The sequence below is a fragment of the Sceloporus occidentalis genome, unplaced genomic scaffold (assembly GCF_023333645.1).
Source record: "Sceloporus occidentalis isolate IW3139 unplaced genomic scaffold, rSceOcc1.0.p SCAF_154, whole genome shotgun sequence".
NCBI classification, from domain to species: domain Eukaryota; kingdom Metazoa; phylum Chordata; class Lepidosauria; order Squamata; family Phrynosomatidae; genus Sceloporus; species Sceloporus occidentalis.
Genome location: NW_028317134.1, coordinates 935,768 through 1,007,856, shown reverse-complemented (window position 1 = coordinate 1,007,856; position 72,089 = coordinate 935,768). Strand labels below are relative to the sequence as shown.

The 72,089-nt window shown below is 38.6% G+C and overlaps 1 non-coding gene across 1 annotated transcript; it reads left to right on the top strand.

Moving 5' to 3' along the window:
* Positions 1 to 45,325: 45,325 nt before the first annotated feature.
* Positions 45,326 to 45,455, top strand: LOC149280539 (small nucleolar RNA SNORA35). Its single transcript, XR_016278152.1, has one exon. It is a non-coding gene; the product is annotated as a small nucleolar RNA SNORA35 (small nucleolar RNA).
* The last annotated feature ends 26,634 nt before the right edge of the window (positions 45,456 to 72,089 follow it).

The window sequence follows — 72,089 nt, the reverse complement described above, 5'->3', positions numbered from 1 at the left end:
GTTTCGTATGCGGAACGAGCAGTGCACATTGTAATATGACGGCTGACTCTTGTGTTCAGACTGAAGATCAAAGACCAGCAGGAGGGAGCAGACCAGTAAACAGCATAACATTGTTCTGCTCAACTAAGATGCAAGTGCAATACATTTAGCAGTATTTGCGGTCTCTTTGATACAGTATAATGGGACTCTAGAGATTAATTATTAGCTGTGAGAGTTCTCACACTTAGACTAAAATATTTTAAAAGCGCAAACATTACAGAAAGCTAAAATAAGACCCATTTTGCTTTTTTTTTCTGCATCAATAAATTGCATGCCTTAACACCATTTCATGCGATTTGTAGAATAAGTATTTGTGATTAGGTCACACACTGCGGCATGTGCAAAGCAAACAGTGCCGTGTTCCGTTCTCCGAGAGGCCTTCTCCAATACCAAAGGATCATGGTTTAGTGAGTACTCTCAAGAAACAGTCATTAGGGTACTGCTTATGTGACTTTTTGCAATGAATATCACATATTACTTAAAACCATAGGACAAAAACAAAAGGGTAAGAAAGTATGGTAATGGCCCTTTAACTCTGAAATGTGTGGGACAGTCACAGAGATGTCTCCTGTTTTTTTATCTTTTAAAGATAAAAAGAAGCTTTAAAAGTTTAGAAATGTTCTTTATAAAGCCAGACATCTAGCTTTACAGGTAGAAGTGTTTGTTGAGGCACTAGATGACTAGAATTTACCTTGTTATCTTTGCTTAAATGGCCCAATCATTCATCTATTACTACTTGATCTGACATCACACCGAGACAGGTGCTAATCCTTTTGGCCGCATACATTTCAGCACCATTCTGTTTTACAGAAATGGAAAATCTAGCACAGAATAAATGTCGTGACATAGCTTACCTTTTCTGTACTTTGTTTATATGACTGGGAACACATGGCACTTGGCCAGCCTAGTTGTATGACATGTGAAACCTGAGGATAATTAATTAGTGTCCTGTTGCTGCTTGCCCCGCTGATTTTCCTGTACTGGCATTTTCAGTCCATCATTAATTATACTTAATGCCTTCGCCTGCTGGTATAGGTGTCAGCCATCTCCCACATGTTGACACACACGGTTTATCCTGGATTTCAAGGTTTATAAGATACGTACTGAACAAGGTCTCTCACTGAACCATCCACATTTAATCTGCAAGAGGGGAAACGTTTTGTGGCCCCCCTTTTCTGGAATTCTAATGTGAAATGACTACTATTTTTGCTAAATACAGTTTTTTTAGATTTTTCCCCCAAATTTAGGGTACCACTAAATTACATATTAAAAATTTGAATTGCCCTTCTCCATATGTTTCCTGATTCTGTGATTCCCCCCACCAGTAAACTTATCATACATCTCTTCCTTGCATTGAAATTGTTGATAGCTCGCCATTGGAAGTCTCCTTCTGTGCCTAGCCTGTCGGAGGTGTTCCAAACTGTAGACCGTGTTCACACTCTTGAGAAGCTATCATTTCAAAATGACCAACAGCTGCTTCAATATGAAAAAATCTGGTCGCCTTGGCTCCGTCACCGTTCGGATCCTGGTTGGTCTGCTCCTACATAATTGCTCACTCCTGTCTTGTTTACATATGCGCGGGCTGCGTCCCGCTCTGCGTGTCCCACTTGCTGTACCCCCTCTTCGGCTCAGCCGAATGTCACTTGCTGCTTCCTTTTGCCGAGATTTGCTCTGGATTGTTTAGTTCATGTTTTTCAGTTGTTTTTTTTTTTTTATGTTATATATGTATAGTGCTCTTGGCACCACTTTTCGAGATTGTCTTCTTAATGTCCTGTACTGATCTATGTGTGTGCGCTATTGTTCCTGTTACAACTGATGTTCAAAAAAAAAAAAATTGAATTTAAAAAAAAAAATAAAAAAATTTGAATTACTGTCTGTTTTAAAGGAGGTAACATGCACATTGGGATCCATTCTAGAAACTAGAGTTTCTTTAATGTGTATTTAAGTGCAGGGAGAAACATATTGAAGCATAACAAAAGTTATATTGTAATGTTTAGTTTAACCCCTTAAGGAATATGGGTGGTGCCTAAACCCATTTTGCATTTGCATTTTGAACCCGTACATTTACGGGCTTTGTCATTGAGGGGTTAAAGGTGCACTCCAGATTTCACATGCACTTTAACACATATGGAAGCAGAGTGTTACCTTGGGATTGAATTTAATTTTTTCACCAAACGCACCTCCTGCTCACACTCTGCGGGGTTTCTAATGGCACTGTCATGTGGGTATACATTTAGTGCTCCCAGTGAAAAGTGCTTTCTTGCCTACTAATCGGCTGCTTTGAGCAGCCCCAAACCATCAGCAATTGTGGAGCATGGACGGGTGTTAAGCTGCAGCTTCAGAAGAAGGAACCCCCCCAACAAAGTAACATGCATATTAAAATACTAAGTATATTGTTTGACAAAGCTATTTCGGATAGCAGTCTTTACAACTGAAGACTGTGATACAAAAGGAAAGTGGGTTATGTATGATTTTTGAGTTAAAAACTTACATTTTAACAATGTGATGTAAAATGTATGGTGTTACAAAATGGAACAATCTATCAATATATAGATGTGACTGATCCCCCTTCTTGTGCAGCTGATTGAAACCAATGCATCCTGCTGGCCCTGGAACATTATACCTGCTCTACTGGAGCGTGTTTCCAGGACCATATCACTTACTATGTTTCTGCATATGTAAAGAATTGTAACAAATATTATGGAAAATAGAAAAATACCTCCCAAGTGCCCCCGTTGTAAAGCGATCACTCTTTGGGATCCAATTTTCCAGTTTGTCTTCTGTTATATTTTCTATCTTTTGTCCAACACATTGATGCGATTTGTTTGTTTTACCGTACCATAACAATTAACAGAAGTGTATATATATATATAATCAATAAAATAGCAGAAATGCCATTTTAATGCAATTCATCAATGACAAAGTTGAGCTTTGGTTACCTATTTGGGAAAGATACCTTGTTACATAAAAACACACATTATGTTTAATGTTCCCAACAGTACTCTATATTCAATATATATAATCTTCAAAATTAAAAGAATTTTCTGGCCTGTTCCTGCAGCTGTCGTCCTCCTCCATGGTCTGACATGTCTCGCCATTGATTGGCTGCTTGATAAATCAATGAGAGCGCAGACCCCACACCTTGAAACGCACCTCCTGCACACAAAATAGCTGGGGGCAGAGAAAGGGGTAATAGCTTGTGAGGATACTGCTGAATCCCACCATGTGTTTACAAAAATGTACACCATGAACATGTAAAGGGATTTTACAGCCGTCATATGATATGCATTAAAGTCGATATGATGGCTGGAGTGTCCCTTCATATGATGGCTGTGTATGTAATTGCTATCGCTATAGTGGTTCCTTAGTGCTGCAATCTATGTAACTTGAACTCCTGCAGTGGTCATTTTCTATTATGTAGATACTATGTATAATGGTTTCTTTCCTATATATTCTTAAGCAGGTGATGTGCATGTCAGCATTACAGTTGAATTATGTTGTGAGCGCTGTATGTTGTAGATTCCACGTTTAGAATGAAAATTAGTTTATCATCTGTCATGTAAAGGCAGCTACGATGTAGCCTCTAGCAATGTATATTAAGGCTTCCGTCACCTTATTATGCAATTATGAAACTAAACATTGGATCTATCTGCAATATATTGAGTCTAAATATAGTACACAAGACCTTGAACCTCAATTTAAATTGAACAGTTGGGAAATGTAGCCGTGGGAGACAGCTTATTTGTTACATAGTATGCATTAGTGATGGAATCTTGGCTAGAATCCAGTCTGTTTTTTTTTTTGGCTGGTCACTGGAAATTGTCTATTACAGCAAATCAGCACAAACGCTACACTTGCATGCATAAAATCACTCCATTACAGTAGCTTATAAAATAAAGATTAATTAAGTAATAATTAACAGCCATATTATTTTCTGGGTACATTTGTATTTATTTGATTGACCTTAGATTTAAATAAAAGACTTACAGATTCAATTTGCAACAATTAATTTACGCTAAAATTTGTATTTAAAAAAAAATTAAAAATCTTTATTTTATAATGGAACCCTCCATTTTAACTCCTCCTTTTTGTGTCCATCTCAATCATGTTGCTCTGGTGTTACATTTGATTCTGCCTTTGCCTTCAATTCTCACATTTAACCGTTTATTGCGTCCTGCCTCTTCAAATTCTATTTCTCTGATCAGCCTTTGTCTTACTCAAGGCCCACCAAACCCATTTATACAGGCTTTTATCATATCTTATCTTGACTACTGTACCGCACTAATATCTTCATGCCCCAGAGATAAATTGTGATGGCAACAGCCCCCCTTTAACGGTATTTTTTGAATGTAGTTCTAACAATTTACTAGTAATACCTTAATATCCAACGAAAACGGCGGCACGATTTAATGATGTGTAAAAGGATTAACGGTATATCTAACCAATAATTAGACATCTGATGGGTATGCTAGAAGGCTAGACAAAAAAATGAATGAATGAATAATTGATTTGAATCCCTGGATTTGCCCCCTCTGGATCCGTGTTATGTAGAGTGCATTATATTAGCCTGCTGGGGCTATAAACCATCACTAAGACCGTGGGATATAGTCTGAAGCATGTATTCCAGTAATTGGACTATTTATTTTAAATGCCTATCCATTCTCCTGTCAACATTACCTGAATGTATCATGTAGTTTACCTTGGCCTTGTAATGAAATATGCAATGCATGTGAGACTCGGGTTTTAAGGATCTGAAAAAAGCCGGAACATTGTTTGTTTTTGTTTTTTTGTTTTTTACAATGTGATTCCGTAATTATTTGTTGTTTACTTGGTTCAGTTTTCTAAGGTGTCTGTCCTGAATATTTATCGATTACTCCATCTAGCATCAGCAGGACGGGGATGAGTTAAACTAACCTTCAATCTTACGGTGACAAAGGAATTATCTATATATTGTTACCAACTGTGTTGGCTCCCAAAGCCCTGTATGTCAGGCAATTGTCTGATTTTCTAAAATTACAGGTACCAAGTCACCCGATTTTTTTATTCAAATTGCTTAGGCTCATGGCCTCTTCTTGCTCATGAATGTCCCTTTATGATCTAAGATCTGATTCATGCGCTTCTCTGTCTGGGCTGCAGGGAAAGACACGTTCTATAACCATTGTCAGGTTGTTCTTTCAAGAAACTGTGCTAACAACATGCCATAACAGTCCTCAAAATTCTTGTCAGATATCAGCGGCTATCATTATATAGAAATTGTCATTTGATATGACTCCCCTTCTATTTGTCAGCCATCCAGGAAGTATTATTTATTTCTATTATACCAAAAACAACTTATGATGGGAAATTGCCTTGAAATTATTCACATCGCACTGCTGTATACTACGGGAGAGGGAGCCAAAAGGAAATACAAATCGCTACGGCAGGGAAGAAGATGAAAATAACATGGTTAAGTTATTATAATTTTGCATGAAACAGATTTGATGATACTTCAATGAGTGCTGAAGCCTTGCAGTTACCAGATTAACAATTTCAGAGTGCGGTTTCTGTATGGAAGATAAGGCTTGGAGTGCTTTGTTGGGCTATGACTGTAAGAGGAAATGCAGGTCCAGAATGAATTAATCTACTTTTTAGCGTGTGTGTGTGTATGTGTGTAAACCTTTTGGCAGTTTTAACAACTCTGTAATACAAAGGCTGGCAAAATGTGATAGGTATTGCATACTTCCCATGTCTCCTGTCTTTGCAAGACAGTCCTGGGAGCTGTAAAATCAATGGCATTCTGTGCTATTTCAGCAGTCTTGAAAACTCTCCCGCTGACATCATGGTAAAACTCCCCCATTTAAAGGGGAAATGGGCAGGGAGAAGGGCGTGTCAGGACCCCGCTCCCGCAACCCGGAGGATTCAGGTCTTGACCCGGATAGGCGGCACTTCTCCTCGAAATCTCTGAGCCAAACCCAGAGAGTTCCCAGGAATGCTGGTTACCACTACGGAAGCTAAAAACTATTAACAGGAAGGAAACGTCACTATGCTTCCTGCACATAGCCTGAACAATGCCATTGATGTTGTTACAGAATGGAACATTAGTGTTTACCTAGAATGCATGTGATCGGGGGCACTTCATGCTATTGAAGTTTATTTAAATATGATCCCTGCTGTTTTAGGACATCCAGGGAGAAGAATAAAATGAGACCGAAGTCTTGTATTCTAACTCCAGTGACTAAAGAATGCCTGCATCCATTTACATGCAGTAAACTGTGTTGGAGTTCATGCAGAATAGACTAATATGCTTTTAAATGAAAAGAGGACATTTAATTCTAGAAATAGGTGATATAGTTGGTCTGTTGAAATTGGGTCACTTTTGGAGTGCCATTCAGTAATATATTTCACTTAACTATTCTTCTGCAGTGTCCCGCGCTATGTAAAATTCATAAATGCCACATCATTTCAATTTGTACTGTTTTACAGAAAGAGAAAAAAAAAGATTTTTGTCAGAAATCTTGCAATTTTTGCCATCTTTTTTGTGATGTATGTTTCAATAAATTCAACAGAATGCTGAAAACTTTTAGGGATTTATTAATTCAAGAAACCTGATTTTATTCCCTCGTGCTCTCATTAAACTGTCTCTTCCATTTGGAAGGCGTAATTGCAAAGAGCTGTAGATCGCTGAATAGTTTCTAAGATGTGGAGGTCAATACTGTAACCTTAACCTTGTCCCTAAGTGATTAGCCTGTGCTACACTCCTCTCTATTATCTTTCACAGGTAGCACATATATCATTAAGTGAGAATCAGATATTACATGTTCTTCTAATTTCTTTCACCTTTTGGGATTCTAAGTGCTAAATAATGAATTCAGCAGGTGCAGGGTTTTCAAAAGGAAAAAAAGCACATTCAGTGTATTTTCAGTTAGTTAATAACCTTGTTTATCTGTTTTATTTAAATGGAAAAGCGCCATTGTGAGTAAAAGTTGAGAGTAACAATTTTTGTCTTTCGAAGTTATATAATTATATATGTTTGGTCCTAAGGAAGAGATCTGAAATGTAGAACAGTAAGAGGCATCATACTTCCCAAATGGTCCCTCCTTAGCATACCTTGGTGCTTCCTAGCTTAGGCTAACTGGAAGCTCTCGCTATTGTGGGGGAATGTTTTTGCATAGGGGCCGAGCTTGCCCCCACTAGCCTTTGGTGTGATAGTGGCCAGAAAGTTGGATGCCGCCAAATGTTCCTCCCCTGCCTAGAGAAAGAAAAAAAACTGACCCATAGACCCGGTGCTGCTGGGCTTCTCCCAGAGACTCTGGGTCAAACCCAGAATGTTCCCAGGTAAGCTAATTAGAAGGACACAGTCACATAAATTATTAGCAAAAGCCTTGCCACCGACTATGTCTTTGTCAGCAGTGTGACAAAATAGGGACCCACCTGCTGCAGAGCCCCAGAGTAGTCTCTCCTTTTTTTGGCTAATAGTTAAACCACCCTTGCTAACAAAGTGTTAAATACTTTAAATGTTTCAACAACAGGATAGTACAGGCTTATAAAATAATGTATGTTGCAGAATTTTACAGATTTTGCCCTTAAAGCTCCAGGTATGGCACCTGATTACTGGGCTTTCAAGTCCCTACTTAGCTTTGGCCACAGTGGTGGCAACCTAAAGAGCATAAAAGGCATATACATTCAGATTGCTGTTAAAATAATAATGACCAATATGTACACAAACAGAGCAAGAAATCAGTGCATAACCAGCAAATAAAGAATAAATATTGAGGATTCTGTCACACTATATGGCCATGTATTGCTTATCCAACCACTTCATCAAACTACCACAAGTTTGGCGAGTCCTGTATATTGTTTTGATGGCTATATTGCTTACCAAGGTGTGACTGCTTTGCATTTTAACCCACTGAGACTCTCATGCAATTTAAATCCTTCTCTGGACACCATTAATGAGGATCCTGTGTGTAGGTGGGGTGCTCAACCCTAAGGCATAGAACCTGCACATATGCACAAAAAACATTTTTCTGTGCTGACTACACTTCTGTGTGTTCCACCATGTCCCTACCTCTGCCCTTATTCTTTGCAAGCACCTGACCTGTTTTTCTTCAATCGCGACTCCTTTAAATGTTACTTTATAACTATTATTACAAGTGGGAAAAGAATGGTTGCGTGTCCAAAACGCTCACAAGGTAACCTAGCAACATGCAGACATGAGCATATAGACACCAAGATGTTAGAACTAGATTCATGTCTAATGTTCAATTACTGTCCTCACATCCGCAATTTACATAAGTGTTGTAGGGGTTGGGGCAGATTGTTTAAGTCGCTCAGCAAATGGTCTTCTCTTCTTTGAGATGTGAAGTATTGGTTTCAAGAGAGCTATACTTGGGTTGCACCTCTGATATTTGAAATATTGTTGCTATAATGACTTACAGAAGGTCACACGTCTCTCTAAAAACCTCTCCCCCTTCTCTCAAAAAAAATTACACGAGGGTTAGTGTATTCAGGTTGGAAAGCAAACAATTTTCCTTTCTTTCCTCATTATCCTCATTTCACTGGATTAGAAAATAGTTAATGTTTCCATCAACTTATAGGTGCCTTTGAGTTTCACTGCCTGCCAAGCTGAGTTTGACAAATGGCAAACGGTTGTAATTAATTTTGTCATCTTTTCATGGACCAAAGGTTGACTACAGTAACCATAGATTGTAATTGTCATCAATGTCACAGAAAATGGGCTATTATTAAGTTCAGGCTGAATTTTATTGCTACGGATGGTCATAAATTGAATGGTCAGTCATTTAAATTATCAAGCAGAAATCACTGTGCCTCTATTTAAAACTACATTCTAAAACAATGTATTTGACTTTGGACCTTTCGGAACTAATTGCGTTTCTTCCAACAGATGCTAGAGAGGTTGTAACCTGAATGAAGTTTTTTGACAGTCCTATCAGAATAAAAATGTTTAAACCTTTTAAAACTAATTACATTGCTATTCTCATCATACATCTTAATTCACATATTTTGTGCTCCGTGGTTCCTGTTCCTTAGCTTTGAAAGACATGCTATGGTGATTTTTTTTAAAGAGTTGTGGAATAACGTGTTTGTTTAGAGTCATTGTTTAGGGAAAAAGCAGTGCCTAAATCTCTAATATGGATAAATCATATGTTTTGCTTAGTTTCAGTGTTGTCCATATTTTTAGGTATTATAAAGGCAAAACTGGATCATTTCTGCGTCAACATGATATAACGGTAATAATCCACAGTCTACTGATTCCAAATAGTAACTTTGCTCAAGAGCTGTTTCGGTTTTGCCTTGACCAACATGGGACATAATGGCAAAAGAGTACAGTTGTGCATTGCAAATTTACTGAATTTTGATAAATTCGGCTATCTGTACAAGGCACCGAAAATTAGGCCAGACCCCCTGTGAATCAGACAAAACCAAAGCAAAAAGCTCAGCGTTTTGGTCTAAACTTTGTGGGTCCACATTCACTCACACTCGAATTCTCGTTCACTCTCACTCTCTCTCTCTCTCTCTCATGCTCACCGAATGTTTCCCTTCTGCCGACCACTTTCCCTTCTTGAATGGAGAAAAGAGAAGGGATAAGATCGAAGAAACAAGATGCGGAAGTGGTCAGCAAAGAAAGTAGGGAAACATTTGGAAAGCTTGAGAGAGAGTGAGTGAATGAGTGTGTGAGAGCACCAGGCAACTAATTTCGTTAGTAATTCCGAATTAAAAATGCCCCTGAATTTTTGGCTGAATCGGATGGGGAGGGAACAAAATTTGTTGCCCGAAAACACATTTTTCAGTTTGTTTTTGGCCCATTTTCACATGTCTGCTAAAGTGAAAAGTGATAGTATCACATCCTTACAAAACATTATCACAAAAGCTTGTTAATTTAAAAGCAAAAACCCATTTATATTTAAGGGGACCTTAAAGGGGGAGCTCTGACAATTTGTGCTTTGATTTTAACTTGTTTTCTCGATTAAGGCGTTTCTATTTTTTACGTAATATAATGTTTTTAGGGTGCTGCGTATTAGCCAGTCTTACATCCTGCAAGGCACTCTGACTAATGAAAGTCTATGTTGGAATGTAATTCACACTATCACACGACTGACAATGGCAGCCTCCAGGTCTGGAGAAGGTTTATTGGAACAAAATGAGATGAAAACAGGGTTTTGTCAATGCTGACCAACATTATTCTATACAGGACTTGAGTTTGTGCCCAAGGAGAAAATTTGTTTTTCCATGTGACTTATCCTTTAAGTTAACGGTCTTGAAAGAATAAAGAGTACGGGAATGCTGTACACATATGTTTGCCTGGTATGGTGTAAACAAATGCATAATTACCAATTTACAGAAAAAAAACAGATTGTTAATGTTGGTTGCTAATACATTTGAAGTGCTCTTTTTGTTTTATGCTACTTTTTTTGCAAGGTAGGATAATGTTACATAGATAATGAAATATGGAAGGCTACCTGTATTTCACACATGGCTCCATTCTATTAGTGAAAGATACTCATTTTTCAGCCTCATACGACACTTCAGCCAAATTGGACTCCTGTTTCGTTGCATGTGAATTAAGATAAATGATGTTAATCACTGAAGCTTATCAAATGAAATGTCCTTTTTGAAACAAGTCACTTAGCTCTTAAAACAGCCACAACAGATATTTGAGTATGTTGCCAGTCAAAATCGTGGGTTCATTTAATATTTATATTACATATTTTTGCTTGCTTTTTTCACCTCTATGTGGGGATTTTTTTAAGGTTGGTGCCACAGGAGATAAATACTAAATTAATAAAAAAATTCTTCTTCTCCACTTTCATGGTCCTCAACACTGTTCCGAAAGTTTCCACGGAAGCAGGCCAAAATGTTCCGGTCTGCATTTTTATATATATATATATATATATATATATATATAATTTCCTAACTCTATACAGGACTCAAAGAAAGATTAATTAAAGTAAATGCATTAGTTGATTTTTAGAGTCGTCTAGAGCCTAATGAGAAGCATTTCAATTTTATTCAAACGCCCATTATAGTTATTTGTTTATTGACTTTTCTAGTTGGTCCTGGTTTGTATTTACTTGGTGTATGTCTTGATTGGAATACGTGTCCATCAATCATTCCATAAAAGGTCCACCAATGTTAAAATCAAACAAATCACTTTATATACAGATATACAGAATCAATAATTCTCTTGAGGTTTTCAGTTGGTTATTATAGGAAAGGCATAAAGCAGTGATCCAGGAAAAACCTTTATATCTTGTTTAATAGAAGAACAAAAAATATGAATCCTTTGACAGGTATTTAATCAGTATTAGGACACAAACATTAGCAAATTTGTAATTTCATTTCCTTGTAGGCTTATTTATATAAAAACACAGAAATGTTTTCCAGTTATCAGAGAGAGAACGTATCAGTGTTTGGTTTTGTTACACATGACATTTAAGTTTAAATTTGACATGATTAGAGGTTTGGCGATTCAACAGTACTAGGAATCAAGGCCAGGCTGGCTATGATGAGGCGGTCCTGGCACTTTAAGGCCAGCTGCTGAATACAAATGGCTGCAGATTATGCTTTCTTACTCACAAAGTGTGTGGCCGGGCATATCCAGCCACACACCGCAGCACCTGTTCATTGAGTTACATGTAAGACTTTATACAGACATTTTGGGAGAACTACTAAAAAACCCATACTTCAATCATTTCTTATATCTGCCCCCAGGAAATGGAACAATTAATACTGTACACACAATGTCTATTTTTAAAAATAGTTTGTTTTTATATATAGAAAGTAACATTTTTCTTAAACATATCTATGTAAATGGCCATGTGATCTGTGTTGATGCCTCCTCCCCATTTAAGGATCCTGGTTTTTTTTAATCTGAAGAGTTGTGTCTTAGATTGTGTTATTGTGTTTGTATGAAAGCTTTGCTTACTTGTATGATTAAATTGATGCAATATGTCAGTTTTGCACAAAAATAAACCAGTGATCTGATAATGCTCATTGTTATATCATGATAATCCATTGTTATATCATGATTATTAAATTCACTCTCTCATGCTCTCACACCCCCATTCACACTCTTATCCGCACATTATCTCTCAATGTCTTCCTACCTTCTCCGCTGACTGCTTCCTTGTCCTTGTCTCCTTTCCCACAGATCCGCTTTTCTTGCACCACTTCTGAGCACACCCTCAGAAGTGCACTGATGGGACCGGTAATGCAGGTAGATTAATGGAGAAAGCGAGGTGCAGAAACGCTTTTTCCACAAATCTACCTGTAAAGACCATGTCTTGCCGTCCCTGTCTAAGTCCCAGTGGGACCCATGTAAGGGCCAGCTCTTGTGTCAGGGCCGCTCTGTCATCACCAGTTGGCCCTGCTGCCATATAAGAAGAAAGGTTACGTGTAAGGTTTAGAAACATTCAAATGTTTATTAACTGCTATGGAATTTACCATCACTTTTTGGTATCTCCAGGGATCTCCTGGAAGTGGCTTTACAAAAGTCTATGAAAGTCTAATGTTCTGGGTACTTTTTGATGTGCTTATTTTATCATGTGTATTGCAGTAAAAAAAGTGAAAGAATACAGATTTTGAACTTAAAATAGTGATTGAAAGCTGTTTGGGAAATTAATTATATTGTGAGCATGTCCTAAAGCTGTAGATAAAACGTGTTGTTTAAACAGATAACTATAAACATCGTATAAAATGTAATGTAGGCATCCTATCAGGTTTACGTCAACGTTAAACACAGTATGGTCTCCAAGGTTATCTTGCTCGTAATATGTTTACCTGCCTTAAATTACAAACCCCTCAGAGATAAACGTGTTGCTGTTAATTAAATCCCTTGCTGGGATAAAGCCTGATCAGGATTCCTGGATTGTCCTAATAACACACTTAATCCAGGTGGTTGTTAACATCAATGTATATGTCACTGAGATTGTGCCCATTCTTAAAATAAGCACCATAAGACTTTTTCTTTCTGCACTAAAGATAGCGTGATGTAGTCTAGTGCATTATTTTAAACATTATTGTAATGTATCACTTGTCAGTGAGCTTAGTCCATAGACTAATAATTTGCATGATAAACGGTCTCTGTGATCTCGGGGGGGGGGGGGGGCAAGGCACCATCGGGTTCTTTGCTGCAATGGGAGAAAATTCTAAATTTGTGTAAAACTAAAGTTAATGGTGTCCCTTCTTTCACATAGATAAACTGACAGATGGACACATAAGTAAAAGCTTGTTGGATAAAAATCAGGAAGTTCAGTTTGCTTAAACGGTCCAGCAACTGTTCTTGACTTGATACCTTACTACATTGTACAGCTTGGTAAACCTAAATATTGGAGACCTTGCTCCTGAAGATGAAGTCTGCAGGAGAGTTGTGGTTTTTCTTAACTCAATTCACTATTAGTTATAAAGAGCCCCCACAGTAATGGGCAGGGAGGCCAAAGCTGGCCCTACATATAATGCATTACGCTGGGGCCAAGACAGCTCTTCTTGCATAAAAAGCTTACTGAGGTTGGCCTCTCCGAACGCATAGTCACGTCTGTGAATTGTAACCTCAAGTCTTCTTTAGTGAGTAAAGTCCAGTAGTAGATTGACTCTGCTGCGTCTGTTACAGTGGAGGCATAGAGGGTTTGTACATGTTTGCTCCAACTACATCAGCCCACCCTGTATCAGAGAAGGGACAAGAAGACGGCTCGCTATTCTTCTTGTGTGATTCTATTTCTTTCGCCTACTACTCTTCCGAAAATATATTTTGTTTGCTTCCCTCCAAACAGTTAAGATGAAATGGAAATAAACATTTCTTTAACTCCGATGATAAAAAAAACAAAATACTTCAAGAAAAAAAATACTTTTTTTTCATCCTACTTAAAAACGTGTTAGAAGTGTATTGAAAAGAATGAGAATTGTCTGAAAAGATAATTAGAACCATTTAATGTGCAACAATACAATGCTCCGGAATGAAAAGATGAGTTAAACCTATTTAATACAATTAATGGCTATTTCATACTAATGAAATTCTTCCTAATATTAACTGATGGCGTTCTGCAGCTTTCAGCTAACAAAATTAAAGATACAAATCATATAGTTTTAATCTCCTACTTTGATACAAACAATCCTCCACAGCCATGACTGGAGTAATAATGAGCTAAAGCTTCACATGTATCTAAAATTCCCCTATTGCTGCCTTAATTTGGTAGGTTTTGGGCCTTTTTCTATATGAATTAAGTTTTTTTTTTTTTTACATTTAATTACACTTTCTGACATTTGAAGACCTCTGAAGTCCTGAAAGTGTATGTAACTTTACATATTTTTCTATGTTGGCCCAATAAAAGGTATTGACTTAAACTGAAGACTCCATTTTCTCTTGTGTTATTATAATCGCAGCACTGGAGTTGTGTTACCCTCCCTTTTGCAAGGCCTAATGCGTCTCCATAATGATCCCAGCGTTAAACCCTAAAACCAAATCAACACAATTAACCTTAACCGTGAACTTTAATGTGTCTTAGTAAAGTGCATGCATGTGGCATAGTGTGCTGGGCTGCATTTTAGCCATCGGCTAATGTTCTCTAAGTGGTTTCTGAAGTCCATTAGCAGGTAAAGATTTGCTTTAAGAATCACTGTCAGCGTTGATTGCAGCTCTGAACGAAGTATAATTTGATGCTTTCTTAATCTAAACACGGGCAGTGCTATTTCAACATACCCCCTCGCCTAAGATGGCCACTCTTACATAGTGTTTAAATGCGAGAAGCAAAAACGCACTTCTGATTTCTGAATAACACCGTAGAATAAAGCCGTAAACCTGTGAAACAAAGCGATCAGGCAGATTTAAAATATATATGTACAGTGGGACAATGTATATGAAAGATTGAACTGTAATTATGGAATCGGAATTAAGGCCTTGAAAACGGAGGTATGTGTAATTTTTTTGCTGAAAAAAAAATCAGTTAAGCATTTAGTTTAACGTCATAACCTTATCTCATCTAAAGAGCTTAATACTCGTCGTCCACTCCTTAATACATCGCTGCAAAGCACAGCAAGCACTTTAATTTACCCCCCCATCCCTCCTTCACCTAATTATTTAATTAAAATAAATTAATAATTCTTCACCTGTAACAAAATATACCCCGTAATTATTACGGTACAGCAATTTGTAACCATTCGGCTGCCAATCACATGTAAAGTCTATGGTTGACTCCCCCCCCAAAATGTATTAAACAGATGCCTTTAAGAAGATACACATATTGTAATACATAAGCAAAAATCTGGAGTCCTTTTTTCTTTTTAATATATGGGCTGATCATAAACATCAATAAAATAGGTACATTTGAAGACGGCTTTCAGGTGTATTATATAGTGCCCGATTTCACTGTATATAAACTTTATGTTATAAACAAAGTGTATGCCGCACTATATTTGGGATAGACGTCAGTGCAATTTAAAGTTTAAATATATGGGGAAGAAAATTCCCAGCAGAGTTATTAATCTAAAATGACATATTGCCTTTGAAATGCACATTACTAATAGCTCATCTTTGAAATCTTTATACAGTAAAGATTAGCTGTTCATAGTTCACATAAATTAATGATGACTTGGGAAATTGTGTTCAAAAGAAGCAATTAATGTTTGCATACAGTCATTGTTAATTTATATATTGGTATTAAAGGGATTATGGATCAAATTTATCACAGTTTTATACTTCTTTACTTACTGGCAGGTTTTATACTTTACCATTATACAGTCATAAAGTTGATGTAATCCGAGTTCGTAAACACGAATAAAAACAGAAGAAAAATGTCAGTGGATTGGATGTCTTTGATATTGGATGTTTTAATAATAAATGAAAACTAAGGTTTGGTGCTGCAACCTAAAAAATATCTGCCAGTGCAGGATTACAAAAAAATAAAAACATCTAAAAAAAACAAACAAACAAAAAAAACCAAGAAGCTTGTTAAAATACGCACTTTTCTTCTGTTTATCTGTGACCTCTGGACACTCATTGATTCTTAAGTGATATTCTTTTTGTTGTAGGTTATAATAGTTATTGAGGTCATCAATGAAAAAAAATCCCACTTTATCTCACAACGATATTGTGGCTTTCCGCTTGGCCTTTAAAGCAGTATTAACTCAAGTAAATAGCGTCTCAGAGAGATGGTAATAAATATCTCACAAACTGCCGATCATCTCAAACATTTATAGAAGATTCTTTGATGTGAAATGACCATGCAAGTGGTCGAAATAAACTTTTTTTTTTATAAATGCCACAAATTACTAACTGCACAAAAAAGTGTTATACTGTAACATGTATGCTATAAGAATCTTTATATTTGTTCTGAAACAATAAATGTAATTTGGAGAATAATCAATATCGCTTCTATTTTCAGCTTGCTACTGAGATTCTGGAAGGCCTTCTAGATGAAGATGATGAAGTTATCCAGGTACTTTTAATATATTTCATGTTGGTGTATAGAGTACTGGGGAATCTGATCTATAAGCTAGCAAAGGTCCTGCACTGAAGAAGTGCCTCAGGTTAAAAATGTGTGTATATTTATATATATATATTTATATATATATATATATATATATATATATATATATATATATATATATATATATATATATATATATATATATATATGACTCATTGAGAAAAGCATATCTCACCATTAAGAAAGCAGTTTTTTGTATAATGTTATGTCCCCTATGCACATTTTTGTTATTAGAAATGAAATCCCTTCTTAGTACTGGATAACTAATTTCCATTGTAATTAAAAAATTTGAAATCTCAAGTGGAGGATGATAAAGAGAGGTCTGCGATATGTAACTTATTGTTTTGTTATTTATTTATTTTTTTACATCTTCCAATAGTCCCTGAATTTAGTTTAATTCATTTATTTCTTTTGCTATGGGTGCCACAGACATTAACTGATAAAGAAGGTTAACAAAGCAAATGTTGACCTCTTAACAGTTCAGTGGGGCTTAATTCACTAAATATGAGTTTGCTAAACCGCATAAAATTTAATCTCACCAACTCCTGGACAGATTATGAAAGGACAACCTGTGTGAGTTTCTCCTTCTGAAGTCCGAGGTAGCCTTACATATGGCCTATACAAGCCACGTTGGGCCTTCTGCAGGAGACGGAAACTGGGGTTAGCCCTTCATAATGCATAGTAAAGCTGATAACTTGAAATGCAAATGCCTAGTTATTAATAGACTCTCGTGTTTTATTTACAGCAGATACATAAGAAAAACAGTTAACTGGTGTAACCCAATGCAGTTATTTTGTCTAATAACATTACAGCTGGGTTGTCATGGATACTGACCTTTCCTTCCAGCACCAGGTTACTTGTCTCCTCTGAGCCAATCAGTATCTCAATGGGACATATGTCAGTTTGCCTAAGCTAGGGAATGTTTCTCAGCCTATCAGAGGAGATGGTCTAGAAAGAAACTTCTGGAAGAGCAGAGCGAAGCAGGGGAGTGAAGAAGGAAGAGAGACAGACTGCCCTCCCTGTAAGCAAGCCTGAAGTAAACCTGTTGCCTTTAGTGTGTGTACTGCTGACATCCAAGCAGTACACTGAAGTTGAAGTAGAAGTGTGCAGAGAATACAGCATGGTGCTGTATGTTCCTGAGTGAGAGTGAGAGACTGCAAGTACCCAGAGCGTCCAAGTCCTGCATCCTGTACCAGTGAGGTGAAAGCAGAGCTGCAGACAGACATCTGTGTGGGAAGACAGTTATTATTCTCAGCCAGGAGGTTAAAGGGGCAGCATCCCAGAGCTGCCTGAAGACATTAAGGAGAGGTACTTCACTAATATATATCTATCAACATAAATATATCCTTGTCTCCCCGGGTAGCGCTACCTGCATCAAGGGCCCCAACAGTGCACCAACACTGGGACATCTGGGTGGGAAGAACACCTACATTTGGGGTGGGGAGCGGCTGTTGGCAGTTATCTGTGTTATATATATATTCTCAGGACTGTGCACCCACTGCTAGAACTGAACTGCATAGGCACAGCAGCTGGGTCCTTATATTATAATACCTGTTTATTTTAATATATTCTATAAATAATTAGCATTTCAGTTGTGTGTGTTATTTTCTTGTGTGAAAGGGGCCATTTCTCAGTGGGTGGGTTCCCTTACTCAACGTAGTACAAATCACTGAGTGGAGGCACTGCATAAAGAAAGAAGATGTCCCGATCTCCCAGCAATTGCGGAGGCTCAGGTTTCCTGTCACCAGCGTCACTGAAATATGTAACTACCAGCCTGGCAGCAGAGCAAGGTAAAAAAAAGGGTTACAGATGGAGGCACTGCTGAGATGAGTTGGGACGTTAATAGAGTTATTAGTAGCATTTCGTACCCCAACTCCCTAGAAGTTCGGGAATGGGCACTGCGAAAATCTATTCCACCTAACCAGGCTGTGGCTATATGCAATATACCTCTTGCATTAAAAAGAAAAAGTTTTGATGATGCCATTCGACAGATACAAGGATTAGAGCATTTTCGTCTAGTACAGACCCGGAAGGATGAAACAGCAGGATTGGCTGTGGCTCTAGTAAGAGGCTATGGACCTCTGAACAAGGAAGATGGTCCTATGTGTATACAGTTGCCAGGGACACATATACCTGGCAGTCCTTTGATTTATGCTTATGAAAATAGCGACGATGACGGTGAAGTCAACGATGGGGACAATGACAATATTTTCAGCCCCGACTCTGATACCGAAATCCATAGTGACAGTGAGAGCGGTTGTGAAACTGTAAGGAAGCATCTTAAGCTGCCCACGCGAGACAGATCTCGAAAGAAGTATCATACCACCCCTGTTATTCAGAGAAATGAGACAAGTCCATCCTTAACTGAAGTACTGGCTCAGCTGTCTAAAAGTGTTGTACAAGCATCTCATGAACAGCACTACAGGAAGTTGAAAACCTTTTCCGGTGTTATGCCTGTGCCCACAGGTGAGGAGGATTTCTCTACCTGGAAAAGTAATGCAGTCCAGATGTTAGAAGAGTGGACCTGTGTTGAAAATGTTAAACGTCAACGAATCATTGAAGGTTTGAAAACTCCAGCATTGGAATTAGTGAGACATCATCTCTTGCTATACCCTGACTCAACAGCCAATGATATAATCAAGGTGTTGAATGAAGTCTATGGAGATGATGATACAGAGGATGAACTACGTACTCAATACTATAATACCATCCAGAAAGAAAAGGAGAAACTCCCTGCTTATTTGGTTCGCTTAGAGTTGATATTAGGTAAACTGTTTGAAAAGAAGATAATTTCTCGAGGTGAAATTGATGCATACAGAAGAAAACAAGTACTTAGAGGGACTCGATCACAGGATAATAGAGTTATGTCCTTAACTGCTCTATTGCGATCTAGAGGTCCCATTAGCTTTTCAGATCTAATAAAGGAGGCTAAAGCCATTGAGAAGGAATTCTCCTATGCAGCTAGCCAAAAGGGAATTGACACCAAAGCCTCTGGAAAGGAAGAACGGAAAACTGAGTTCAAGGAAAAGAAAGTGGATGCTCAACCCAAAGACTCAGAGAAGACTCCTAGAGCGTGGCCACAGCCCGAGACGAGGAGAGAATTTAAGTGTTTCAACTGTGGACAAAAGGGACATCTGCTAAGTAAATGCCCTCTTAAGGCTGGTTCTGCTAATGTAGAAGTCCTAACTATTGAACAGAGTTCTGCAGAGCTTACATTTCAGAGGAAGAAGAAGCAAAGGAAGCAAAGGAAAAAGCTACCTAGTAAAAGTAATGATGAACTGTCTACAGATATTAGGATAGGCCCAAAGTCTCTCATATCTCTTATGGTTGAAGGGATTCATGCCTCAGCATTGCTGGACACAGGCTCCCAAGTAACTATAATTTTCCGTCCATTCTACGATGAGCATCTAAGCCATTTACCTATCTTGCCAGCAGATGATGTGAAGTTGTGGGGGTTAAGTTCCCAGGCTTATCCTGTCGAAGGAGTCGTCAAGGTGCAGATTGTGATTCCTCAGCTGGACACTGGAATGATGTATCCTATGGATGTTGAAGCCTTAGTGTGTCCAAACCTAGCTCGGCCTGGTATTCCCATTATACTTGGGACGAACACTCACATGGTTCGAGGTCTGTTGCAAACCTACCTTAAGGAAGTGGGAGATGTCTATATGAAAAGGATGGAAGAACTAGAACCAGCCCTGAGACAGGAATGTCATAAATTGGCTCTTGAGACCCAAACTGGACAGTTTCATTATTGGGGTCCCCAACCTGTTTCTCTAAAGCCTGGAGAAATGAAGTCTGTTACAGCTGTTGCAGTCTTGGGAGAAGGTATGTTTTCTGGGGATTGTCAGTTCTGCCTGGAATCCCTTCCTGAGGAAGACTCCATTAAAGGTTGGACTATTATGCCAGAAGTGAAAGACTGGAGAAGTCAGAAGATCGACATATTTGCAGTAACTGTCTTCAATCGATCTGCTACTGATATTCGTATAGATCATTGTCAGCAGTTGGGAGTTATCCACCTTCTGGAAGAGATAACCCCTCTTACTATGCTTACAGTAAATTGTGAAGAAAATTCTTCCAGAGACCTAAAGTTCAATCTGGATGGGTCTCACCTATCCCCAGAATGGACAGAGAGACTGTTGAAGGCTCTTAGATCCCGAGAAGGGGCCTTCTCTACAGGAGATATGGATGTGGGCTGTGCCAAAAGTGCCCAGCATAGCATTAGACTGAATGATCCTGCTCCCTTTCGTGAGAGATCCCGACGAATTGCTCCTCGAGATATTGAAGATGTGAGAAACATACTTCAAGAAATGGAAGAGGCTGGAATTATTTGTGAGTCCAGAAGTCAGTATGCCTCTCCCATAGTCGTGGTGAGAAAGAAGAATGGTTCAGTGCGCCTGTGCATTGATTATCGCACATTGAACAAGAGAACTATCCCTGATCAGTATACACTGCCAAGGATAGAAGACCTCCTGAATGCCTTAACTGGGAGCAGGTGGTTTAGTGTCTTGGATCTACGGTCTGGATACTATCAAGTGCCTATGAGAGAAGAAGATCAGCAGAAGACTGCATTCATTTGTCCCTTGGGGTTTTTCCAATTTACCCGTATGCCACAAGGTGTAACCGGAGCTCCAGCCACTTTCCAACGACTAATGGAGAAGACATTAGGGGATCTGAATCCAAGGGAGTGTCTGGTCTACTTGGATGACATAATTGTATTTGGAAAGAATCCCGAAGAGCATGAAAAGCGGCTGCTGAAAGTGTTAGATCGTTTACAGGCTGAAGGTCTCAAACTTTCATTAGATAAGTGCAAATTTGCTCAAAATTCAGTTACATATGTTGGACACATCGTATCCGCTGAAGGAGTGGCCACAGACCCTGCCAAAATTGAAGCAGTTGTTAACTGGCCCAAACCAAGTAACATTGAGGAGTTGCGTTCTTTCTTGGGATTTTGTGGCTATTACCGGCGTTTTGTGGAAGGCTACTCCAAAATAGCCCGAAGTCTCCACAATCTTCTGCAAGTGGAACCTGTTAAAAAGGGGCGGAAAATTCTTCACCCCAAAGACCCTATTGGGGAAAAGTGGACTTCAGAGTGTGAAGAGGCTTTTCAGCTTCTTAAACAGAAGATGACTGAGGCGCCCGTTCTAGCTTATGCTGATCCTGACAAGCCATATGTTTTACACGTGGATGCAAGTTTGGAAGGACTTGGGGGTGTCCTACACCAACCATATCCTGAAGGGCTTAGGCCAGTGGCCTATATCAGTCGGAGTTTAACCGGAAGTGAGAAGAATTATCCAGTACATAAATTAGAGTTCCTTGCCCTTAAGTGGGCTATTGTGGAGAAGTTGCATGATTACTTGTATGGTGTTAAGTTTGAGGTGCGAACTGACAACAATCCTCTCACTTACATTTTGACTACAGCCAAGTTGGATGCTACAGGTCATCGGTGGTTAGCTGCGTTATCCAATTATGAGTTTTCATTGAAATACAAGGCAGGACCAACGAATGTGGGGGCTGATGCTCTATCTAGACGACCTGGATTGCCTGCAGTGAGAGATGAAGAGGAGTGGGTTGAGATCCCTGGCCCAGGAGTCAGAGCCCTTTGCCAAACCTCAACAGTGGAAAATGAGTGGGTAAATTTCTCAGAGTTGCGGTGTATAGACTCTCTCAGCTGTATGCCTGAAGCCATTCCAGAGGCTATGTGCCTTCCAGCCACAATTCCCCTGTGGTCCATGATTCGAATAGAGGAAAAGCAAAAAGCCCAGAACCAAGATCCTGTAGTTGGTCGTTTGTTAAGAGCTGTGAAGACTAATAATCTTAAGCTTTTGAATGATTTACCCGCTGAGCTACAACAACAGTTTAAGAAGGAGTGGCGTCGATTCCATATTGAAAATAAACTCCTGTATCGTATTATACAATACCATGATCATCCTGGCAGGAAACAATTAGTCCTACCTCAAAGGTATAGAGGGATAGTCCTGAGGTCTCTTCATGACCACCATGGCCACTTAGGAGTAGACAAAACCTTTGGGTTGATACGAGATCGCTTCTACTGGCCTGGAATGAGAGAATCTGTAGAGCTGTATTGCCGGAGGTGCAGAAGATGCATCCAGAGGAAGACCCTACCTACCAGAGCTGCACCCATGGGCCACCTTAGGAGTTTGGGCCCCATGGATTTAGTCTGCATGGATTTTCTCTGCATAGAAGCCGATTCTACTGGCACCAGCAATGTTTTGGTGATTACTGATCATTTCACCAGGTATGCCCAAGCATACCCAACAAAAGATCAGAAAGCTGCCACTGTTGCTAAAGTATTATGGCAAAAATTCTTTGTACATTATGGGTTCCCAAACCGGTTGCACTCCGATCAAGGTAGAGATTTTGAAAGTAAGCTTATTCATGAGATGTTAAAGCTACTTCAGATTGAAAAGTCTAGAACGACCCCATACCACCCTGAGGGAGATGCTCTTCCTGAGAGGTTCAACCGAACGCTGCTTAATATGTTAGGGACACTTAAAGATTGTGAGAAAAGGTCCTGGAGTCGGCATGTAGAAGCGATGGTTCATGCATACAATTGTACACGGCATGAATCCACTGGCTTCTCCCCGTATTTTTTGATGTTTGGAAGAGAAGCAAGATTGCCCATTGACATCCGTCTGGGAGTGTCCTCAGATGGAATGAACCATGGATCTCACTACCGATATGTCAGGCAATTAAAGGAGAACTTACAAAAGGCTTATGGGTTGGCTGAGCAGGCCACAGCCAAGCTGAATGAAGATAACAAGCAAAGGTATGATACTAAAGTACGTTATAAGGACATTCAGCCTGGAGACAAAGTCCTACTGAGAAATTTAGGCATTCCAGGAAAACACAAGTTGGCTGACCGTTGGAAAGACATCTTGTTTGAAGTTGTTTCCAAGATCCCAGGGATTCCCGTGTACAGAATCAAGGGGCCTGAAGGCCGGATAAAGGCATGGCACAGGAATCACTTATTACCTGTGGCTTTTCCTGAAAATAGTCAGAGTAATGGAAATGAGGGCCCTAGTATGCAACCTCCATCAACAATTGACCCTGGAGAAGGTTCTAGTGGAGTTGTTCCTGTTAGCAGAGGAGCTGCTGAATCTGGCTGTGAACAAGACTGGTGGACTTTACCCCAACCTTCTGTCCACGATTCTCCTCCAAATTGTCTGAATCCTGAAAGCCCTAGCTTTGTCCCAGGTTCCTCTGAAAGAGACTTAAGTACTATGGGAGAACCAGAGCCTCAAGCGACTGGACCCCTCCCCAACAGTGCAAGGGGAAGACCTTGTGCTGAAGATACCAGAGGACTTCCTCAGAGGAATCTGGGTCGCAGCAGGAGAAATAGAAGGCCACCGAGGTTTCTAACATATGACAACATTGGGGAACCCACCTACTTTCAGTCCCAACCCATGTACAATAAATTGATAAATGTGTTGCACGCCCTAACCGAAATTCTTGGTGAGAGTGCTTTACTGTTCTAAGTCGCTGTTCGTGTATCACGTACCATGTTGTGTTTTACTGTTTTATACTTTGCTAGGATGTTCTGTTCCTGCCAGTGGGAGGCAGGATATTTTTTTTCAAGGCGGAGGGTGTAACCCAATGCAGTTATTTTGTCTAATAACATTACAGCTGGGTTGTCATGGATACTGACCTTTCCTTCCAGCACCAGGTTACTTGTCTCCTCTGAGCCAATCAGTATCTCAATGGGACATATGTCAGTTTGCCTAAGCTAGGGAATGTTTCTCAGCCTATCAGAGGAGATGGTCTAGAAAGAAACTTCTGGAAGAGCAGAGCGAAGCAGGGGAGTGAAGAAGGAAGAGAGACAGACTGCCCTCCCTGTAAGCAAGCCTGAAGTAAACCTGTTGCCTTTAGTGTGTGTACTGCTGACATCCAAGCAGTACACTGAAGTTGAAGTAGAAGTGTGCAGAGAATACAGCATGGTGCTGTATGTTCCTGAGTGAGAGTGAGAGACTGCAAGTACCCAGAGCGTCCAAGTCCTGCATCCTGTACCAGTGAGGTGAAAGCAGAGCTGCAGACAGACATCTGTGTGGGAAGACAGTTATTATTCTCAGCCAGGAGGTTAAAGGGGCAGCATCCCAGAGCTGCCTGAAGACATTAAGGAGAGGTACTTCACTAATATATATCTATCAACATAAATATATCCTTGTCTCCCCGGGTAGCGCTACCTGCATCAAGGGCCCCAACAGTGCACCAACACTGGGACATCTGGGTGGGAAGAACACCTACATTTGGGGTGGGGAGCGGCTGTTGGCAGTTATCTGTGTTATATATATATTCTCAGGACTGTGCACCCACTGCTAGAACTGAACTGCATAGGCACAGCAGCTGGGTCCTTATATTATAATACCTGTTTATTTTAATATATTCTATAAATAATTAGCATTTCAGTTGTGTGTGTTATTTTCTTGTGTGAAAGGGGCCATTTCTCAGTGGGTGGGTTCCCTTACTCAACGTAGTACAAATCACTGAGTGGAGGCACTGCATAAAGAAAGAAGATGTCCCGATCTCCCAGCAATTGCGGAGGCTCAGGTTTCCTGTCACCAGCGTCACTGAAATATGTAACTACCAGCCTGGCAGCAGAGCAAGGTAAAAAAAAGGGTTACACTTGGATTATAAATTTATATGAATAAGTAGTATGCTTACAGTGACAATGTCCAATACACACAACTGATGAATTAATTAAATGGGGAGAAAAAAACCTTCATGAAACATTTCATACTACACTAAATAAATCACATTTTTATTATACTTTATATGATATTTTGTGCTGCCTGTGAGAACGCTTTTTCTATCACTGTGTGGTTTGCCATTTATCTAATGGTGTGAAAGAATTTTCAGATTTTGCTTAGTCAGTAAATTTATCCGACGCAATGACTGCTGAAAAGTACACTGAATCATAAACATTTATTTTGTTGATGTACTACCTCAAATATACAGCCAATAATGTTTTTTCCTAAACATGGCTGACTTATATGTAAATGGCCTGGAAACTGCTGAAACTGCGGCATCGGAATACATAATAAATACAATGTCCCAGAGTAACCTTTGGGTTATGTGTATTAACGTCTCAAGTTTTCACAGTCGCATTATAGTATAGTAATCTGTGCGCTTAGTGATATATTCTCAAAAAATATTTTATATATATATATATATATTAACCTTAAATTTATATATGAACATAAAACAGAAAATGGAAAAATGCATAGTGTAGTAATGCAAATTTTATAAGTAATGGGTGCTTTTTTTTGTAATGCAAGTATAAATGCTGCAAATGCTTATAAAGTGGTCTTCTTCTTCCCCAGTATAATACTTCAGAAAATGAAGGAAATTATACAAATAATATAACACAATATAAATGTAGTAAATAAATGCATTCCAAAGAAAAGTAATACCTTACATTTAAAACATCCAGCATCCATAGCGCAAGATCAAGGTAAAAAATAAAAATCAGCAAAAAAAAGGTCCAAAGAAAATCCTTTAAAATGAAAAAAACTATCAGCTCAGCAAATTCACACAACGCATTTTGCCGTTTTTGTTTGTTTTCATGTACTTTTATGAAAAAGGAGGAACAAAGATTAATAGTGCAGCCGGCGGTGGGTCAAGCACCTGATATTTGATTTGCATAACAGTGTAGGTTCGATATCTCTAAAATGGAAATCACATTTAAAGTAAGCTATTAGTTTTACGCTGGGTAATATCAAGTTAGACTCCTGAACCGTCTTAAGTTATAGAGTTGTAGCGTGTTAGCCACAGAAAGAGAGAAATGCAAATTTCGTGAAGATGATGCCATTATTGGCTAAGTATCGTATTATGCTGGAAGATGTGCCATTTGCACCCACCCTTTGTAATCGGTCTTACAACCAGCTATCGAAGTACAATTTGTTTTCCCCCAACCGATGTGCCTTAGTTTACTCAGTAACCTATTGGGGTGGCACGGTATCAAACTTTTTAAGTAGCAGAATGTATAGATCAAATTTTGTGCATAGTGGTTAAGTAACAACAATGTTCATTTTGTGTCCTCCTTTCTGTGATGCATTGTATAGTATCCATGATCCTCCATGTTTTGTGATCTAATTTGTCTTGTAGGTGTGGTATCTTTTTGGATGGGTATGTTATCTCCAAACCAAAGCTTCTGATGAGGATAACGATTTCAAGGACTCTGCCAGGACGTATCTAAGGAGAGCCAAAAAGGTAGACAGCTGCTCATTGCGTATCTTGATCTGTTCTATCCCCTGTGGTTACCTGTCACCGACAGTGAGGGCTTTGTGCTTCTGCCTCATAAATGAGAAATGTGCAGCTAGGGGAGAATGAATAAACCACTTAAAAAACTAGCAGATACAGCAAGATGTTTGTTTGTGCTCTATTTATGTGTGAAAATATTTTCATTGCTATGCTTTATGAAAGTCAGATTGTTCTGTAATTCCATCATAATCAAAAATGGTTTGCGGGAGAGCATGCATGCATATAAAATCATTTTAAAGCCCATTAAAGCAGGATTATTTAGCGATGGAAAAAAATTTGCTTACCATAATTTTTTTTCTTTTTACTGAAAACAATTTAGTTCCTTTTTGTCTTTATATTTCATGTTACTGTTAAGCATTCAGTATTCCAGATTGATAGCAGGAGATAACCCCAGTGGTGTTCAGCAGCTGTTTCTTGCTTAAATGGCCAATCCTGCTATCAGTGTACTCTAAAAACCCACAGGAAGGGAAGGTCAGAAAAGTATCATCTGTTTTTTTTTGTTGCACAACAATCCTGATTTTATGTACTCACACCTTTACCAATATAAGCATCCCGCTGGTACACAAAGAGTTATGGCTCGTGTATAATATATACACAATTATTAACTATATATAGTTAAATGTATAGTATGCATTTAAGTTAATATACACTGCTCAAAATAATAAAGGGAACACTAAGATTACACATCCTAGATCTGAATGAATGAACTAATCGTATGACATACTTGCGTATTTACATAGTTGAATGTGCTGACAACAAAAGCACACAAAAATCCTCAATGGAAATCAAATTTATCAACCCATGGAGGTCTGGATATGGAGTCACACTCAAAATCAAAATGGAAAACCACACCTGATGAGGTTGCGGATGGTCTCCTGAGGGATGTCCTCCCAGACCTGGACTAAAGCAACTCTTGGACAGTCTGTGGTGCAACGTGGCGTTGGTGGATGGAGCGAAACATGATGTCCCAGATGTGCTCAATCGGATTCAGGTCTGGGGAACGGGCGGGCCAGTCCATAGCATCAATGCCTTCCTCTTGCAGGAACTGCTGACACACTCCAGCCACATGAGGTCTAGCATTGTCTTGCATTAGGAGGAACCCAGGGCCAACCGCACCAGCATATGGTCTCACAAGGGGTCTGAGGATCTAATCTCGGTACCTAATGGCAGTCAGGCTACCTCTGGCAAGCACATGGAGGGCTGTGCGGCCCCCCCAAAGAAATGCCACCCCACACCATTACTGACCCACCGCCAAACCGGTCATGCTGGAGGATGTTGCAGGCTGCAGAACGTTCTCCACGGCGTTTCCAGACTCTGTCATGTCTGTCACATGTGCTCAGTGTGAACCTGCTTTCATCTGTGAAGAGCACAGGGCGCCAGTGGCGAATATGCTAATCCTGGTGTTCTCTGGCAAATGCCAAACGTCCTGCACGGTGTTGGGCTGTGGAAGTCGGGTTCTCATACCACCCTCATGGAGTCTGTTTCTGACCGATTGAGTGGACACATGCACATTTGTGGCCTGCTGGAGGTCATTTTGCAGGGCTCTGGCAGTGCTCCTCCGGCTCCTCCTTTCACAATGGCGGAGGTAGCGGTCCTGCTGCTGGGTTGTTGCCCTCCTACGGCCTCCTCCACGTCTCCTGATGTACTGGCCTGTCTCCTGGTAGCGCCTCCATGCTCTGGACACTACGCTGACAGTCACAGCAAACCTTCTTGCCACAGCTCGCATTGATGTGCCATCCTGGATGAGCTGCACTACCTGAGCCATTTGTGTGGGTTGTAGACTCCGTCTCATGCTACCACTAGAGTGAAAGCACCGCCAGCATTCAAAAGTGACCAAAACATCAGCCAGGGAGCATAGGAACTGAGAAGTGGTCTGTGGTCACCACCTGCAGAACCACTCCTTTATTCGGGGGGGGGGGGGTCTTGCTAATTGCCTATAATTTCCACCTGTTGTCTGTTCCATTTGCACAACAGCATGTGAAATTGATTGTCCATCAGTGTGGCTTCCTGAGTGGACAGTGTGATTTCACAGAAGTGTGATTGACTTTGAGTTACATTGTGTTGTTTGTGTTCCCTTTATTATTTTGAGCAGCGTATTACACCTGGTATATGTTCTATTTAGAAGGACAACATATTGATATACAAACTAATACATAATGCTCTCTTTCTCTCTCTCTCTCCCTGCATGTTAGTCCGCCACTGATGCAAAAAGTAAATATTGAGTTTTCTGGAAATACCGGTTTTGATTCAACTAACATTTGGTTTTTGGGACACGCTTTTGAGAATAGCAACCTTAGTTTAACAAATCCAAGGCAATGCCAGACAAAAGAGAGAGAGAGATTTTAAGAAAGCTTTGAATCTAAAAGTTGGGGTATAATATGGCAGGCCGCACACAAGGCGCAGGGTTACATAGACAACATGTTGTGTTACTCCAACAAACCTTTTCTAAACAAAGCCAAATGTTGGATCCTTCTGTTATTTCTAGAATTCTATGTAATGAAGTCAGGTATGTTGACTGGCAGAACCAGATGTGCTTTGATTGTGTGATTTTCCGACAAACAAATGGGAACAAATGATTCTTTTCTGCTGCCAAATTACATGCAGTACCTTAGTATGTTTAGAAATCCTGTATGTTCAGGTCTGCATATAGGACAATGGGATCTGTTTACTAAATGAGTTGTTTTTTTTGTTATTTTTTTTTACTCTCATTTCACTATTCATTATGAAGGGCAAAAGCCAAAACTTTTCTCCAACTAGATTGGCTGGGCTGGCCCTGTTAATGTGAAAACTAATGATTGAGATGACTTTGGCAAAATCGCACTGATTTAACTATACATTACACAGGGCCAGTTAAGGTCTACCTACAGCAGAAGATGTTAGGGGATGAATAAGAGTTTGAAGTCCTTCCTTCACAGAGTTGGCTTGAGAATTGCAGTTTCATCTCACTCACTTTACATTATAAAGAGCAACCCCACTGAGCTTCTGCAGCAAGAATAGCTAGGATGGCCTTGTATGAAGCATATTTAAATCAGAAAAAATCTTGCAGAAAAGTTGCCAGGGATGGCCTTTTATACTGCAGTGTAAATTCAAAAAGTTAAATAAGCCCAAAAGACCGCCTTAACTAAATAAGTGTTGATGGTCAGTTTACACTCAAAAGTTTCATCCCGCTGTGGAGACGAGAACATTGAAACTATCGTTCAAATAAACAGTAATAACCATGAAAAGCAATCGCAAGAACAGTGCAGAACAGGAGAGTACCTTCTTTTATTGGCAGTTAAATATAAATGCTAAATTCTGTAAATTGTGCGCTATGTGGGCACAATGAATTTCATTAATAGCCTTAACACGGGGCATGTAAGAAATAACAGACATATTGTTGTCCTCAAGAAAAAAAATAATGTTTAGATGGTAAGTCATTATCATATAAATGGTTTTCAGATAATTTGTATCTATAAAAACTTTTTCTTTTTTCATATTGCCTTTCTACTTTACCTGCTTTGCTTGTCAGTCAAGTACCCTGATCTCAAGAGCAGATATTACATTAGATTCTGCTTCACACTTAACATACAAATAGGACCAGCACCTACTTGAGATTCTGCAAACCATTTAATCTGAGTGAGCGTAAAACCTGAAAATCCCATTTCGATTCTATGTAACGTTACCTAATACTATTAATACATTTATCTAAGATATATAGCAATGTGTGACGTGGATGAAACTCTCCAGTATGTTTTTTTAATTTGTAATATTCCTGACCTTTTTCCAGCTAATGCACTGGAGCTTGTAATAGATCTTTTTACATTTACCTTTACATACTGTCCTTTTGGGTTTTAGCTTCTCAAAACTAAAAACTAAAATAATTTTAAGGGGAACTCCCACCATCCTCTTGTTTTTGTCATATGGTTGTAAAGAATATGTATTTATGATATATTTTTTGCAAAAAGTTGCATAAAAAGTATTATTTATTCCTACATTTCTCACAAGTCCTGAGCTTTCCATGGTGATCCACTATTTTCGAAGCTCAAAATCCTCCTACACCGAAGTATTTTGGCCCTTTAAGCTTTCTCTACTCAGCAGGCAAGTCTTGTTTGGCTTGCATCCCGCCATTGGTTGACCAACCTAGCTCTAGGGTATAGTTGTACTGTATATCTTTTTTTATATTCAAGAATAAGTGGCCTTTATATTCACTTGCTTGTCATTGAATTTGGATGTATGGCTCGATCTGTTTGACCTTTGCCTGGCCTACATCATCCACATTACATTACATTACATTTATTTATAAAGCGCCAGCAGATTCCGCAGGGTTGTTAGTCAGTAGAACAATTTCACATACAAAAACACATAACAAACTGGTGCAAAGGAGAGGAGGGCCCTGCTCTTACAAGCTTACAATCTAGTCGGTGGTTTGGGGGGGGGGGAGTGAGCCAATAGGAGAGGACTGCTTGGATGTCGATGAGTTGATCTGGTTCCGATGATGTGTTGAAGCTGTTGATTGTTCAGATGGCTTGATTATGATAATGGTTGGGAGTGTTGGGAAGGAATGTTGTGCGCTTCCCTGAACAGATGGGTTTTCAGAGAGGTTTTGGAAGTTGCGTATGAGGCAGAAAGTCTGAACGGAATGAGGAAGGGAATTCCACAGGAGGAGTGTGGCGCGGGTGAAATCCTGCTTTCTGCAGTGGTACTTAGTATGTAGTTTCCCTCCAGTTACTCCAGGGTAACTCTTAACTGCCCATTTATGAAGTGAGGCATAGGAAATTATAGGGCTGCCTCACAAGTGGTCAGATAAGGTGATTGCATACAGGAGGCATATGTTTCACCTAAAATCAGTGAATGAAATCTTTGGGCGAAGATTTATGATGCGTGTAAAATATCTGCGCACATAATTCCTTCATGAGACATCCAGACTGTGTAATACGTTTGATAGTTGTATTTGTTTGGTTCATAGTAGACTTCTGCACTGCAAGCCAAATCGATTCATACAACATTTTCGTTTTGTTTTTTGCTACGTTGGCAAACAACTTTTGTTTTCCGACCGTTCGGAAATTACATTCAGGGGGTGTTCCCAGAAGGGTTTAGGGTTCAGGAAGAGATCCAGACTCAATTTAGCACTGCAGGACCACCACCAGCATCAACAGCACTGCACCAATGGATACACACATCCAGCAACATACTATGGGCTGTACCATTTATATTAATTGATTTATTTGACCTACTGCACCATATGTTTTTTTCTTTCTTTTCTTTTTTATGAGCCTCTTGGATATTCGGTGTGGATACTCCTGTTGGAAGGATATTCCTGTATATATTATTTCATTTGTTTCACACACATTATTTATTTATTATAACACATGACATTATACACTGTGTCTTGATTGATTCAACAAAACTAAAGCCAAAATTAAGAAGCTATATTTGAAAAATGAAGTATACCTTATCATGCAAATATTTGTAGAACCCCCTTTAGCAGCAATAACTTAAGGTAATCATTTTCTGTATGACTTTATCAGTCTCTCACATTTTTCTGGAGGGATTTTATCCCATCCTCCTTTACATTGTTGCTTCAGTTCATTGAGATTTGCGGGCATTTGTTTATGCACAGGTCTCTTAAGGTTCCACCACAGCATTTCAATCGGATTGAGGTCTGGACTTGACTGGGTCATTGCAACACCTTGATTCTTTTCTTTTTCAGCCATTTTCTTGTAGATTTGCAGGTGTGCTTGGAAGCATTGTCCTTTTGAATGACCTAATTTCAGCCAAGCTTTAACTGTCAGCCTCCCATTTGACTCTAGAATACTTTGGTATACGGAGAAGTTCTTGGTCGACTCAATGGCTGCAAGGTTCTAAGGCCCTGTGGCAGCAAAACAAGCCCAAATCATAACCCCTCCACCACTGTGCTTGACAGTTGGTATGAGGTGTTTGTGATGATATGCTGTGTTTGTACTGTCATGAACTTTAACATTTAACATGCTAACCAAGGTCTGTAGAGTTGCAGATGTTTTTTTGCAATTTCTCTGAGAATTGAGGTAGATTTGCTGGGACGTCCACTCCTGAGAACATTGGCAGCTGTCTTGAATATTCTTTACTTTTGAATAATCTTTCTCACTGTAGAATTATTGACTTTTAAAAATGACCTTACAACCATTCCCATATTGATGGGCAGCAACAATAGCTTCTCTAAAATCATTGCTGATGTCTTTCCTCTTTGGCATTGTGTTAACAACATACCTGAATGTTCCAAACCAGCAAACTGCTAAAACTTTTTTTTATAGTGGTGGTCCTACTTGTTGATGATCAAATAATCAATGGCATTTGATTAGCAACACCTGTCTGCTACTTAGCACCTTAATTCCTCTGAAAGTGGCAAGGGTCTACTTAGTTTTCCACACATGGCTTCTCCATTTTGGCTTTATTTTTGTTGAATAGATGTTGACACGGTTTGATATGCCATGTGTTGTTCTTCATCTGAGGTTGTGTTTACCTAATTTCTAGACCTGCTAAGGAACAGATGATTGTTATGTCCTGAAATGTAAAACCATACAGTGTATATATATATTCTAAATCTAACTATGAAAATCTGTCCCCGGCACTCAAAGGATTAAACACATGTTTTGTGTTAAGCTATTTTTCAGGATTTTAAGCCTGCTTTTCATACATTTCACACAGCACATTTATGTGACAGGACAGATGCAGTCTTCCATGATTTAGATGCAGCAACTTTTACTCTATTATTTCTTTCTTTACGCTTAAAACAAGCCTCTTTATGAAGGAAGCCACCATATTTTTTTTGCATACCAGCATTTATGTATAGGTTTGTCTTAAAATATTATATGTTCTTCATCTAAGTTACAATAATGAACACACAATCTGTTTTAACTAATAACACACATATTATTGTATTGCATTCTTCCCCATATTGAATAACATAATTCAAATGTCCACAGTGTGTGATTGAAAAAGTATGTGAACCCCTAGGTTTATGACTTCAACAAAAAGCTAATTCAGGCGTTAACAAACCTGCTAATCAATGAAATGAGTTTGTTTTAGAGCTACTTTGACATAAAAAAACCATTCAAAGTGATGTCAACCACCCCTCACAAAGAAATCTCAGAAGACCTACAATCAAGAATGGTTGACTTGCATAAAGCTGAAAAGGCTTACAAGGTAATCTCAAAATAGTTTACATATTCATCGGTCCACAGTTAGACAAATTATTTAGAGATGGAGAAGATTAATACTGTGGATACTCTCCCTAGAACTGGGCAACCAGCCAAGATTACTCCAAGGGCACAAAGCAGAATGGTCAATTAGGTAGATAAGAACCAAATACTAACCACTAAAGGCTTAAAGGAATCATTGGAACTAGCTAACATCTCTGTTCATGAATCTAAGAAATTATGACCCTCTTACAGGGTTATTCTTTAGAGACTATTGCAGCTGCTAATTAGTTATCCCAGAATCCCTTGTACCTCCCAGAAAGTGATTAAGAAAGAGGACCTGATTATAGAGGAGATGGTCTATGTGGAAATACACACATCTATGTGAAAATACAGAATCTTGGAGAGTACCCCATCGCTGTTGAAGCCTTTGATTCCAAACTCTTTGGAGTCCATTACTATGCAATGACCTTACATTGTATAACCAGATAGCTTACCTTACAAACACCCAAACCTTCTCAAAAGGCATCCTTCATTTCTTACAAGGCATGTAGTCCATGGCAGGACACCACATAGAAAGCAGCTGCTCTCCAATTTAACATTGCTGTTCGGCTGAGGTTGTGCAAAAAGAACCATGACATTCCACAACACTACTGGGAAAAGTGCCTTGATGAAACTAAGGTTGAATTGTTCAGGAATAACTTGCAGCACTATGTATGGTGTACAAAGGGACAACACATACTCACATGAAAACATAATTCCAACAGTGAAATCATGATTTCCAGCTGCTTTTCTGACTTAGTTCCTGGACAGCTTGCCATCATCAAGGGAAAAATGAATTCCCAAGTTTATCAAGGTACCATACAGGATAAGGTCAGGGTGGCTGTCTGCCAGCTGAAGCTCAGTAGAAGTTGTGTGATGCAGCAAGGCAATGACCCTAAACATCAAAGTAAATCTACTACAGAATGGCTTCAAAAAAATGAAAATTTTGTAGTGACCCAGACCTTATCCTATTAAAGATGCTGTGGAATGACCTCAAGAGAGCTGTTCAGACCAGATCACCCAACAATATGGCTGAGCTTAAGCAGTTTGGTAAGGAAGAATGGTCTAAAATTCCTCTTGAGTTGTGCAGGTCTGATCCACAGCTACTGGAAGCGCTTGTTTGAGGTTATTGCTCCTAAAAATGTATTATAAGTATTGAAAGGCAAGTTTTGCCATAACATCCTGCATAGCTTTTTTCTATAATTGTTTCTTCCAGAAGGTGGTAAAGTATTGTATTCAGTGTAATGCCAGTTTACTTTTTGTGAATGTGTACTGCATAGTAAAATAAACATTTTGTTAAGGAAAACAGAAGTTTTCCTAGGACCATCAATGTATAGCATTATATATATATATATTTTTATATATAAGTGATTTACTAGGAATAGGAGTATCTGTCCCTCAACATACCCCCCGCGAATATAAATGGTGAGCATGAGGCTGTGGCAATACGAGAAAACCTATGCATTCAATGTGGCAAACATTGAATTGTAATGATTGTGTTCTCATAAACTGGGAATTAGCTTTTATTCTACAAGATCACACACTCGCGCTGTGTTCATGCAATTACCTGGTCAATCTCTTCTTTAAACCGCTCTCTGTGTCGCTATGAAACAAGGTTTAATGTGTCTGATTACTTAGTTGTGTATAAGCCTCCTTATAATACATTTCACGGTTTAATACCACAATGCCTCCCCTTATCTGCCTTTCTTAATAGATTTTTACAATTGCAGGTTTTCGAATAAAGTTCTTTCATTATGAGACACACTATTACAATATCTCATGTGTATTGCAGTCCTCCAGCACTGTTACCAGAAATGTCTTAATGTTCAGAGCTTGTTACTGAAGACATTTTCCATCACATTCTGCAGAGGGTCAGATTCATGCAAGGCTTAATCTGCTTCTTAAATTAAAGGTGCATCTACAACATCAGGAGTATTTATTATAATTCAAGTTAACAATTTTTGCTGCCAGAGATGATTTTTTTTTTAATTGTTCACCTATGTAGCCTTTTTCGGTTTGCATGGAGGATTTCCACAAGCATAGGGAGTCACAGGGACATTAACCCTGGGCAGCTGAAGACTGCTCTTCACTTGACCCGGGGCAGCTGCTCCTCCTGCCCCGTGGAAGTGATAGTCCTGGGTTATGGTTTCCACGACACATAGTATCGCATGCCAAGGGCACCAGTTCTTGCACCATTGTATGGGGTATGTATCCTTGTGGATGAACAGTATGTCCTGAGATATGTGGCACAAAACATGCAATTAGCACACAGCATAGTCACAAACCGAAAATTGTTTGGCCCATTCTTTTCTTACCTGGAGTTTTGTGTCCACAGCGCCATACCCTAATACTTACTTTACTGTTCTTTTTGCCTCAGTTGCAAGAAATAATTTTTTTTCACACCCCTGGCATTGAGAATGTTAAAGCTAAATCGAACAGTCTTCTCTGTCACAGCTGTAGTCCAGCAGCAAGATTCTAACATTAACCAAGATCTAACACTTCAGTACACTCACCGCTGTTATGTTCTTGTAGATAAGGCTCACAACTCTTTATCATTATGTGATGAATTGGCGCAAGGATTTTTTTTTTCGGTTTAGTCACTATGATGGTTTGTGTATTTGGTGTGTAGCCAATTCCAGCTTTTCACATTACACAGCTAGAGGCTAGTCACACCACTTGTATTTCCGAATTTCCTTCTGCATCATTACAGGTGAATGTTTGACTCCTGAAAGTATTATAAGAGACATGACTGAATTCTACAGGAAAAATTGTGGTTCACACCATGAGTAATGTAACAAACCAACATTAAAATGTACTTTAAGGTGCTGCAAGCACACTAAACACGTCTCACTAGGTGTTTAATATAACCATGAAATACAAAATACAAAAGATGACAAAACACCCAACTCTCCTCCTTTTCCTTTCCAAATTAACTTGTCTTGGAACAATCAATCTCCAATTTAATTTCCAACAAACATGAAAAATATAAGGATAACATTCATAAATCGATCATTCCAAGTTGCCTTAAGCAGGAAACACTGCTCCTGTGTGATATGTGTCCTTGTTGGCATTATTCCAACGTTTAAAGCTTGTGTCTCTCCTCACAACCATAAATAATACGAGAGAAGAGATAGCAGATTAAAATCATACGTTTAATATTCGAAAATATAAAAAAAGCTATCAGCTTACAACAATTACACTGTTAAAAGTCCATACATTTTGAGGATCCTCTATGACTCCAGGATCTTTCCCCGAGTGTGTGTACTGTACACCATAGACTGTGCCTCCCACTTCCTGATGAAGTCTAGGACACACATGCACACTATGCGTTTCACAGAGGCAGCACAGGCAGGCTGTTTAGACGTGTGTTGCTTGTGAAGTTGGGGAGCTGGAGGGTGAATGAATGAGTGAATAAATGAATAAGTGTTTAGGGGCAGCAATGGGACAGTCAAGCTGTTAAGGGGGTAGGTGTGGCACAGCCAGGTTGTTCTCTTCAGCATACCAAGACATTTTGGATAATGCTATACTTCCAACTATGGGTACAGTTTGGGGAAGGCCCTTTTCTATTCTAGCATAATAAAAAAAAAAAAGTGGTTGGATGAGTTTTGTGTGGAAGAATTTGAGTGGCCGCACAGAGCCCTGACCTCAACCCCATCGAACACCTTTAGGATGAACTGGAACGGAGATTGTGAGCCAGGCCTTCTCATCCAACATCATGCCTGACCTCGCAGATGCAATGAATGGGCACAAATCCCACACAGAAACTCTCCAAAATGTTGTAGAAAGCCTTCCCAGAAGAGTGGAAGCAGTTATAACTGCAAAGGGGGGACCAACTACATATTAATGTCTATGTATTTAAAATGCAATGTCATAAAAGCCACTGTTGGTCAGGTGTCCCAATACATTTGTCCATATAGTGTATGTTCCCTTATATTTTTGTGGAGGGGTCTGGAGGTCCGCCCAATATATTGAATACTGCAAGGGCCACTAACCAACCTCATGCTTATGAGTTCTCATTAAGGACAAAACAGCTGTCCATGAGTGATGACCTAGCTTCTGCACAGCTGTCCGGGGCTTTGTTTAAAGGCTGTCTAGTACAGTGTATGTTTGCATCAAGAAGACCATGTATAAAGTGCATATATAGGCACAAAAGGTAATCATTGTGAACCTTTTTTGCACATGCCTACCCAGAATTCCTTGCAGGGGTGGTAGCAGTACAAGTTTAGGATTTCTGGCTGGTCTATGTAGATTAGTGTTAATGCCTCTGCTACCTCCTTATGTGTATGTAACTCACGCTGTTATTTCGGTGTAATATATTTAGTCTCAAAGTGGAGATATTTCTATGTAATAGATTAGGTTATTTAAGTCCTTGAACGGAGCCAGTAAGGCTCAGCTGTTTCATATAATGATCGTTGGCAGCCACATATAAAGAAGAAGATAGATGGAAGAAGTTAGCTGAATACCAGCAAATACATAATAAACATAACATAATAAACAAATACACACGTCTCAGTACATTATAGAATCTGAATACAAGCGTATTGTAGTGCGCATGTGCATCCTAGACTTCCATCAGGAAGTGGGAGGCACGGTATCTGGTGTATTCGGGAGAAGATCCAGGAGTGATAGAGGATCCCCCTACCAGCCGCTGATGAACATTCATGGGCTTATTGCTGTTGCAGAACAGATCTCTATTGTAGATTCCATGTGGCCACCTAATTTGGACACCTGACATGTTGGAGGGTAGTGTATACAAAGGCATGAGTATTTCAGAGTGAGAGGGTCAGATGATTTTTCATACTGTACAATCCTCAAACATTAATCAGTCTATATGAATGATAACTTCATGCTAATCATATGCCTGTTTACGTTCTCACACTGTATTAACTTCTACTTCGTCTGCTTGAAGACATTGCTATTCTTCATAGGTTTTTTTTTATCCTTTGTAGGTGTTTTATCATTTTTGTGGTTGTAATATCTGTATTTGCACACATTTTTACACACAATGCTAACTTTGTAAAGGGTGCTGCAACTGTGGCTTCAATACATATTTTTGTAAGCAGGTAATTGCTCTTACTGTGGGTCCAAATGTGAAGGATCACTTCTCTAAGGAGCTGGTTATTTTTAGAAGAGTAGAACAAACAGCTGCCACTATTCTGGAAGATTAAAGGGTTGTTGTATTGGAACTGTATCTGTGGCAGCTTTATCAAATCATTCATATTATACCTGCATCACTTTTATTGGAGTGTGCTGGTTTATTTCTTTACTTTATCACTTTATTTAATTATACAACAAATTACCATAAAATCCCTTTTTTGTGTTTGATACACTTATCTTTATTTCTTGTGTAACAGGAATGGCTTTGTGGTTACAAGAATCCAGTATATGAATACAAAGCTTTAGTAGACATTATTAAGAGTTTTTAGTGTCTCGAAGAAACTTCTGACACAGTTGTGGTCTACCGGTTTTGTGGGATTTACAATAGGAACTAAAGCATTTTTTGTAAAACAATAATACGTGTATATAGAGGTTTTGGAAAAGTGTGAATTTCATTACAGAACAGGGTGGGGGTTTATTGCCTCTACCAGAGTAAAGGTTTTTTTTTACCTATTAAATAATAGAAAAGGGATGCACTCACAGACAAAAAATAAGAAAAAACTTGTCTCTGCATCTCTTCAACTCTAATTATCTGCGTAAATTAGCAGTAAATCATTGGCACTCTTCTAACATTTACATATACGAGCCATATATTAGGGATTTACTGTCCTTTCAAATTTGGGACATGCAATAATGTGCAGCACCAATATAACAGCAGCACATCGCATTTATTTTTAATGCAAGTCGAGACTTCTTGGGAGAGCTTTGTCATTGTACAATACACTGCATTCAACATGAGCTTGTCTAGGGCTGTATGCTTTTCCAGCCTTGTTTTGTCACTGTTGTCACTTTTCTAGCAATTGTTTTATTTTTGCCATACCTGCATTTAACATTGGAGTTTGACAAGGCAGGCTTTATTTAGTAAGAGCTCAGGGGAGTAGAGGAGCCCTTTTTTGATGCGTGGAGAGCAAGCTTGGGTGCTTGTGTAATTAACGAAGCATCTGTACTCGACTTCTGTTTTCTGAAAGGAAACAGAGATGTGGTAGGATGCTTGGAGCCATCACACAAGATGTGTCTTAGATAAGAGAGAGGGAGGAGAGAGCAAAAAACATGTTTATATTACTGAGAGGGGATATACTTTGACAGCTGCTTCCTCTCCGGCAGAATTTATTTTTACAAATTTAATATCCTTGAAAGAGCACTGTCAGTGTCATTTAAGGTTAACCCACAGGTAAGGAAAATGCGAAGGCAAACTTTCCTAACAACATTTACAAACAAATGTGAATACAGTACGTCCACAGTTTTCCAAGACCTCCAAGAACAGTTGCATTCTGCCAACATGCTATCCATCACTGAAACCTATACAGCTGTAGGAATAAAATGGTTCTCTGTTCCACTGACCTTTTATAACCTCTCATCAAAATGGTATAAATATATTAGAACGTTGGAAATAATAGAACATTCTCCAAGATCAAAACAGGCAACAAAGAAGCGACGTTGGTTCCAGTTCCTGTTGGATCCTAGAACATGGGTAACATTTGCTACAAAGATAAGGACAGACTTTGCTAATGTGGTAAAATGTTAAAACTGATTGCTTTGTACTGTATTCAGGAAGTCCATTTTTATTTTTTCACTTTTTGGTTGAACAGATATGTGATTTTTCATTTTATTGTCCAAATGCTTGCAGCTTACCAGGTTAAGATGGTACAAATAATAGTTATAATATCACAGTTAAACAAATAATAGGGTTGTTTCTGTATTCTATATTCGTGCAATATACACAGTACAATATTGTTGCTCTTTAGAGGCTGTCTAGACTCTTGTGAAATTTGACATAATGCCAAGTTGTCACAGTAAAAAAGATTTTGAGATTTTCAAGTAATTGCTCTATATACCTTCCTTATAGGTAATGACCACTTTAGTTCCCAAATTGTATATTAATGGACATTCAGTGTTATAAAGCACTGAGTATGTCAATGGCTTATATAAAACAGACACCAAAGTGAGCCGAAGTCCTACCTCCTCTTCACAATTCACATTAAGCTGCTCAAGGGGTACATTATCAAGCGTGTTTCAAATCTATTGCTTTCTTTATCACAGAAAGGGGAGACCTCTGGAAAAGGCTGAAATATGGTGGAAACAGGTGATGTCCAAAAGTTTCATGTGATCTGTGATTCAGTTCCACAAATTCAGCATCTAGCATACCTCCTTCTAATGTGTTTTCTACCATCACCGTTTATTAAGCTGGATCAAAGTTTTACAAGTTTAGAATTGTGGTTATGCACAATTCTTCAATGGGAATTAAGCACATAAAAAAATCTGTATTTCTAGAGCATACATAGCAAGCAACGCAATGAACCAGTCAACAGGAATTGGAATAGTTTAACCAGCAGCACCATTCCACTTTTTGCTATTTTTACAAACTTTACAAACTGTGTAAAAGTATCACTATAACTAACCCACACTGTGATAACCTAGTGTGTTCGTGTACGAGTGAAAGTCTTACAGGTTCGCAGATGGCCTTCTATTGTAATGAGGAAAACAAGTAAAGTACTCCCTTCCTGGGCCTTGAGATTAATAGGTGTTATTTGCTTTGAACTGGTTTAAAGGAATATATGCTGGCTCTTTCTTGGACAGTGATCCAATTGTGCATGGACTGCGGTGCATTTTACTGCATGCATTATTTGACCACTATAATAAGAATTGGGACTTTTATCTAACAACTCACCCCATCCCAGGATGCCTCTACGAAAACCAGGAAGGGTAAGGAGGAAGGATACATAAGAGCACTTTCTGAACATTCTGTGTAGCGCCACCATTGAAGTCAATGACGGCAGATGTCCCATTGAGGTAAATGAAAGCAGCAGCAGCCTATAGTGACACATTGTGTGACACACACACACACATATATATATATATAAATAATGACACATTGCGGTCTCAATCTTTGCAACAGAAAAAATAAGCAGACTGTATGGGCCGAATGCTTCTTACCTGCTGTCAAATACTACATTTCTATTCCAAAATGGTTTCAATTTTCTTCATACTGTACCCTGGATTATTAGAAATAAGTGCACAATAACAAGATTAAAAAAGTGCTCCACAATAATAATGTTTGGGCCGTGCATTTGTCTGTGGTAGTTTTGTTGAGATTTATTGGACCCATGGTGTAATCTATGGACAGGTAAATTGGCATTTGAGGGGTGTCACAAACAATATTGTTCAGCATCTCGCACTACAATATAGATGTGTCTAAAAGCTATTACAAGGTAGTTACCACACTAAAATTGTATGAACGTTATAGTGGATTGTGTATGTGACTCGTAAATAAAAGAGAGGTGATTTTTTTATTTTTTTTTATTTGCTCATATATTGGCTTCCATCACTTCTACCCATGCTCTAATAAAACTACAGCAACATAAATTAAATTCTCTGATACAAATACAATACCGGAGGGTTTTAGCTGTAACTCAGAGGGAGAATAATTCTGTATTGAATTGGCTTATTGTGAATCGTTTCAGCCCTCACAGAAAATGGTGTTTAACCCCTTCGTGACAATTGCCGGTCCGGGCACGTCACTGAAAATCGTGACGATTATGACAATTGACGTGCCAGGACCGGCACGTCTTTAAACGGGTGAAAAAATCGATCCGTGATCGATTTTTTTCACTCAAACGGTGTTGCTCTAATGCCTCAACATCGAGGCATTGAGCAACACCAAAAAAAACATTCCCGCCCCCCCCCGATCGCTCCTAGGAGCAAAAAAAAAACATGTTTGAAAGACTGCACGTCTTTCAAACATGGCGGCGCCCGCCGCCGAAAAACGGGTTTAGGAAGCGATCGCGAGTCGCTTCCTTTGCTTAGCTGGTGTTGCTAAGATGCCTCAGTATCGAGGCATCTTTGCAACACCTGTTTAGCAAAGGAAGCGACTCGCGATCGCTTCCTAAATGCTCAACTTACCTTCCCGGTGCCGGTGTCTTCGAAACACACGCGGTGTTTCAAGATGGCGGCGCCCATCAAGCCGGGGGGCGGAGCCTGCTGACATCATCGGGGGGGTGTTGCTGGATGTCATGGACATCCAGTGAATAACACCCCTAGTGGTCAGATCACTCATAAGAGTGATCATGATTTGATAAATCAAAGGCAATGTTTTCTAAACATTGCCTTTGATCAGTATTGGATCTGCCCCCCTCCTTCACTTGCTTCTAGTGAGGGAGAGAGACAGATCGGTGTGTTCTGGTATTTCAGGTATTCCCTAATAAAAATATATATATATTGATCCAAAGGCTCTTATAAGAGCCACCCATATAATATTAACCCCTTCATTGCCATTGATCACTGCATAAACAGTGATCTTGCATAGTGGCAATTGTTTTTGGGTTTGTTTTTTTTTTACATGTTTTTTTACTTTTTTTTACTTTTTTTTAGGTTTTTTTTTATTTTTTATTATAGCCATTAACCCTTTCCTTCCCCACTATTTTTGCTGCAATTCTTACCATGCAGCGGTATACGGCTGAGGAGGCGTATGCCTTTTTGGCCACAGATTCTGAGGCCACTGATACAGCGTCAGATTTTGACGTTGGTCAGTTCACAGATACATCTAGTGATGTATCTGTGGCTGTTAGGACGCCTACCACACGTAGTCGTGGCAGTGCACCAGAGGCATGGGTAGCGCCTAATAGGTACAAGCCAGCTATCCCTCCTTTTTCTGGAATTCCTGGCATCAATATTGATGTTACAGGATTCACTCCACTGCAGTTTGTGCAGGTTTTTTTGGGAGACGATGTCTTGGGAGACATTGTCACACAAACAAACATTTATGCCCAGCAGCACCGTGCTGCTAGCCCTAATTCTTTTTGGGCAAAACAGCCATGGACTCCCATTGACGTGCCAGAATTTCTTAAATTCTGGGCACTCACAATGTTAATGGGCATTATAAAAAAGCCCTCCATCCGCTCCTACTGGAGCACCAGCCCCATCTTTAGTACCCCCATTTTTGCCCAAACTATAACTAGGCAAAGGTATGAAATGATTCTTCGTTTCATGCATTTTAGCGACAACAGCCTGTGCCCCCCTAAGGAGGACCCCCAGTTTGATAGGCTGTACAAAATCCGCCCCCTGATTACCCATCTCGCTGCCAGGTTTCCAGAGGTTTATACACCTGGAAAGAATATCTGCGTGGATGAATCCCTAATGAAATATAAAGGAAGGTTGGGATTCAAGCAGTATATTCCTTCCAAGCGCTCCAGGTATGGAGTGAAGGTGTATAAGCTCTGCGAGAGCGAGACGGGATATACTCATGCCTTCCGTGTATACGAGGGTAAGGATAGCTACCTTGACCCTCCAGGTTGCCCAGATCATCTGGGCACCAGTGCCAAGATTGTTTGGGACCTAATATTCCCCCTTATGAACAAAGGCTACCACTTGTATGTAGATAACTTCTATACAAGCGTCCCTTTGTTCAAGCTGCTGTATTGTTTCGATACGGTAGCTTGCGGTTCTATAAAAAAGAACCGCTTGGGTTTCCCACAACGCCTGGTACGAACCCGGCTAGGAAAGGGGGAGACCTCAGCTCTACGCCAAGAGGAGCTTTTGGCATTGAAGTTCAAGGACAGAAAAGAGGTGTGCATGCTGAGCACCATCCATGATGAGAGAACCGTGGAGGTTTCTGTCCGTGGCAGAGCTGGGGTCACTACAAAGCCAGTGTGCATCAGTCAGATCAACTCCTACAGCCCTACCTCATTATGAGGAAGACAAAGGCCTGGTACAAGAAGGTTGCAATTTATCTAATGCAAATTGCAACCTATAACGCTTTTTTGCTGCACAAAAAAGCAGACACTGGGCTGAAGCTGTCTTTTTTGCAGTTTCAGCTCGAAGTAATTTCAGGTATCTTGTACCGTGATGCACCTGGTCCCCAAGTAGTGATGGGAACCAACAGAATTGGGGCTACCCATTTTATTTTTAAAATCCCCCCTACAGCAAAGAAGCAGAATCCCCAAAAGAGATGCAGGGTATGCTACAGCAGGGGGCAAAGAAAGGACACCACATTTTACTGTCCAGATTGCCCTGGAAAACCTGCACTCTGTGTCGGTGACTGCTTCAAGCTGTATCACACAGTTTCCCATTTTTAATTTTTTTTTTGTTCCTGCTCCATTTTTTTATTTTTTTTTAATTTTTTGTTACATTTACTGTTTTTTAGCTTTTATTTGCTCCACCATTTTTAAGCGTTTTTATTTGCACTGTCAAGTGACCCCTGTGTCCATTCCGTGGCATGAGGGACCACTTAAGGTGCTAGATCAAATCCCTTCTTGGAGATAGGCCAGGCTTTCTTGTAACCTGTCCCTACTGATAGTTGGGTACAAGCATTTTTCTTTACCCAGATGTAAAATTCCTACTGAATTTGAATTGCTCATGTTCCAAATGTGGCCCTTTTGCCCCCAAACAATCTGACAAACCCATGCATGTGGGGTATCAATGTACTCAGGAGATGTTGCTGGACACATATCTGGGTGTTGTGTGACAGCAACATATACCAGGAGCTGTAATTTCACACCTGAAGTACAAAGTATGTGAAAAAAACACCAAAAACAATTACTATCCCAAACTTTGACAAGGGTTGGTGGTAGGATTAGTGCATGGAAAGGGTTAAACTATCAGCATCTAAAATACCCTGGGGTGTCTAGTTTTCAAAAATATATGGTTTGGTGGGGTAAATTTAATTTGCTGGCTTCAAAGATGCCCCAAATACCACATAGAGACAGAATTACCAGATTCAGAGAAAAATGGTTTTGAATTAGCAAAACGCTACTTGTACTTATTGCCCCATAACGTGTAGAAGAAAGCAAAAAAACATAAAAACATTGGGTATTTCTAAACTCGGGACAAATAGTAGAATCTATTTAGCAGGTTTTTTCAGTAGTTTTTTATGATGAATAAAAGATTTTTCAAATAAAAGTGAGAAAATGTGTTTTTTTTTCAATTTTTCGTCATATTTTATTATTTTTATTATAGGAAATTACATCATATGAAAAAAATTTTGGTGTCTGAAGAAAGCCCTTCTTGTCCTGAAAAAAACAATATATAACTTGTGTGGGTTTAGTAAATGGGTTAAGAGAAAATTACAGCTAAACACAAACACCGCAGAAACGATAAAACAGCCATTGTCACGAAGGGTACAAAAAGTAAAATCAGCCTTTGTCACGAAGGGGTTAAACCCTGGTTAGCCTTTTCTGTGCAGTGGATATTCGGATATGCTTTTATTTTATTTTATTTTATTCTCTTCTGAATCCTGCTGTGTTTAATTCTGAATATATTCAGGAGTTCAAAAAATGTCAAAAATTGTAGCAGCAGCAGCAACTATTTGTTTTCCCAAAATTAAACCTATTTTTCCATAATTTTTAATTTCTGGCTAAAGCAAACTAGATAGCTTTAATAAACCATACAAATAATAAAAAAAAATGTTTGTATGATGAGGTGGCAAAAATGGCAACAAAAAAATATATATAATTTTTTAATACACGCAAAATCATTTTCTAGGCCTGGAGTTTTCCCTTTTAGCACACTTGTGTATATACAGTATAAGGTCATATAGAATTAAAAACCAGATCATTTCAGCTCCCGGGAACCACTATATTTTGTAATAGCTTTATACCTTTCCTGCCTTGTCACAATGTCTTGCTTATTTCTTCTAAAGATGTTTTTTTCTATCTCTCGTTCTCCCTTCACTGTATCTCTCTCTCCTCTCCCCCTTTTACTCTCTTTATATGCCTCTTTTCTAGGAGCTCACAGTCTACCAAATGTTCTACAGCAGTAAAATTCAAAGTCATTTTTGTTTATATATTATATCGCCTTTTATATATTAAATTGCCTTCTTAGAAACTTCTATTAGATAATTGTTAATAGGTAACAGTAGTACATAAAAGATCTTGATAAAGCTCCACTCACTACCCTCGATCTTAAAGCAAAATGATCTCTCTGACCAGTGGCATATCCTGGCCTAGGGTGGCAGATTGCAAAATCGGGGGCAGATTGCCCTCTTGGGCAATCAGGACCCTGGGGTCCCACTGCTCTTTGACAACCCTCCCCACCAGCCCATTTATACTATGTGTCTCCATAGACTGCAGTGGAAGGTGATGTGCGTCCCTTTAAGACATAAAGCACCGGGATATTATGTTGCCTTAGTTTGGGTCTAGGGCAGTGCAAAAGGCAAATACATTGTACCCTCTGACCATTTAAAATTGTCTGGACGTTAATAAATTGTAAACTATAGGATTAGTTACTATAATTAGACAAATGTGCATTGTTAGCCAAATAATAAAAAATATAAGTGTTTTGTAGATTCTGTGTGCTTTGTTGCGTTTTCATAGTTGACCCAAGTATCAGTGTTTTCATTTTACTGTTATTTTCCAGTTCATTCACTTTGATAGATAAGACTTTTACAGTTTTTAATAATTTAATCCTCAATAAAGAACAGTTTGTTCTCAACTCCTCAAGATGATCAGTAAATTAGAAACAAATCTTGGGGTGAATAATGGTCTTGTATCAGAGCTTTGTTACATTTTGTATTGTGCGCAGATATACCGCAGACTTTGATAAATGGTATTCCGAGTGATTTTCGCTTTATTTATTCTTGGCAACATATCTCCCGATCCAATACAATTCAGCTAAAGACAAATAGTTCTCTTTCATTCTTCCCCAAATCTCCCTGGTGGGACCGTTTCTGTACAGCATAATAAAATGTAAATTAGATAAAAAAAGGCAAACTTTCTATCAACCATAATTGAATATGCTATTACTCAATGTTTAGGTTTAATTATAATGTATTATTTTCTAAGAATAATTTGGACATAGTATACATTTGCCTTTTTCGGGACTAAAACACAACTATTAAATACTGTGCAGTAAATCATGTACCTTTCTTTTTATACAATTATAGCCTTACAGATAGAAGGGGAATATTTATACCATTTCAAATCCGAATAGTTGTTGTTTTTTTTACAGTAGTCTACTAGCATAACACTAATGGAGCCTGCCATTTAAATTACGGTCCTAATGTATTAGAAGTATGGGGAGTGAGACAGATGGCGAGGGACTTCATTATTATCCATATTAAACAGCATGATTTTAAAATTGCACCCCTAGGATTTCAAGTCCAAAAATGAAAACCAGCACCATAGCCACATAATACATTTTACTAAGGGGAATGGCTCCAAAACCCATAAAAGTTCCGGTCATCATGTGCATGCTACCTAACGCCCTTGTCACTTTAGAAACCCTGGTGGCTATATGTGGAATTGCAAGTAAAACACACACACAGAAAAGTGTTAGTCTGTGACCCAAAATCTTTAATTTGAAGCAGCCCAGGAAGCAGTTCTTCTCTTACCAACCCTCTCATGATTACAGAAAAAGAGCCAAGAGTGTAAATGTAACTTTTTTGCCATGTTTTTTCCTCCTACAGATGGTTTTCTAACTAATCATAATTTATATTAATTTATATTATTTGTGGTATTTCAGGTTGCTTATGATCAGTCCAAATAAGAATGTATACATAAACATATATCACATTGCATACAACACATTTAGTCAAGTTGTTTTTTTTATTTATTTATTATAAAATATAATATCAAGTCCAGTTCCATGAAATTTCAGCCGTGAACTCTACATTAAACTTATATTGTTCATTATCAAATTAACTTTGTGAATGGAAAAAAAAAACGTGGCATAGGTTTTATCTAAACACATGAATTCTTATTCACACAATTAAAAATGTTGCTTTGCTGACAAAATATAATCTGCAATGAGCTTTAGAAGCAAAATATGATGTAGAGGAACAACACCTGTCAGAAAATATGTTCCAAAGGAATGCAAATAAATTATTTAATCCCTGTTCCATACATATCATAATTATTTACTGGTATAGGGCAAAATTTATTTTTTTTGACATTTATGTTTTTCAACACGATATTCCAATTAGGCACTGACATTTGCTTCTCTGTAGGATTATAATAAAGAAAACCCTTGAAGGTAAATAGGACGGCTTCAGTTTGTAAGCCCATTAAATAGTTAGCTCTTTGGTCTAATATTTCAAGATCTTGTAGGTATTGCTCATTGTGATGCAGGAAAATTGCCTGTTGTGGCGTCCAGAAGTGCACAGCATGATAACGTTTCACGCTGTTTTCTGAAATACCAACATCTCCCAGAAGTTGCCCCGGGATGAAACAGAACCATGCCATTAATTTCCACAGATCTGTCTTATTCCTATAGACCTTAAAAAAAAAAAATTAAAAAAAAAAAATGCCCAATAAAGGTTACATTTAATAAATTTGAAATGTTACTTTTAAACACGGGTAATGTCAGTATATAATAATAATAAAAAAAAAATGGCATAGTCAAGACATTATCACATTAATATGACAACCAGACACGTTGTTGCATAAACCCTAAAATGAATCCATGCTTATTGATTATTTAAACATGCCTAAGTCAGCATTTTCCCAGAAATGTTATGGATTTGTTTCCACTGCTAGAAATTAAGCTATAAATTTAGACCCAGAGCACTACACTTTATCTTAATGTGATAGAATTTGTATTATAATTGCATTGGGTTCACAGCAAGCCATTAATTCTAGCAGCCATTAGGCAATGGGTTTATGTCAATTATGCTGACCTTTCTGGAAGTTGGCAGAAAACAGGGTCATCATAAGTGTTAGTATGTGTGATTAAAAGCAATGCGGCATTACTTGGTCTTTTAAATCAAATAAGTATGTCTTGTTCAGTTAAACACATCCGATGGGGGTGTCTAGCTAGGAACAGGCAACCTGTGACACCCCATGTGCTTGTGAACTGTCACATCTGTCCAAAATTCCACTAACAGTAGTTCCCAAAGCTTGTGTTGGCAAGGTCTTGACCACCAGATAGCTTGAGGTGCTTCTACAGAAATCACAGATCCTACATTATGAGATTTTGCCAGTTTCAACTTTACACAGCTTCTGCTGTTAAAAATAAGGGTAGATTTAACTGACTAATGTTAGAATTCATGGTCGGTGTTTATTATTTTACGCAAGCCTTCAGAATGTTATCAAAATTCTAGGCACAATCCTAGAAGCATAGAATTTGACTGCAGATAACAACTGTTCAGGAGATCTAGTCTGCCTGTTTTTCCTTTAAATTGAAATTGGTTCGGAGATTTGACATCAGACTATTTAAAAGGGAACATTTAAATATTGAGTGTGTTTGTGGGCAGAGATACATCTAGAAAGCAAATAATTACACTGAAAGTACTTGAGACTGATGTTTAGAGGGACACCCCAGCTATCATATGCACCTTAAATTTTCAACCACTGTAGTGCCCATCAGGTCAACTAACAAGTTCTTCCGTTGTATTGAAAGGGAATATAGCTGGCAACAAATTGACAGGGGATGCAGGGATGTATTTGTATGTTGTAAATGCACTGGTATGGACTCCAGTGTACTTTATAGCATCTGTTCTATTGAACACACAAACATTATTTTTATTTCACTTTATTTAGTTTTTTAAATCTTTTAATATATACGCTCACAGACATTGTGCTAATCAGCCTAATATGTGGATAATTATTTAATTTTATTTTTTCTATGATTCTCCAAAAACAATAAGCATGTTTTAAGATTCACTTTTAATGTTTTGTTTTAACACAGAAGTATTATTAAACACCCATCTACACACACCAGACAAGCCAGAAGGCTTGTTTTTCCTCAGAAATCTCATGGTGCTTTCACAACCACAAGGGATTCTGGGTAGGCACATGCAAACAAGGTTAACAATTATCACCTTTGCCTCTATATCCACTTTATACATGGATTCCTTGAAAGTAATTGCCCGCTGTACAAGACAGCCTTTAGACAACACTCAGAAAGAGGTACAATAGCCAGATCACCACTCATGGACAGCTGACGAGTCCCATGAAGGACGAAATAGCTGTCCATGAGTGGTGATCTGGCTATTGTACCTCTTTCTGAGTGTTGTCTAAAGGCTGTCTTGTACAGCGGGCAATTACTTTCAAGGAATCCATGTATAAAGTGGATATAGAGGCAAAGGTGATAATTGTTAACCTTGTTTGCATGTGCCTACCCAGAATCCCTTGTGGTTGTGAAAGCACCATGAGATTTCTGAGGAAAAACAAGCCTTCTGGCTTGTCTGGTGTGTGTAGATGGGTGTTTAATAATACTTCTATTTACCCCTTAAATTTAAGTGGAAGGGTTTCCATCACCTTTTACCCACCATAACTTATGTAATGGTATTTCTTAGTTACCCCAAGCCTCATACTATTAAGCCAGTATCACAACCTCATGCTGACGAGTCCCATGAAGGACGAAACAGCTGTCCATGAGTGGTGATCTGGCTATTGTACCTCTTTCTGAGTGTTGTCTAAAGGCTGTCTTGTACAGCGGGCAATTACTTTCAAGGAATCCATGTATAAAGTGGATATAGAGGCAAAGGTGATAATTGTTAACCTTGTTTGCATGTGCCTACCCAGAATCCCTTGTGGTTGTGAAAGCACCATGAGATTTCTGAGGAAAAACAAGCCTTCTGGCTTGTCTGGTGTGTGTAGATGGGTGTTTAATAATACTTCTATTTACCCCTTAAATTTAAGTGGAAGGGTTTCCATCACCTTTTACCCACCATAACTTATGTAATGGTATTTCTTGTTTTAACACATGGAGCAATCTGCAAAGAAAATACCAGATCAGACTAGCGCAGAATGCAGCCATAAACAAAGGCATATTGCTGGCAAGCAATTTTCAGATAAAGGTATAACATAAAAAGAGGCAAGCGCAATAGATGTCTCTATTTATGAAGCTGTTCTACAGTTAAAATGTGGGCAAAACATACCAGCAGTTACATGGCTGTACAGATTCGTGTAATAGATAATAAGATCTACACCTCCCGACAGGCCAGACCACTGTCCCATTTAGAGGGTATCATTTGACGGTTGGGAAGATCCTCTGATCTGTAAAATCAATTTATGTCTCCAACTAGATTGCCCCCCCCGCCCCCCCCCCGCCTACCCCCACAACAGGTGCCCCGGTCGGACACTTGAAATGTTGGAGGGTATGGATAAGCAATCTCATGTCTCGTTGCCTTAATCAAAGCCATGGTATCCAGCTGTGGCCAGTGTGTGATTTTCTTGACACTGTAAAACAATTTTCCAAACTCCAGCATAGTTTCTTGACTGACATCACAAAAAACACCTAAGCCAGTTTAATAATTGACTTTCTAGAGCAGATCAAAAGATGCTATCTCCAGAACCCCATATACCTTTAATATTCTCTGACATGCTCTGGGTAAATTCCTAAATATCTAACAGAAACAAGATTATGCAAATTAACTGTTTATTAGAAACCTGGTGTGGACATTTATTCAGGCAGAGATGGACCTTAACAGGGATTGTTATAGCGAGCTTTCATTAATTATTAAAAATTTGTCCTTTTCTTGTATTGCATGTTTCCAGGACTTAGCGTAGGCAATTGGAATGCTATTCCCATGTAAGAGTCTTGTGTACTATGCCTATGTAAGCACAGCAGGTAGCGATCAAAACTTGAACCTTATTATACTTGTAACAGGTAGAAGCACTGAGATAGGACATATGACCCTTATATACACGTGTTCCCACTTTGTAGGTCAGCATACGTTAAGTATAGTTCAGCAGTATGTATAATATGGAACAGAAATTGATTTCATTGTTTTAGGTATGCAAACGTGACCAGGGGAAGAATGGGTAGCTAAATCCTCCCTGGCATGTTAAGGCTAGCAGCCGATATTATGCGATCTTACACTTTTGCCACCGTGGGAATATAGTCAGCACCTTCAACGAAGCACACAATTTACTGCATAAGTGGCAGTAAAGATTGTACACCCCTGCCTGCAGATGTTCTACAGGGATGTTGTCCCGTGTGTAAAGTTACCCTCTTTACAACATGTGTTAAATGCTGTCTATTATGTGCCTTTAATGATTTTAATATTTGGGGACTGACACTTTATATTGAGGACTGTTGGCAGGTATGTAATATAAATATTGCTGTTTGTGGTAATAGGGATGTTCCATGGAAAAATATTTAGTCTCCTTGAGTATAAATTACAGGGCTGTATATGGTAATAACCCCAGCTCTGTATACAGTAATGTAGGTTAGTATTGACAAAACCTGGTTTATCTAGTTTTTGTTGTCATCGTGCACTTGGAGGGCGCCATTGTTGTCAGTCATGCGACATTTTGGGTGACCTTCCCTGAGTTGATTCCTTACTTCAATGCTAATGTTACTCTGTAAACATTCATTAGTCACAGGGTCTGGATGGTGATTGAGATTGAGCCATTCTATTGTTTCCCACGGGCAGTGTGATGGACAGTCATGGAGTTTGTATAGTAGAATGGGCTGAGAAAGCAATGCCTGAAAACATATGCAAAACAAATTAACTGAATTAAATATTAGGGGCAGTGAATGGAAAAAAGAATAGGCAAAGGAATTGGGAAGAGGCCAAAAATATAAATATATATTAATAAAGCACCTTTTCCAACACCAATCTTCTTTGTTGAATAAATTAATAAGTGAGAGAAATGACAGCAATTTACATTTTATTTTTGAGTCCCTTGGAGAGGTTTGGGTTTATGAAAGTGTGCTGTTGAGTTGTTACCTTAACTATGGTGTAATGAGGTTTTTTCTTTTTGACTAATTTGAACGTGTCAAGCATTGCCTAATTGGACACTTTTATTTTTGCTCATTGATCTCAGCCTACTTTTCATGAAAGCGTTTCAATATTGTAAGAAACCATCATGTATAATTAGACATGCTGTCCGGGACGGTGTATGTAACTGCAAATTAGTGAAAGTCCGTGACTGACTGCCTTCTTGTCATTGACTAGACACACAGATGCTGATTTGATTGCCATTTAGCGCTCCAAATAATAGCAAAATAAGACAGAATTTAAATTTGCCTGTACTTTTTACTGGGTCGAACAAAAATCAACTATGTCTATCACAAAATAATGCTCAAGAAGTATTTTAAACACATTTTAATAGTCAATGGAAGACAAAAGGTGTGGGTTACTCACGTTATTGACCCGGGGCAAACAAAAAGTTACATAGTACATAAGGTTGAAAAAAGTTCAACCCTTCTATTTAACCTTCCTATTCTTGATTCAAAAGGCAAAAAACCCTAATTAAGCTTCTTCAAATTTTGCCATCAGGAGGAAAAATTCCTTCTTGACTCCAAAAGGGAATCGGATTTGTCCTTGGATCAGGAAGCTCTAAAATATTCTATTTCTTAAGTCGACATGCGTTCCAGTTTTGAGTAGGGTAATATGTTTGTTTGCGGTAATGTTACCTTTCCTTTGTTGCTGATTGATCTGGACGTGGCTGATACATTTTTCAGTTTCTCCTGTTAAATAATCAGTTATAATGAACTAGCATATCTGTTCAGTTTACTGCCCCAAAGTTATCGTGTTCTCCTCGCCCCACCACAACCAGTAACTCTGCGATACGGGAGCAATAACTAAATGAGATAGCTGATCCATACTGCAAATGAACAAGGTGGTTTTCTAATACATATAAAGGATATTGTTATCTATGCACATTATTACTTGGAAAAAGTGGCTTTAATTCCCTTCAGTAAATAGTAGAATCCTGTTTGGGCACTGCCCATGTTTACTTTCTGGGTAAAAAGTAAAAACACTGCAATGGTTTCTAATTAAAACAAAACAAAACATGCCCCCCCCCGCCTCTCTCTCTCTTTTTCTCTCTCGCTCTCTCTTTCTCTCTCCCCCCCCGCCCCTCTCTCTCTCTCTCCTCCCGCCCCCCTCTCGCTCTCCTCCCGCCCCCCTCTCGCTCTCCTCCCGCCTCTCTCTCTCCTCCCGCCCCTCTCTCCCCCTGTCCCTCCCGCCCATCTCTCTCTCTCTCTCCCGCCCATCTCTCTCTCTCTCTCTCTCTCTCTCCCGCCCATCTCTCTCTCTCTCTCCCGCCCATCTCTCTCTCTCTCCCTGCCCATCTCTCTCTCTGCCCATCTCTCTCTCCCTGCCTCCCCCCCACTCTTTCTCCCTGCCCCCCCCCACTCTCTCTCCCTGCCTCCCCCCCACACTCCCCCCCCCACTCTCTCTCCCTGCCTCTCCCCCCCCACTCTCTCTCCCTGCCTTGTCAGGCAGAAATCCCTTAACAAACTATGGTATTAAATCATGTTTTATTTTTTTTGTTGTTGTGGCATCAAGAGTACCTATAAATATCTTAACACAACAGCTTATAATGTGTCTAAACTATATAATCACAGCATCAGTGTGTTTCTTTAAACACCATAAGCCTAGCTCTGTACAGTATAATGGATACTAGTAGTGACTAAAGTTTTCTTGTGCCTTGCAAAACACATTTTGAGTGATGATTAGCAAAAGGAAGCGACATCACAGCATTTTCTCGCATTGTAACATTTCGGTAACATCACAGCAGTTTTACCATTTAAAAAAAAAACCCAAGCACTTCTGGAGAAGGAAAGTACCGTATTTGCTCGATTATAAGACGACCCTGATTATAAGACGAGCCCCCAAAATCTGAATATTAATTTAGGAAAAAAACAAAAAGCCTGAATATAAGACTACCCTATAGGAAAAAAAGTTTTACTAGTAAATATTAATTCATGTAAACAATATTTTCATATTTAATAAAAGCTATGATTGAGAAAATATATATATTTTTTTATTTCCTTTTATTTGCCAACCTGCCCCCCAGTTATGCACATCTGCCCCAAGGGTTGCCACTCTGCCCCCAGAAATGCCTTATACCCCCTATTTGCCACTCTGCCCCATGATGTTCCTTTTAACCCTCTATATGCCACTCTGCCTCCAGAAATGTCTTATACCCTCCTATATGCCACTCTGCCCCATGAGATGCCTTTTAATCCCCTAGGCATATAGGGGGTTAAAAGGCATATCATGGGGCAGAGTGGCATATAGGGGGTTCAAATATATATATATATATATATATATATATATATATATATAACTGCTAACAGCAATCACACTCCTATCAAGCCAAGGCAGCCAGTACATGCTGGAACCTTGGGATGATAGGAGTCTGAGTACAGCCTCCCTATGCCATGCTACCACCACCACCCCCCTTAAACATCCATACTAACACACACTCATTCACAAACATTTAAATACTCATTCATTCCATTAATCACACATACTCAGAAACCCTCCCCCACCCCCTTACCTGAACTGCAGATCTCTCACTCGAAGACTTCTGCAGAGGCCCGGCTGTGCGAGAAACTTCTCTGGCCCCGCCCCCAGAGGAAGGAGGGGGGAGGCAGAGTTATGTGAGGACTGTGCTAGCTTCCTGTTCTCCTGCTGCTCGCGACCAAAGCACCGGTAAGCAGCCTGGCCCCAGCGGACATTTTGAGGTCTGATTAGAAGACGACCTCGATTATAAGACGAGGGGTATTTTTCAGAGCATTTGCTCTGAAAAAAACCTCGTCTTATAATCGAGCAAATACGGTAATTGCTTAACTTACCACTAGCTTCTATGCACAAACAAAATATTTAATAAAGATAAATGTCGCGGCTATGTTTCTTTTTGTTCTTACATCATATATACAAAAAAATATGCATTAAAAGTATTCTGCATAAATATTTCCCATACTTGTTTATGCACTAAGGTTGAAAATATGCAAAATATTTCAATTCCGATTTTTTATTTATTTATTTTGCGACGCTCTTAGAAGCATATGGGTTGTTTAGTGGCTGTAGTAAAAAAGTTGTCATGCAGCAACATGAATTATTCCAGAAAGTCATTGATTTCATGCAAATGAAAAGATTATTTATCCGAGTAAAATTTGATCTTTGTCAGCTGTAGGCTGGTTTGCATATTCCCGTGTCAAATATACTGCCTGACCTAAAATCTATAGGTATTTAATATTCAAGCGACTGCGTATCTAGCACGTTTAGAATATGCAAAACAACATAATTGCATTTAGCTGGCGGATGGTTTGCAGATTCTATCAATGCTTTCAGAGTGTATTTGTTGTAGATACACAATAAGGTGACAGTTAATATTCTGAGTCCCCTGCATGCTAAACTGGGACCCAAATTAAAGTCCAATTTAATAAAATTCATTATTCCGTGTTATAACAAGGTGCATAGCTGGCAAACTTTAAAAACCAGAATACGCTGAAAAGTACTGCTTATGTTATTTTCTTTAATGTTTACCTTTCTTTTGAGGTTAATGCCTAGGGCAGGATGACCAGCTGGTCTCTTTAACTTTAAACATAATGTGAGCAGCAACAACTTTAATACAGAGCTGCAGACTTGGAAGCATTTCCAGTTAAAAGGATCATTCTGTAATTGCGAGGCTATCCGCTAACTAAATGTAGCCCTATAAATTTGGGGGATATTTAATTGCCTTATTAAAAATCCATGATGCAGGAAACCAATGAATTTAATACAGCCATCATATGCACTGGAATGCAAATAATAACTACGTGGTCCCTATAAATTTCCTTGGTGCTAATGGATGGGGGGGATTCTGCAGAGGCATATGATTTTGCCCCTTCCTCTACCTCCCAGCTTTTTGGCATGTGTTCGGCTGAATGCTGCGGGCAGGGCTCTATACTCATGCGCGGCAAGCACTGCCGTTCGTTTCAGTGAGAGCACGTTCCTTGACGCTGGTGGGCTGCTTACCTGGTAAAAACTCTGCAGCACCAGAGCTCTTCCCTGTTGTGTTTGACGCTGACTTTGGCAAAGTGACATCTCTGAGCATGAGAGCAGGGATATTGTTAGATGCACTGGAACTCTCATACAAGCCATTAATGGAACGGGTTGGTGGTGTGTAAGTTTACATATCGCTAGCTAAGTATGTAGCTCTATTACTGAAGGGGGAAGCAAAAAAATATGTAACAATGACATTAAAATTGACTATATACACAATTAACAATAACACATATTAATAAATACTGGTAAAAAAGGAGACGAGAGCCCTGATCCTGCAAACTTACAATCTATTACAATGCCACCTCTTTGACAACCCATTTTTAAGGCATAAAATGGAGATTCTGTCATTCTGGCAAACGTAAAAAATCAGTAGGGGATCAAATATTTTTTTCCTTCCATGTATATAAAGAGAAATAATAGTGCAAAGTGGTGCAATCCCCATAGCAACCTATGCATTGTTCCTGCTTTCTGCTTCAATTTTATATATATATATATATTGATGCCACAACTGCTCTTTAGTTTTATCTAATTTTCATAGTATATTTTTTATTTCGTCTTATGCATTTTGTATTTCTGAACTCTCTGGGTGGATACGTTACTACTACTAATAGAAACGTAATAATTGAAAATTTCTCAAGGAAGTATGTGTTTTTTTTGGAAATATGATCTATATTGATAGTCCATTCATAGAGTAAGATCTTTTAAACATCTGTTTCTAGTCCTTTGTTAAAGAGATTTTTGGACAATGTCAACTGTTGCTTATTGACTTGAATAGAAATGTCCTACGTTAAATCAATGACAAACTATATTTACTCTTGAGAAATGATGTAATTATCAGCAGATAAGTAAATGAAAATAGAAACAAAGTAAACAATTATCTGGTAATGCTGATAAGACAGGACATTGTATTCTTTCTGTAATAGCGCTTATCAGGAACTGCTCTTTCAAAGCCAGGGGACAACAAAAACCTCCTTGGTGGCCATTATTGGGTTAATAGAGAATGTTTTGAAAATCACTGATTCTAAGGGAAATCTGTATTCTTGGTAGATGTCTGTGTAGTTTATGTGACCCGAATGAATGATAAATATGTATTTTTTTTTATGCATTCACTATTGGGAACGCCATTGTCTTTCAGTTCTTTAATAATTGCAGAGTGAATGATGGTAGGTTTGCTGGAGATGTTATTAATTGGAAGCAATTAACACTGACATCCCTCTACTATTCAGTGCAGGCCAGAATGACGGTAAGAAGTCTGACACTTAAGGCATTTGTAAAGCACATATGAAGCCTTCCTGTGAGTTGTGATAGGAGCAGAGGCTTTGGAGATCTCTTTTGTACACAACCATCTTTTCCATTGACTCATGTTAGTATGGCACCTGTGCTAATCGAACTGCAAAAGCCATTCATAGAAAACAATTAGTGCTGAATGCGTTTTAATAGAATTGTCTGAAATAAAGACTTGGTTGACATTAATTTTCATTTTGAAAAATTCTGTCACATTAAACCAATTCTTATTTTATCTTATGTTATTAAGTGCTACCTGGATTGTTTCCCAGTGGCGATGAATACATATATTATACATATGCAAAATCTCCTTTTATGGAGCCGTATCCCCACATCATGAAATATAGCATTTTTCCTGTAACTAAAAGACTTTCAGTTGCTGTATTCAGATGGAACATTAATTCATGAAGCACTTGCTATGTTGGATCCCATAGCTGAGCAATGGTTCAGGTCAGGAATTCAAAACGTATGCATATCTACCAATTGTCCTTCTTTAGGATGGAGACTCCTTCTTTGGGATCTAAATTTCTGTGTGCCTCTTTGGGTATGAGAGCATTGTAGTGCCCTACAGCCATAAAAGTTAGAACATTATGTAGAAACATTATGTAAATCATATAAAAATCCTTATTCAGAACACTTCAGTTGCTTAAGTGTATATAAACAGGTTACTAATCCACATCTTAGGAAATTCCTGTAACCACACTGCAAAACGTGTCCCTGTTTGGCCAATTCAGATGTTAGGTGGTATGTATGTTCTCGTTTCTAACATCACCATGTGGGAAACTCTCTCTCTCCATGTGATGAGAGGAAAAAGCTTTCCCTGAGGGACCTACCATGTCTTAGAACATGCATGACAACTTTCCAAGGTAGGCTTTTGGAGTGGCTTTGTGAAGGGATGGGGCAGCCATGTATTGGCCCAAGGTGTGCCTTGAGAAGGACATGGGTGGGGAGAAGACAAAGGTTAGTTGGGTTAGTGGACATGTCCAAATGCTGCACCACTGCCTGGGGAAATAAGAAACTGACCCAGAGACCCATAGAATTAGGGCTTCACACAGAGACTCTGAATCCCTTTACTTATGTATTGGTGTAACTGTTTTGACAGCTCTCGCTTGCGGACCTCACTCCTCCTCCGAAGGCTTTCATGACCAATGAGCATCCACCAAAAAAGTAGCATAACCTAATACAGAGAAAGAAAGTAAATAGTGGGACAAATACATTTTGCTCTCCTTTCACTGGCATACAGATAAGGGAATTTTCCAAATAAGTAAATAAATAAATGGTTATTATGGATCTGTTGACATTAGTAGCCTTTATTAAAAAAATTATAAATTGTGAATTTTCTGATATAGAAAAATGGCAGGTCCACTGAAACAATAAAAGTTATATATCCGTGGATCCCATTTTAATCTATTGTTGATAATAACTGTACATGTACAATTACAGGTATCATTCACACCCATCTATGTTAAGCGTTTTTATTTTAGAACTATAGTTCCAGGGTGATTTTACGTAGAGATCATTTATCTTGTACTTGTGTGTAATATGTTCTTTTCCCCCTGTGTTCTAAAAAAGAAAAAAGCCAATGTATTATATGTGATTTTTATAATATGTGGTTTTAAAACTAAAACTTTTAGGGTTTTTTTATGGATTGCTCTAGGCACCATATTTTACATTAAGTGCATATGGAACCTCTCAGCACAGCTGGTATTATTTTTTTACTCATCTGTTAAAAGTAAATCACTACTCAACAAATATTTTCTTGCTTACTTTTTCCCATCTAAATTGGACAAAATAGTTGCATAGTGCTTTTTTTTCGCATTTCAGTGTCCAAATGCTTTTAAGCCTATCATAGTCTTCCATCCATTAAAAGCTTTTGGAAATTATCATCGCGGCACGCCACCGTATACTAACCAGGTCTACAATGTGTTTTATTTGTAGCTTTACAACAAGTTGAAATGTGACGATTCTGAACTATTGGGACACATCGAGCAAATACTGAGTGAGCTGGGTGGAGAAGGAGAGATTGAAGATTCCGATACGGAGCAGCCGCAACTCGACAGCATTGAAGATGATTTTGTACCATGTAGTGATGACGATGAAGAAGCCATGGAATCCTGAATTGTGTATATATATATATATATATATATATATATATATATATATATATATATATATATATATATGATTTATATAATCATTTTTTATAATAATGTACACATAAACATGGAAGGGATTTAGATATTATCAATATAATATTTGATAATAAAGGTCATTTAAATCAATTGGATCTTCATAATAAACCAAGCTTTGAAAGAACATGTTTTTGATTTTTGTTTTCTTCTGAAAAGTTAAAATAATGCCTTTTGTATCTTTCTTTTTGATCTCCTTCAAGAAATTGCTCATATATTCTTAAGATAAAAATATTATGGATAAACATCTTTGATTAAAGAGATATAAGCACAATGAAAATGTGTTCCTATGTGCAAGGACTACTGGTGAATAAAAATGTACACAATTTATTGTTATGATTACCGATATAATATAAGACTGACACTGCCAATATTTTATTTATATAATCCGAATATAATATATATAATCAGAGCTGTACAATAGGTATATTTATTTGCGGAAACGTGTATACATCAAATACATTTTTGTCTGCTACAACACTTCAATGACAGCACCATAGAAATGTGTAAGGCTTATAGAATTGTGGTTAATTAGAGAGGTATTTTAATACCATTAGCCATAACCCAACGTGAATCCTCTGAGCACCCACTCATTTACCGGTACTAGTGCCTGTACCTGGACACCAATGTCCAAGGCTTGTGGAAGTCATTTTGCTTATGTGGCCATTTAGTCAAATGTCCTTCACAAAGAATGTTGCTGCCTACCCATGTCTGGAAGGTACATGGTACAATGAGACGAACAAGCTAACCTTGGTGTATTGATGATGCAATAACTTTTTTTTTGCTTTCTCTAATCCGTTAAGGTTTTCCCCCTGCAGGTAAAGATCAGCCATTCTTTCATAATGCATAGGTAAGGTAGGTGGTAAGTTGAGGATATTCAATTTCCTATTAAGTAAAAAAAAAAATGTTAGTGCGCTAAGCTAGTCTCAGTGTGAGCATGCTGCAAATACAGTGTGTTGGCTGTATAATGTATACATAATAAGGGTATTTTTTGATCCCGGGAATGGGATTGGTTTATTTGTAGTTGTAACTTACCCTTGTCCCCGCTGGGGCATTATTTTGGAATTGTATAATGTATACAAAAACAAAAACTGTCTGCACTTCTCACCCTAATAAAGTTGGCAACAAATATATAAACATGATATAAATGTCATGTAGGAGGTGAGAGTAGGATCTCACCCTATTGAGAGTGTGCCTTGACGTGGCGGGTGAGCTTAATTATGCTTTGGCCAATTCATATAACCAAAACCTCTCATTTATATTATGTTTATATATTTGTTGCCAACTTTATTAGGGTGAGAAGCGCAGACAGTATTTTGTTTTTTTGTATACATTGTACAGCCAACACACTGTATTTGCAGCATGCTCACACTGTTTGGTAGGCCTCATATTATACATTTGTATTATTTGAGCCTGAGACTAGCTTAGCGCACCTACATTTTTTCTTTTCCCTGTTTGCACATATTTGAGGTTGTTGGCTCCTCATTAGTCTGGTTGCAGCTTGCTGTCCAGGGGTTAAATGGGAGGAGGTTTAATTGCACCTCCCCCAACACATTAATAAGGTTTTGGTAGCCGTATAAACTGCTTTGTGTGCCCACTATGTAGGAGGTGAGAGTAGGTTCTCACCCTATTGAGAGTGTGCCTTGACGTGGCGGGTGAGCTTAATTATGCTTTGGCCAATTCATATAACCAAAACCTCTCATTTATATCATGTTTATATATTTGTTGCCAACTTTATTAGGGTGAGAAACGCAGACAGTTTTTGTTTTTGTAATTTCCTATTAAGTGAATAAACCCCAAAGAAATATTGAAGAAGCCTCAGTAGTGTGTCTCTACTTCACAACAAATATACTAAATTTGGGGGAGAGTCAAATTATTGTGGCGGCGTAATTGAGATAATGTGTTTGTTTTCCATCTTGCAGAACGCGATATGGTAGGATTTAGCAGTCATGACATTGGTTCATCCTATGACTTTGTGGTAAATATAAAAGCACATTTTGTTGTAGACAGAGGTGGAGGTCACCGTAATTCTGCTATCGTAGCTTTATTTCTGCAAAAAGAGAAAAGGAGAAAACAGAATTTCCAGGCAGTTTCTTTTGACCCGAAAGGTTACCTAGTAATTCCCAAAGACCTAAGGGATCTCAAAAATGATATTGCTGAGCATGTACAAGAAACTTCATAGATGAGAGTGCATCAGCAAATATTTTACAAGCCACAACACAACCAGTTTTTTTAAGGCAAAAAAAAAATTAAATAAATGCACACCACAAAGGTTGAAAGCCTCGAGCAACAGTTCCAAGATATATATACTTTCATAAAGCCACAATGAAGGATAGAAAAACAGAAAACCCATGCTGAGAGCTGTGCAACACTTTTATTTACTTCACAATGTTAGAAAAACAGCTAAATCACACAATGTCCTAGAGGAGAACTGTCATCTACAAATAAAGTATGCATTGAGTACAGAATAAAAATGGATTTATGCTTCAAATTTGCAAATGTATAGATCAATTGGCAATATATTTTGACACCTTTCTTATTTCTTCCATCAAACAGTCATTAGAAGTGCTGATTTTCAGCAGGGTTAAACCAGGTTGATGATCCCGTTCCTATTAGCCGTACATGCCAAGTGCCCCAAAGGCAAAATCTTTTTTTGTAGTTGCCAGACAACGTAGTGCCTCTGCTTCTACAAAATGCTTGTTTTACAGTTCGGGGGGGGGGGGGGGGTTGCCTTAGGTATCAGGGCAGGACTGGGATTTAATAGGACCTGGTACTTTTAGCCCAAAGGTCCATAAACGCTGAATGTGTTGTTACCTGCTTGATATAGCACTTGTGTAGTATATGCGTATCTAGAACACAGCCTCATCTACTGCGGTAACAGTAAGTGATCCTAGCAATCTGGCTCTGGCCATTGGGGCATTTGCCCGGTTTGTCAGATGATCAGTCCATTCCTGATCGGTATTGTGGATGTAGCTACAACATTTCAGCTCAGTGAACTGGGGCACAATGTTGGCGAGTATGTTCTTTCCATGAGCAGTTATCTGACCATAGCATACATATGATGCACCTTGTTTCGTCACGCAACAGGCAGGGAACAGGGGCCCCCAAAATACTACTTTAATGCCATAAGCACAGTCTATATATATATATATATATATATATATATATATATACATACATACATAAATTTTTTTCATTTTGTTGTTAGTTGCACCAATTTAACTTTTTAAGATGTACACTTAAATTATCTAACCTTGAACGGAATATGATCGACATTACAATCTCTACAGTGTCTCTGGTTCCTCTTGGCTGTACGTGAAATTTAAACTCATAATGAGATATTTCTTTTCCTTGGCATCAACAACACATTTTTCAGTGATGTTATAGTGACTGCTGTGGAAATCATATAAATAAACAATATCATGTTGCTGTCACTTGTAAGACAGATAATTGACGTATTATACTTTTACTTCACGCGGAGCAGATAATGATCTTGGATGCGTATATATAGCAATGCAGCCCATTTGAGGTACTTATATATTCCATTTCACCCTTGCGCTCCTACAGATACGTTATGATTGCTCTTGTAGTAACATATTAGAATTATGATTTTCTATTACTGGCAAATCAAACTCTGTAAAAATCACAGATGTTTCCTTTTATAGCTGTCACATTTTAATACACATCACTCTGGCTCCTGAAGTGAAAAATAATTATGCCAATTGTAATTTTCTGTCATGTGTTTCCCATCCACTATACATGAAGAGTTAAACCACAAGCGTTCAATAAGCTCTTTTGAGTTTTTTTGGTGTATGATGTGAGCAGCAGCATATTTGAATTTCCCCGAGCCACCCATAATACTGACCTTAATGCTGGGTGCGATAGGTTTAAATAGCACATTGAAGGTGGCCTACATCCACACCCAAGCACACCATGCACTGCGATGTACACACATTACTCCGTAAAGTGCAAGCAGTTCCCGATATATTATGATGCTAAAAATTGAAGAATTGCAAGCGACACCAGGCTCACTGGGATGTTTCCAGTACTGGGATATTATTTCAATATTATATTTAGAAGCCTATTTATTCAATGTATTTGTCATTCCAGCCTCATTCTTAGGTTGATAAATTTCATTCCAAAAAAAAAAGACAACTTTCAGTTTTGGCTACATAGAACATAGAAATGTTCCTGGTGTTCCTAAGGGAAGCTTTGCAAAACGGCTCCCTGATTATAAAAGCAATCTAATCACTCTAACCTAATGGGAACTTGGGATTGCATGTGTTGTATTTACTGTCAGTGGGAATATATGTATACCTGTGGTTATGCATGAGTCTTAGACATTTTTTTTTTTCTTCAATGCATTCAAAGAAAGAGGATATTAAGCCTTCACAATGAACTAAATATGTTCAGAGATGAAAAGTACTCCAGAGAAACCGACGCTAGTAATTGTTACAATAAAACTAAGAATAGCCATTAGCCAACTGATTAGTTCCTGTATTGCTTTTCTGTCTCTCTGCTTCTCATGGGTAGGTTTTATATCACAGATATTACTAAGATAATCATGGGAATTACCCATTACTCTAAAACAGTGTGTGTCCGATCAAGTCTATCCACTGTCTGGAACCATACAGAAAATCATTCAAGGAAGATGTCTGCTTTGTTTGAAGTTTGCAAATTAATTTCTTCTTCAGGAGTGCTGGTGATTCTTTTCAAGTGCATTAAAGTTCACCCCCCCCCCCAAAGCTTGTCTTTAGAGAGTCAATGAGTTACCTTCCCCATGGCAATAAAAACCGCTAATAAAGATATTTGACTTGTATCCTAATGTGTTATTTGGACACCTTCTCCTCACATTCCTGTAATCTCCTGTTATGGAGTTCTATGTAACAATTTAATGCGAAATTATATTACGGTACTAGTTGCCCCTCTTGTGGTCTCCTTATTTCAATGAATGGACACGTGGAATCAGAAGAGAACTTACAAGGGGAGATGCAACTTAAAAATGAATGTTTGATCGTCTTGTGTTTTAAATTGGCAATCTGTGACATTAAGGCTAGGTTTCCACTTGGGTTTTTTTTTTTTGCAAAAACGCCCATAATAACGCCAATTCAGCCACACGGCGTTTATTAGTGTTCAATAGGAAATCGCACAATGCCATATCCACTTGGCGTTTTTCTGTTTGGCGTTTTTTCAGTCCTCTTTGGCGTTTTTCTGCTTTTTTGGGCTCTGTGGCAGTTTTTCAGAATCGCAGCATGTTGACACTCTGGCGTTTTTTGCAAGGAAATCTTGGCGTTTTTCGCCAATAGAAGTCTATGGGAGAGAAAAAACGCCATGAAAAAGCCATGTGGGTTTTTTGCCTTGGCGTTTTTTATGGCGTTTTTTTTCCACAGTTACAATGCAGAGGATGGACCCAGTATCTGTGTGTCCTACGAGAAATAGGCTGGAAACAAACAGTTTCACACAAAACAAAGTTCATATTGAATTTTACACCATTTGGAACAAACATGCCATTACAAACAAACCAACTGGATCCTGCCTGCCAAAAGCAACAGCAAACAATTTGCACCATCATTTGGGGCCAATCTTCCTAGAGGAGCAGACATTCGGAATAAAGCATGCCTTACAAACCACAGAAAAGAGACAAAAGGGTCCGCCGGGGCGTGTGTAAGTAGAACTCTACCAAGGAAATGACATCAGGAAGGGGGCAGATACTTGCCATTTATCCTAATCCCTTTTAGCTGGGTGACAATTCTAACGTGTAAAGGCTGGAAAAACTGCTTAAGGTCAAAAAAGCAATTTCCACAGAAAAAACGCCAAAACGCAGGTAAATGCAGTAGCAGTTTTCTTGGCGTTTTTCCTGGCTTTTTTCATCAAGAAAATAACGCAGGACAAAAACCCAAGTGGAAACCTAGCCTTAGGAATCCAAATCCGTGTTTGAATCAGGCTGAAGGTGATATGTTAGATAGGAGCCAGGGCAAATATGGACCCGTCACCTACACAGCTTAAAGCATTATTAAATATATATAAATCAATAGTATGTATGAAGACTACCTTAGGGAGGTAATATAACCAGCTTAGATAAAGTTTATTTGTATTTTATCTGAAAAGATTCAAATCAGCAAAGCAGAGAACTGTGAAAAACAGCCTTAGTTGCTATAATAACAGATTGTGAAATGGAAATAAGGATTTAAACTGGGTCCCTTCTGTGACTCACCCAGAAGATGCTGTCAGTCAGCCTTTGATTAGAAAGCACACACATACTAACCGAAATGTTTCTCTGTTGGCGATGATATCCGGTTCTTGGAAATATCTATAAAAAAAACCAACAGAATAGCACAGCATTTGATTAAAACTTAAATATCACAATAATTTTAACTATATTGTGTCAAAGAGCAATTAACGTATATGTAAGATATTCACTAACCCATCCTTCTTAAAGAGGACACAAGCCAAGGTTCAGTGTTTGTCTTATTGCCACAAAATTCAAGTATCTGCATGGGGTACCTGGACCAGGAGACATTAGCAGTCGCCACAAATAATACTCCTAGTGTGACAAAGAAAGGGGTGCAACAGAAGCCTCCACAATGCATGAAGCGTATGAGTAATAGATTTATGCCCACATTCACATTCTAAATGTATATAAATGGCATAGCGCATTTGCGGAAAGGGGATTCTTGGCTTGACCTTTGGTTGAAGACAGCCCCTGCCAATGCTGCTTACACCCTTACAGACCCTGTAAGTTCCATGGAAAGTTAATTAAGCTGCTTTGGTAAGTCACTGAATTTTTGATCATTTGAGACTTTGAATATAATGTAATTTTACTTAATGTGTAACTCGTTCTCATCCTTCACTGCTCTTTCCAGTTACAAGATGGTGTCTGTAGATGAGTGTTTAATAATGCTTCTATATACCCCTTAATTTTAAGTGGAAGGGTTTTCCATCACCCTTACCCACCATAACTTTGGTTATAGGAATCCCCTTTAAAACTGGTCATCTATCCACCTGCTTAGAAGTAAACACAGCCCTGACTTAACATATTGTCTCTTCTTGATCTATGCATTTGTATGATGTTTCTCAATACGCTGTATTCCCAACGTAAGCCTTGTTTAAATGACTTGCTCCACTTAACATGAAGTTTCCCATATAACCAGCACACCTTTGGTCACAGAAATACTTTCATGAGATTTGGACTTCTGGCTTTATGAGAATTAAAGAAATGCAACATGTGATTCTATATCTAGCACTTAAAGAGTTCCCAATAATAATACAATTGTATGGCCCTATTTTACTCCGATGACTGTTTTGGCTACTGATAATATGAAGTAACAGGCATAACTTTTTGACAGCATTTTCTGATGTGAGGTGTCACCATGCATGCATCGGACTGTCATTCCTTTCCCTTTGTGGTGTGTTATATCCGAGGTGACATAAACCTAGTGGCTAAAAGATTTAGGTCATATTTGAATAACAATTCCTTATGATTTGGCAGATGCAAGTTGACAGTGTGAGAAAGTTTGACATTCATCACAGAGGTTTCTGAGGTTTTGATATCCATACCAGGCATATTGCCCATATGGCTAATAAGATCTTATTATCTGATATAAAACGCATTATTCTTAACAGGCCAACAGCTGCCTGCGTGCAGACTGCCCATATTAACGATCCATTATGAAATCATACAGGAGTATCTTCCTTCAGCTACCATTTTTTTACCATTGTGGCATTTTTAACAGTTTCTGTATATGATATGAATTCGTCTTGTACACCAGAGCTCAAGTAAATGTGTGTTAGTAAGTATTTGTTTATCTCTATATTAAAACTACAATTAAAAGGGATTTGCCCACTAAAGAATATTCACAGAATGGATTACACATGATCTGTACATTGTGTTTGAAAAAAGGCAAGCAAACATGGATCAAATGAATGTTAAATCATTTCATTCATTTTATTTCCTTTGATGTCTTAAATGCAAGTAAACCAATTTAAATAGTAATTAATAGGGTGCCATAAATAAAGTTCAAATCCAACAAATTATATAGTGTTCGCTTTCCTCCTGATTTATGCACTCATTCCATCATTGGTCACTACGGCCTTTGACAATTGCAAAATTGATTTCTGTGAAGAATCAAATATCATTGTTGGAGCTTAGCTGGGAGCTAAGATCATAACATAATGGGGGTTAAAAGGTATATCATGGAGGTACAGTAGCATATTAGTGGGTATAAGGCATATCTGGGGGTAGAGAAGCAAGCTTTGGGGCAGATGTGCATAACTGTTGGCAAACGAAAGGAACTAAAAACAAAAAAAATCTTTTTTCTCAATCATAGTTTTTATTAAATATGAAAAATAGTTTACATGTGAATTCATATTTACAAAAATTTTTCCTATAGGGTAGGGTCTTATATTCCGGTTTTTTATTTTTTCCCTAATTTAATATTCAAATTTTGGGGGGTCGTCTTATAATCAAGCAAATACGGTATATATATGTTTTTTTAAATCAGCCGTTTCCAGCTACAATAGTCACTTACAACATTAACACCGTCTGCATTGTACTGTATTTCTGATCCATTTCATGTTATTTTAATGGACAAACTTTGCTTTTCTTTCAAAAACAGCAGATTTCTAAGTGACCCTTAACTTTTGTAGTGTAAATGTGTAGTAGGCATCATAGCATAACTCAACGTTTCAGGTGTTCAAATTGGGACACCTATATTACCCCCAATATAAGTAAGTGGCGGAGAGAATTGAGGCCAGCACCAGAAGTTGTGGAGCCAGAGAAATGGCCACCTGTCCACCTTATTCAAAGAGCCACCTTGTAGAGAGTAGCAAGGTAACCATGTGGGAGCTGCAATGGAGATCAGTGCTGTAACAGCATTGATTTTAGCGTTTCCTACAATGGTCAGGGTAAATCAGAGGCTCTCCCCAACTGGCCCATGATCCTTACTGCATGGAAAAGCAGTGAGGTAGCTACTTCAAAGAGCTACCAAAAATCTGGACTACCCAGAGAAAACTGGGCCTGTAGTGAGAGTAATGCCATAGCAGCTCGCAGGATGCTCCATCACTTTAACCACTATGCATGAGAATTGCCCTTTATATAAACCCCCCACAGAGGAATTTGAGGGGTGGATAGTGGAATCCTTAACGGTGTTGCATTCATTTTTCTTTGATTATTGGTTCACTTTAACAGAGCGAGTGAAAACTGAATTATTTGTTTGATACGTTCCCCCTCACCCTCTCTTATTTATCTTTAACTCAGAGCTAGCTTTCTTGAGCTCTGTAAATTTATTACACTACACAAACGATTTTATGTGATGTATTTGGGCAGCTCTAAACACATACTATATTGCCAGTTTACGGCATACAACAAAGTCATTCACTCTTATGTTGTGCTCTACGCTTGGTAGGATGTAGGTCATGTCAAAACCGCCTTGCTTTTGTTCACTATTTTTATTATTTGCGCTTGTCATTTTTGTTTTATCATGATAATAACTGCCCGAACCTTTTTATGTTTTTGCTCAGTTAAATACTTGCACAATTTCTCATAAGAAAAAAACCCAACATAGTTGCTCCAAAAAATGTGAGGACCCCAATGTGACTAACCCTGTATATACGCCATGTATCATTTATACCAAGGCTGTCCACCAGTGAATTTCTAGAACAAAAGTAGAGAAAAGAGAGTTTTATAACCAAAGTGGATTTTTTATGTTATCCTAAAGTGTCCAGCAAAATAGTATTAAAATCCATGGCCCATGATGAAAATTGTGACAGCACATGGGGTCTAGTCACTAAAGGGAGGGTTGTTTCACTATGTATTATGCATTATTTAACCTCAGTGATCTAACAGCAGAAGATCTAACCTCTTTTTCTGGGCTGGGCAGTAAGATGTCTTCAGTTTCTTCTTCACATATTGGATTATACATTGTACAGGGTCAGATTAGTCCCTCCTGCTGGAGAAACCTGTCTGTGCCAGCCCTTCACAATGAATAGTAAACTCTCCCTTTAATGATTAAACCCTGTGATGTCATGACTTAGGGAATATGTAAGTGGTTAGTAAGAACTGTGGCTGCGATTATGAGCTGTAAGCATTTTGTTGTGTTTTTAGGGCTCTTACATACTGGGACTGAGGTTTGGGAAGCAGTTGGGGAGTTGAGCATAAGACCTTGATTCTTATGTCATGGCTCCTCATTTTCAGGGTAATAACAGACCCTCATTTTGTCAATCAATTGATCCACCTAAACCTTGATTGGTGAACAGTGTTACAAAGTACAAGGTATGCAATTCAACTACATGAGTAATTCCCACATAACAGTTGTGAATTCTAGATTACAATCACTATTATAAGAAGAAGATGCAGCAGTGAATTATCCAGGGGGCAGCTTCTACTAAGAGATTCAACGGGGCACGCGGATTATCAGCGCAACTTAGATGGGTCTACATTATAGCCAAAAAGGGGCTAAAATCCACATTACATAGTCACTTCCATATGAATGGCTTCAAAACCTTATTCATATTTAACATATTAATATAATTATGTTGTTAGTTTAGATCGGAACTTAACTATATTGTTTCATAAAAATGATTAAAATATACTCGCGTTGCTGGCTGTACTGCAACGTTACGAGGTGTACAGGCGTGGAGTCTATGCATAGGGTTGGTGATTATTAAATGTGGACCTGTACTGGTCATCTTGTGTGAAGCTTAACCTGTTACATTTGTAATACCCTTTTGTCCTAGACATTGCAAAATGGATTTCTCTATCTTGAGGTTGTGCCTACCAGAAAGCACATTGTTAACCACATTG